Here is a 67,937-nt window from a genome sequence, read left to right on the forward strand (position 1 = left end):
CAGGCAATGCAGAAAGCACGTGTATCCAAACAAGGATATGTTGCTTTTAAGGGAAAGAAGAAAAGCTAAAGAAAATAGAACTGTGCCTTGGAACGCTGAGGGTGAAAAGGAGAATGAAGAAGCTGACAAAAACCTGCAAATGTGCTAAAAGCAGCCCAGTTGCAATGCAATGCAGAGACAGCTGCCAGCCTGGAGTGACTACCAGACTGAAATCCTTGCTTACAAAATATAAGCCTTCATGTTTGGATCAGTTTCGTATCTCGTTGTCATGGTGTTTGAAATCAGTATTAATTGCCGGGATCTAGCCTGCATTTTACAGTAAAGCCAAGAAGAGTGTTAATTCTTGGGCTCTAAACTACATCTTTGCATAAGTCTCTTTACTGAGACATTGCCTTAATAGTAAAGAAATCGAAATTATTAGGCTATCAATAGGTGTTTGCTTCTCTTAGTCATAGCAATGACTCATGACCAATATAATTTTTTTTCTGTTAATTCCCTGTTGTACACAATTTTCCATTTACCTACATTGTGACATTGTGAGTGGTTCATAAAATTTTCTATTGTATGACTCAGTAGAACAAAAGACAATAGGACAAAATCTGTTTCTGCCTTTATTTTTTTGGGGGGGGGAGGTGTTTATCATTGGGTTTTTGTTTTTTGGGGGGTGGTTTGGTTTTTTGCTTTTGTTTGTTTGTTTGGTTGGTTGGGTTTTGTTTTGTTTAGTTGCAGTTAAAATGACTTCTATTCCTTTGGTTTAAAGGACCGCCAGCAAAGATAATGTATCCAGTTTGATTTAAAATCCTCTGTACAAAATTGTATCCTACATTTAATAAGTTAAAACATACTTTGGTGTTACTTGATGTCCTAGCTTTTATCACTTAACCATCACTACAGTTAACATATATTCTTAAATTAAAGGCTATTTTGATAATCCTTTGAAATTCTGAAACAAATCTCCTTTATTCACATAATTTCCTCCTTTAAAACCAAACACTGCTTTGTTGGGTTTTTTCCAAATTAATTCAGTATTATGGTACACAGATTCTCTTTGGCCTAGGAAAAGCATTTATGATAAAGAAAGACACAAACAATATTATCATAAATTCATATAAAATTCAAACCACAAATTGGATCTATCTGGATGAATGCCTTCAGCTTAGAGATGGATTTTTTTTTTAACTTTGTGCATTTTTGATCTTTCATGGGACTGAAGGTTAATTTAGATGGCAAGAGAAGTCAAATTTGTTACCAGATAAGAACTCATGGACTCATGAGATAAAATACTAACAGATTTTTAATGGTATGGAAAGTGTATACAAAGTGTTCCATTGCACTTAGAGCATCCAAATTCAGGCTATTCTCTGCAACTGAAAATCAATTATTTGCTTTCAGAAGAGCTCTCTTCCACTAATAGTTTGAATAGCATAACACCATAAAATATTAAATGCTGGAGATATATATATAATGTCAGAACTGCATGTTTGTTAACAAACATATTGTGGTTTATGTTCCCCCATTTTTAAGTGAAAGAATAATTTGGGTGAAGTGATAGATATTTTGCTGGAATATTGGAGATAACTATTGATCTCACTGAAAATGCACATAGACCTTACCTTAATATATGGATGCCTCCGGATATCAAACCCAGAAACACAAGTTCTGAGTTTCAGACCTGTTCATAGCAGGTCATCTGCTTATGGATTTGGGCATTGACTAACTAACGCCTATTCTGGACAGTCAGTGGTCTTTCCACACAAAATAAATGAGTCAGTGCTATGTTACTCTGCTACTTAAAAAAGGTAATATAACATAAAATGAGTATGTTTATGTCCTTTTGTAAATTTCAAAAGGGCATTATTTTAAATTTCAAAGTTATTGAAATGAAATATTACTTAAAATGTAATGTTTGAGTTTTGATGTCCTACAGAAGAGCCCAATAAGTAATGCACTAATAAAATATTCACAATAAAACCTTTATTAAACAGGACTTTGGGATGTTTCTTGTTATAGCCTTTACTGTACAGAAAAGCTGAGACTGAGACTGCAGAAAGGCAGGCAGAGTTCTGGCTAGTGACAGTAATATTTAGTAAGATATTTATAGGGAGAAATAAAAGAGTATCTTTTATTAGACTACAATTCAGAAAAAAATTAACAAAAAACCCTCAGCTGCGAGCTTTTGGAGCTCTGATGCTTTTTCTTTGACTTGGTTTGTACACTCTAGCAGGGTATGAGACAGCACTGCAAAACCCTGTGTTCATGTTTGACAGCCACTAACCCACATGCTTTTTCTAGCAAGCTGTAATAACAATTTACTAATCATTATACTCAATCCCAGAAAAAAATGAACCTGGAAGTCATGCCTGTTGTAACTTAGGCAGATTTTCCTTCCTTGGCTGCTACCCAGAAACTTCAGTTTGGACATACCTCTAAACTTGTGCTGGAAGACTGATGTAGGCAGAGCTGAGCCAAAGGAATTGGAAGCTTTGGGAGTCCAGAGGGTCTATTTTGAAACAGAAGAGGGCTGTTTGTTTTGAAATACCCAAAAGCTTTTCCGGGTCTTATTTTCCAAACTGTCTTGGTTGGTCTTATAACAGACATTGTTTCCCCAAGTAAATCTACCAATTCATATGAAGCCACTTGCCCAAATGCCACTTTGCCTGTTTGTAAGACACTCACCTGAATTTTCATAGCTAATACCTTACACTGATTTTGGGACATGTACAAAGTGATGTTGATACTGAGACTGTGTTTCCTTGGAGCATCTGGTTAGCCTCTGGAAGGAGAACATGAGTGTGTGTGTGCTAATGCGCACAGGTTTGCCTGAGTCTTCCTGAGGAGGCGTTACCTGTGTGTCCTGCGGTCTGCTTGGGGCACAGTCCAAAGAGCTGAGCCTGGGTCTGTGTTTGTTTTGGAAAGGGAAGAGTTTCTCACCAGATGATAATGGAAATAGGTCACCCAGGGTGTGAGGGGCCAGGTTGGATCAGTTGAAAGGTGACGAAAGACCCTGGCTCCCTGCCAGTACAGGTGCTGCTACATTTGTTTGTTGTTAGTGACCTGTGATTTTCAGCATGTTCATCCTAAGAGGGAGGTGTGTTCTCTGCACTCTCAGACTGTGCAGTGCCTAGAGAAGTTTGGCCTAGGCTTGTAGAAAGGCTTATGGTTACAAAGTTCAGAATAAACCACTCTATTTACAGCTTTTTTAGCAGAGCTCTTGCTGTTGTCTTCTGTCTGCTGGAAAGGTGGGTGGTCAGGGAGGGATTCCCGAGGGATTGATTCACAGGCTTGCATGGGGCATGGGGGGCAAGCAGATTTTTTTCTCGAGAAAAGTCTTGACAACATCATTGGTTTGATTTCAGACATGGCTTTTACAGTTTATTTTTTTCTGTCCTCTGGCATGCTCCTTGCTTGGATGTTATGTCAGGTCATCTCCTCGCACAGCTGGGACTTCCTTCCTCCTCAGAGCACCCTGGAAGGCAGCACTGCCTCATTCTGGTGGGCAAAGTCCTTTTTTTCCTCTCAGTTTTCCCCAGATTTTTGCAATTTCAGGTTCCCCGGGTACCAAGGGTTAGGCAACAGCTCCATAGCTTGGGCCTGGCTCTCAGAGGTACAGAAATAATCTCAAGCTGCAGGAGGAGAGGTTTAGGTTAGGCATTAAGAAGAATTCCTTCATAAAAAGGGTGATTAGATACTGCACAGGGAGGTTGGTAGAGTCACCGTCCCTAGAGGTGTTTAAGAAAAGACTGGTCACTTCGTGCTCTGGTCTAGTTGATACGATGGTGTTCGGTCGTAGGTTGTACCCCATGATCTTAGGGGTCTTTCTCAACATAATCGATTCTGTGATTCTGTAAAGAAAGACTTCGACAGCGTAAACCAGCAGGAAAAATTTTAGAAAGGCGGCGTTGTCCCGCCGCGGCGCTGGGTAGGGCTGCTGAGGGCAGGGCGGAGCGCGGCGCGGCGCCCTGAGGGGCGCTGGGGCCGAGGGCGGCGGCCGCGCGCCCCCTCAGGCTGCCCGCGCGGCGCGTGTCTCCAGGCGGGGCGTGGAGCGGGAGCCAATCGGGAGGCGCCGTCCGCACCCGGGTGGGCGGGGCCTAAGCTCTGCGAGCCAATCAGACGATGGGCAGGGGAGCGGGGCGGAGCCCGGGGCGGGCGTGGGGCGGGCCCGGGGCGGGGCGTAGGTAAACACGGCGGCGGGGGGCGCGCGCCGTGCGGCCATGGCGGCGTCTCCTGCAGAGGTGCTCGGGCTGCCGGGCGAGGAGGTGAGCGAGGCCCCGCGCCGCCCCCGCTGCCCTCTCCGCGGAGCTGGCGCCGGCTTCTCCGCGCGGCTGAACCCCCTGCGGGGCGGGTATTCCCTGCGGACCTGCTGCGCTGGGGCGGGGAGCGGGGTGAGGTGATGAGGGGCGTTCCGGCAGGATCGGCGCCCCGGTGCCGGCTGCCCGGCGCGCTGTAAGGCGGCAGCTGCCGTCTGGCACCGGCGGTCCTGTCTTCTCCCGCTGGAAGCTGTGGAGCCTCCTCTATGGACGGAGGGATTCGCGTGCGCTCGCAACTTCCTCGTGACGGAGTGAACGGGCTTTTTTCTCCCCCCGCTCTCTTCCCGGTACCGAAGAATCGCGTCTTTGTTCCAGGCTTTGTCACAGGCGGTGTGACAGGAGCGGTGCGTGGATTAGAGCGGTGCGAAAGGTAGAGCGGTGCGTGAGCGATGGGGCTCATCCCGGCATTGCCATTAGCGGGAGTGTGAAAATCTGTCTGCGTGTCAGTGTTTTTGCAATAAACCCGTGAGTAACTGAAAGTGACTCTTGCAGTGGCCTCTGTCCTCAGGTCGTAGTTCCTGAGCACGTGGATCTTTCGGAAGGTGGCTGAGGCTGATGTACCTGTTACTGGGTGTAAGTAGCAGACAGGTGGGGGTGGATATTGCATTGTAACCGAGGCTTGTGCGTGGGGCAGAATATAATGGAATAGTTAACTTTATCAAGAAGGCAAGTCAGGTTGTTTTTAAATTGCAGATGCAGGAAGACTAAAAGCAGTATCTCTGAAAGCTGTTTGGTGACCTGTGTGAAATGTCAGTAGTGTTGTCTTTGAGCCAACAGGATATTTTACCAAAACTGTCTTTGATCAGCTCTTTTTTGTGTTCAGGCAGTGATGATCTCTGTGTCAGTGCATACTTGTTGCATCCATAATAGGAATTCAGTTTGTTAAAGCTCAAAAATACTATTCATTTTCTTGCTAGCATAACTCTCTCAAGTTGAGCTTTATTTCTGGAGAAGTAACTAAAAACTCCTGTATGACTTTTTTTATTCATCTTAATATTTGAATTACATAGAATTTCTAATATAAAACTAGCGCTGCATACTGCAAGGGTTGCATAACACTTCCTATTGCAAGATCCTGTTTTCAGTTGCTAGTAACTTTCTGGGGCTATGTAGTTGTACTAAAAGATTCCATGCCTTAGGCTCTCTGTTTTAACATTGTTAAGCTTTGTTCAGTTTAGCTGCTTTGTAGCCTCCATTGCTATGGTGAAAATATTGTGAAATCTGCTTAAAATTTAACAATTCTCATCTTCCCTCAATCTTTTTCAGCATAAATATGTTCCTTTAGAACAAGGGGGGAAAGCGGGGGGGAAAAAAAGCATGTAAAAATCCACTAGTTCTAACTTCTTCTGTAATTCGAAAGCTTGGCAAACTCTTTAAAGTGACATATGTGAAAAGTGCAGTTTGTTTACGCTCAGAGACTTTAATATTCAGTGAGTACATACTGTTCTGCATGTATAGAACTTGCTCAGTTATCTCCATAGGTTTCATGTGAGATTCTGCATGCACAAATGACAAAACAAATGATCTTATGATTACAAGAAAGCTACTCTGCTAGCTGCTCTTGCCTAGGTTACAAGAATGGAAAATAGAGTTCTCCCTCCTTGGATGGTCTTTTTCTGTCTTCACAGTTTAAGTCTGGAAGGTTGTGTACACAGAGGCACAAGAAAAACATGTTATATTGAAAGTTGTATCCAAGTTATATTGAAAGTATCATCAAGGACTTTTCTGTTGTCCCCCACATTGTTTTGCACTCTTGTCATGGTTTGTCTGCACACTGCTGCTTTCCCAGGACTGCTCTGGGGCGTGTTCTGCAAGATGGATTTGCTTTGGGTGTAAATCAGAATTGTCTAATAAAATAAAACAATCTTATCTGGAAAACCTCTTGTTGCAGCTTTTAGAGATGATCCTATGGTAAATATAATAATTATAATATATTGTCATTCAGGAAGGCAGATGAGGAGAAGTTGGTGTAATTGTTGAGGCAGTTGAGTGTACTATTAGACTGTGCATTCCATCACAACTCAAGTTAGGCATTTATGACAGATTTCTTTGTTTATGGTGTATTAATAACTTGGACTCAATAAAGGATTGCTAATATGATGTTGCTGATACAAAAAGAAACTGGGGTAAAAAAGAAGATGTAATTGAGGTTATTGTGTATACAGTGGGTTCTTGTGTATTCTGTATGTAGGTATCTGAGTTGCAGTGCCTGAATCTAGCAGGTGCAGTTTTTCTTAATTTCTCTGGTTCAGTTTTTCTTCTGTAAAATTATTCTGTCACCCACAGGACTTACGGCTTAGTTGAGTATTGAAATAATGAACAATAGTAAGGTCAATGTGGAAAAAACAATAGTTCTGTATTCAGAACAAGGTCTTGCCAGTAGGAAAGTAGATCTCAAATGTTATGGAAATAAGAACAACATGTTGCTTTTTATTGTCCTAGTAAGTTTTTTTTAAAGGGGAAAGGAATGCGATGAAATGTACTTCCTTCTTCCCAGCAGGTCAGACTCCTGTCCCAGCCCTCTCTGCTGCAGGTTCCTTGGAGGCATCAGTGGGGACATTCCCTGCTGCAGAGCGAGGCGTGGCCCGTGCTGGGGGAGCCCTGCCTGCTCCTGCCGTGCTCGGGGTGCATCTTCCTCTGAATGCAGGGCCAGGTGTTGGTTCACACCCACAGGGGCAGGCTGACAGCTGCTGCTGCTTTGCTTTGCCACAGCAGAGTTTTGGAAGAGGGGCTTTCTCATACAAAACTTTCAAGTTGTTAAGACTTGGATTTCTGTAGGTTAATCAGTTTGATCAAGCATTTTCTAATGAGGTATTCACTTCCATTTACTGTATTTTTGTGGCGATTGACTACAGTACTAAGTGCAGGATTTTCTAACAGTAATTGTGGAATGCTCTTTCAAAGACTGAAGGAAGAATTAGCTAGTGCACTGTTATTTCTTTGGTTACCGAAGGAATTAATTTTTTTCAGTGTTTTGCTCTTAAAAATAATTAAAATTATTAGTGGTTTAAATTAAGAATATAATTTTCAGAGTTGTCTGGTATCTATTTCTGTTTTCTATTATAATACCTGCTTACATTGTAGGGCTTTGGAATGGCATTCAATAAAACAACACTGATTGACTATACATGTTTTTGTTTAATGTACAGATGTCTGTATGTCAGAGTTGCTACACTCCCAGCCTGAATCAAAGACTTCTTATTTTGTTTAGCTCTTTCTATATTGTCCAGATAATATTCTAAGTTAGATTTTTTTAGGTCTTTAGTATCTATTATGTGTGGTTGCTTTCAGGAATGAAGCTAGAAATGGGAACTTCTCACAGGTGAAAATACACTTCCTACTTGCGTGCATTTGCCATTTCAGCTTTCTCAGTCATTTGAGAGTTGTCTTGTGTAGAGCAAGCATTCTTGTTTACTGCAGGTTGCCTAAGATTCCTCATAGGCATATGTTGTTTCATTCTGGAAAGCTTTAGGTATATTATTATGTTCCTTTAGGATCTACTGCTGGAGTAGGTTGTTTATGGCTATTTAGCTTGTAGTTGGTGAACTGAATGTGTAGGATACATGGTTTGTCTTCTCTATTTATGTACACCTTACCCCACAGCTCTTCTCATATTGCTGTCTTTTGAAGGTGATGCTGATGAATAGAAACATTTCAAACATGACTTCAGAGACTGGCATGGACTAATCTTTCGGGTTGCCTCTGACAAAACCAGTAATGTTGTTTGGCTCCTTTGTGCCTGAGCTGGAGCAGCCCAGTGGTCCAGTTCCTGTTCAAAGCCTGTGGTCTCCCCAGTGCCTCTGTATGAGATGTCTGCTATATCTGACTGTTCTTATACAGGCACTTAGATAGAAAAAATAGATGTTAATGTCTCTGTGCTTTAGAAAGGCTCTCAATTTTTTCTAGGCTGTGAAGAACTTTATCATTCTAGACCATGAATGACCTAGAATTGGTCTAGGTCTAGAATGGCCTAGAATCCCACCTGTCTGGATTAGCTGAGACTCTTGTAGACATAGTGATGCTTGCTGGCCTGTAGTCTTGAGAGGTTTCCTGATTTTGTTTGGAGTTTGCTTGTGTTTTTTTGAACAGCAGTGTCATTTGTGTAGCTCTGGTGCTTTCCAGAAGCTATTTGTTTATTTTCTGTTATTTTTACAGCCTTTCCTTTACACTGAACTAATAAGCACTGAATGGGACTGTTATGGATACTGGGTTGCACATAGTGAAAAATTGTTTGGTGATTGCTTAGGGGGTTTTGGATTTTTTGAAATTCTGTTGACAGATTGGTAACTCCATTAGTGGACTTCTGTTGTCTTAATCTTTTCCTTAATTTGTAGTCAAATGCAGCTGTTAAATACAATCTGTAGTAACAGCCAGCATTTCTTGATGGATGAGACTTTAGTATTTATGAGCACAAAATGATCACATGGTACACAGTGAATTATAAAGACTGATCTGTAAATGGCAAAAGGAAGTTAATGACTTTGATTATATTTAAGAGATCAATTAATGTAGTTTTGTGATAGGAATCTTTGTGAATCTAATACTTTGCTTATTTTGAAATAATTTCTTCAAAGAAGAATGGTTCAGCTCTCTTGGTCACTACAGGGGGGACAGTGTTCTCTGGGTTGTGGAGCAATGGTCAGATGGGAAAGTCTCCTTCCCATTTTCCATCTCCTGGTGAAATGAAGTGATGATGCTAAAAAGGACTTGCTATTATTTGGATGCCACCTAACTTGTATGGCTGCCTCACTTGAGAGGTCTGATTATTACAGGAAGTACTTTTCTCCACCTAAGGTTGCCCATTCTGTGGGAAATGCTTTCTTTCAAATGACTGCTGTATGCATGATATGATATGAATCTTAAGAAAGCCTTAATATATAGTTCCTGATATTGCCAGAATTTTTAAAGCTGATGCTGCTGTACTGTTTTATTGTTGTAATAAGCTTTGGTGCTCTTATCTTGGCTTCAGTGGTAGTTGATTCTTGACCTATCTAACAGGAAGAAAAGAATAACAGGATGTTATTGCCTGGAGGAATTGTTTACTACCAAGTGTTCTCTGTTAGACTATTTGGTCATTTTTATATTGGCTTCCTCAAGAAAAAGCTATCTAGTAGTCCAGCAGATACTGCCATTTTGTTTTACATTAAAATAACTATCCTGTCTTTGGTTGTAATCACTAACATTTGGTGAAATGTCACTATTTCTTCATCTGTGCCTTTTTTCTCACCCTTTCTTCCTGCTTATATTTTTCTTCTGTCTTCTGCTCTCTTGGACTTCTATCACTAAGGCAGGACTCATTCTCTCAGTTTTCTTTGGTGCTATTTTCCTACCATGTGAATTTGGAAAGGATGGGGGTGAGAATGAACAGTTTGTTAATACCCGTCCTGTGTAATTATTGGCTGCAGACAACTGTAAGCCAGGCAAGACTATTCCAGTCTCAAGGTTGTGAACAAGTTTTAAACTGCTTATAAGGTTGAAATTTCTTTCCAAGTGCTGTTTTCATGTCCAAAATGAACAATTCAAGAATGGCTTATCTTAATGTATATTCATTGAACATAGGTGGTTTCATAGTGATTTTTGTGGAAATGAAACTCTCTCCTTCTGCAAGTGCTACTGTATTAAGTTTGACACTTGCTTTGCTACTCTTGAGTACATTTTACAACTATTTTAAGGCATACATAAAAAGGACTTCTGTTTTATTATCTGTTCAAAGAATCACAAGCTGGAAAGCATTGCCTTTAAAGCTTTAAGTTACTGATTGTCAACATACTGGCTCAGAAACTATTTCATCCCTTGTTACACAGAATCTGTTAGTAAATAGATTTAATTATTAGAGATGTGAAAATTGTGTGGTTTAGTAGTCCCAGCTATTTTGACTAGCATCTTGAACATCTACTTTAGAATATACTAATATGATTAACAATAAATTAATTATAAAACCTGGAAGTAGATAATAAGATAACTATCTTGCTGACTCAGCTCGGAAAAGGATGTTTTGTCTCACTTAATCAAGCCAAGATGTTTTGGTTAGTTTAGTCTCTAATATATCTTAAAGGCCTTATTCCCCTAACCCATAGCTTTAAAATACTATATAACCCCTAAAAACAACTTAAGCTTGAATTTGTTGGGAGCAGCCTAACTGATACAGACTGTTTGCAGCCACTCCCTGGCAGATTCAGTAGTTTTAACAATATTTCTTCTATTTCCATTTGCTGTTTTTACCTGATTCATATTGGGTTGCTTACATTCTCAGAGGGAACAGCTTAACAGTTCCGTTTTAACATTATTGTATTGGGTTTTTTTGTTTGTTTTTTTGCCTCCAGCCTCTGGAATGGCTGGCAGTCTGAAGCTGTCAGAAGAAGCTGAACGTCCTTGTTCCATCTGTACAAACAATCCCTGTACAAGTCTGTGCCCAGAGCTGCTGCCTTTGATGGGCTGTTGTGTGCTTGTCTGTGTTACAGAGCAGCTAGGCACTAAGCCTGTACAAGTCCCCGTGTGTGCAAAGCAGCACAGAATGCTCAGTTTCTTTAGCTGTGCAGACAATAAATTCAGATTGACCCATTCAGGTTAATGTCAGCACTGCAGGAGCTTGGGTAGACATTTTCAGGAAGAGACCCTTGAGAAGATAAATTGGGCTGAGAGAGCAGTCTCTTAGATAAACTGCAGTGCTGCTAGGCATTGCTGGTGTGTTCCTGTTTACTGGCTAGGTGCCTGTCCCCTCCTCTACCACCAGAACCACTTGAAGCACGGCAGTGATGTAAAAGAGTAGGAAGGCAGCTTGAGAGTGTCTGTAGTCAATATGGAAGAGTAAAAGGTTCAGGCTGCAGCCTGTGCATTTTTTGGACTACGCAAACACTCATGTTGCAGCTGCCTGTGGATCTACAGGAGTTACTGACCCACAATTTCTTGTATGTGGCCATGAAAAAGGCAAATAAGGATCTCCTGAGCAAAGGTGAATGAAGAGGATGAGATTCAAAATGGCCTTTTAAACCATGAAATTTTGATTTTGAATCTGTTCCTGGTGGGTGCCAGAATCAAACATCCAATGCTTTGTCTCCATGCAGAGCTTGCATGGCCTAATTTTTGTCTGCATGAAATGAGCCTCAAAAGGTCCTGGAGCTCTTTGGCTGTTCACTGCTTTCTGGGATCAGTGTGTTTGTGGCAGCTTTTCTGAGCTGTGGCAGCAGTTGCTGGGTGATTCTGCGGTCAGTGAGTGAGGAGGAAAAGGCCGCACGGTCACAGCGCTGCCCGGTATCCTGTCAGCAGCCTTCTCCTCCTCAGGATGTGCAGGGTCGTGGTGTGATGGCTCCTTGCAGTGTCAGGCCCTTCTGCCTGTGTTTGCATCAAGCTGTCTGAATCTCCCCTGGTGGTCTTTGCACACTGGCCTGACTAGAGAATGGGGAACCTTGTATGTTGTGATTATGTATTGCCTTGCATGTTAGCATGGGTTATTTCCTGGAGTTTCTAGTTGCCGTAGCTTGGGAAAGGAAGAAGTGGACTCTTTAGTGGCGCCTATCGGTTTAAAAAAACCAAAAAGGGGTGTGGTGGCTTTTGGCAAGTGAGAGTGATTAGTTGAAAAAGTGAAAGTGAAAAACTCTTCTGTTGGGAAGATTGCTGCGAACAATTCAGGGATTTTTTTAAACTGTTTCTGTTAATCTAGAAAGATACTGCTACATGGCATACCTTTACATACCTTCATGGTGGTTTGGTTAGTTGTTCAGCTCGGCTAACTAAAATGCTGTAGCTGTCCTAGTTTGACCCCAAATAAAAAATAAAGTTTCTTTCAGCAAGGCATGTTTAAATCGACCTTCAGCATGCCAGCATTGGGTTTGTGACTTCTAGTTTCCTGAGGCTATGTGCAAAGCAATTTGTCTTTCTGTAAAATAGCTTTCATATCTCTATTATGATACAAGTAAACAAACCATGTGGTTAAGCCAACTTTAAAATCTCAGGAGCATGGGTTCTATTCTGGCATCTCCCCTGTGTGGACTACATTGATGCACTATTAAGCCTGACTCTGGGATGCCTGTGCCCAAAAGCATCTAATTGTCTTTGCTTTTCTCATGCTTGAATAATTGAGCAAATCTCATGGTCTAAGCAACTGAATGCAGAAACAAGAAAACCTATTTGTCTGTTAGGGCCATGTGTCCTACATCAGCATTCAATCTTTTTCTGAGAAGGAAAAGGTGGGGTTGTTTGTCCAGCTGATTGTGTCAGTTGGGTCCCTTGGGCTGTGACTGAGGACCATCCTCCTGTTGGAAGGGGGGGGTCAGGGTGCTCTGTGTGCAGTGCAGACATACTCAGGGAGAGGGGAAATGCACACCTGGTATTCTTGAATCATCACAGACACTCACTAATGTTGAATGTCACTGAAGCCAAGTAATTGGTAGGAGATAAATTGGACATGGTTTTTGAATGTAAGATGGGTGGATATGTTAGGATATTGTTGTATATAAAAACGTTAATAGCTCTTCTTAATCTGATACCAACATCGCTTTTTATTTATGTTTTCTTAAATCCAGTCAGTTCTGTTGTCATAAAACACATTATATTGTTATGTACCTTAAAAGCCTGATCATGACTAAGGATTTTGAAAGCTTAGGCCACTTTCAAGTGGTCAGTGCTGGGAGGGGTTGTCTGTTGGTCTTCCTTTTCTGAACTCTACTGTTGCTAATAGGAGGCAGTTTCCTTTGAGGTAAAGGCTTAAGAGAGACTTTTGACCTGGCTGGAATTGACTTGAACAATTGATTTTTTGTCAGTGGGTGCACATTGTAGATGTTAATCTCAATTCCCAGGCAATCACCTCTAATGGTAGAGGATGGGAAAAACTTGCTTACTTTTTTATTATTTTATTTTTATTTAGTGGTCTGTTCTCAGTTTTACATTTTTAGCCAGTAGTTCCTGCTTCGTTATTACGATGCAGTTCTCTCCATTAGCTTTAAGAACCATTCCACTTGGGGTTGGTTAGGGAATCTAGCCCTGTGATTATATAGCAGACCAGAGATAAAGCATTCTTAGTGCTTGCTAGGACTCTCCTTTAGAAAGCACTTTCAATAGAATCTGGAATTCAGGAAGAACCCAAGGAGACTGTCTACTGCTTCACCCATTGCTCTTGTATCTGTTTAAGTCCTTAACCCAGATTGGATCATCTTTCCTCACAAGTGTCTCTGGCCCACCATCTCCTACAAACAGCCCTTCATCTGGAAAGCTTTTTGCTTTTTTGCAGAGAAACAATGGTCATTTGTCTTCCTCCTCTGATACGGTCACAGCTGTAGGGATTTCCCCCCCCCCCCCTTGAATTCAGTAGCTTATCAGATGAGCCATGTATGATTATGCTGCTGTGTTAATTAACAGAAGTGCAATTACTTGTCATTCTTATGAAGCTAATTTGTATAAAGTGTAAATAAAATATTGTTTCTTAAAAAACTCATACCCTGCTGGCAGGTCATATCAGTAATCCCGATATTTTAAGTATGACCTCTCTGTGCTGTTTACTAAAAATAGATGCAAGAATTTTTTATTCTTGCATTTCTTTCCAGAGTTTATTACTGCTTTATTAATCTATTTTGATAAATTTGATGCCCTTTTCATTCTGCCCAGGAAACAAATATTGTCAGAGTCTATTTCCCTCCCTCTGCATGCCAAGATACCATTAGGTGAAAACTTCTGTGGTCCTTGCAGATTTGTCTCAGTGTTACTGATAGAGCTATTTCTGTCAGACAAAGAAACTGCATCATTTAGTCTGCAGTTCTTAGTGTGAATTCAAAATTAATGCCCACAATTTCTTTTAGCTTTATTAATTGAAAATAAACCTGAAAAAGAAATCTGAATGCATCTTGAATGTTACTTTGTTTTTAAGGAGAACACGCGAATTGTCAGAGTGAAGGTTATAGCTGGAATTGGCCTGGCCAAGAAGGATATCTTAGGAGCCAGGTAAGAATATGTTGTTAATGTATTAAGGGACAGCTGCTTCTTTATTTTCTTTCTACAGCTCTTTAGTTCTCAGTAAATTCTTCTGTGTCTCTTGAAAAAAAAAAAAAAATCTGAACTCTTTCAACTGGCAACTTCATAAAGTTATTAGAGACTATATGAACATGAAGTTACCTGCTTTCTTATCCAAGAGTGACTTGGACAGATCTTAAGTGTTGGCAAAACAAAGTAGAGGAATGTTTTATTCTCTGCATGATAAAATAGTTCTGCCATGGAGGATAGATCCATGTCTGTGTTTCACTTCAGGTAGACTGTAGCTGAAATAACAATTAAAATAACTAGAGTTTAGTTGTAGTCAAAGTTCTCATCTGCTTGAAAGACTTGGAATGAGCACAGTACTAAAAACTGGGGGCTATAAAACTGTTTCAGCTCCAATTATGTGCAGTGGAACAGTGGCTTAACATTTAGCAAAGGAATGATCAGACTTGTGAGCTGGTAATTGAAATGCTTTTAAGATCTTGTAGAGTTGGCAAGTGGCAGAATGCATTTTGTGCTAAAGCCACTTTTGCTTCTGGCCTTTTTACAAAGGGTCTAGAAAAGTTTTGATGGGTTTAGTGCAAGTTCTGCTTTCAGCTGCTTTGGCATATGTGCAGGAATGTTGTTATTTTAGCACAAAATTGCTGTGTGCGACATCAGTTTAGCAATAGAAAATATTCTCTTGTGAAATTTATATTTTCCCTAAAGCTAGACAGTCTCCCTTAAATTTTTTGTTCATGTACAATTTTTTTTACTTCAAGCAAAAATAAATCAGCTTTTCTCATCATAACTTAAATATGTGAAAACCATATGCTCTTTTACTGTAGGGCAGACAGTCTTGGTCACCTTTTGTTACTACTCTGAGCAATTGAGTGCTTTGATTGTTCATGAAAAGTAGTTATTCGTATAAAGTATTGGGTTTTAGTACCACAGAAAAGGAAAAGGCAGTAGGGCATTTTAAGCAGCAATATTAGGACATCTTCATTAATGGAAAAATCCAGGTTAAACTCAAACTCTGTCAAAATGATAGAACATTTAGTAAAATTGTTGTATGTTTAAGGAAGTACCTCAAATTCCAGGTGTTCTAAAGTGTTAAGATACTTAATACTTGAAGATTTTTCAGTCACAGCTGATTTTTTTTCATGCATGTCTTGTTGAAATGCGAGAGGATTTATTGAATCTGTTCTCCTGAAGTAACTGCAAAAGAAGACAGAGTCAAGTCATACTAATACACAGAATGGCATAGCTAATATGATCATTATCACTACTAGTGTTTATATTACTTTTATCTCTAAAACTGTGTAGGAAATGCTTGTAATTACAAATGTCTGTGGTATTTGTAAAGTAATTGTAACCCATGGTTACATAACTGCTATAAATTTAAGCCTTTAAAACTTGACTGCTGATAATGGTGACCAAAAAGGGCATAGAGCAGCATTCTACTTGTTTTGTTTTTTCCCCTACCAGTGACCCATATGTGAAAGTGACATTGTATGATCCAGTGAATGGAGCCCTTACCAGTATTCAGACAAAAACTATTAGAAAGGTTAGTCATCTTATCTGTGTGGGTGTGGTGGGGTTTGTTTGGGGTTTCTGGTATTGTGTTAAGGTTTTTTTTAAAAACAGACTCCAGAGAAAAAGTTAAAGCTATAGGAAATACAAGAATTCATGTATTTTGAGTGAATGGCTGTGTTGAAGGGAGTGTTCTATGGTCTGCTCAGTTTCTCTGTTTATGGCATTATTGTGGTGTTTTCTCTTCAAAAATTTTATTGAAAGGTAGAGGAAAAACTGAAGAATATAAGGTGAGTACTGATTCAAAACTACATTATTAATGGAAGTATTGGATTGTTCTGATTTTTCTGAGCTCTTTAATGATATAAGAATCTTTGTTCTTGTACAACTTTTTATCTTATGTTAAAAAACAGTTTGTTCTGTTTAAGCATCAAATTGCACCATTCATGTGAATCATGATACTCCTTGATTTTCTAGAATACATGCAGGAAAAAGTCAGTACTGCTAACTTAGTTTAACTGACAATGAAGAACTGTATATATGAGAGGGAAAGCACTCTTCCAAATTGTTCTGGATAGTGGCTGTGATTTATGAGGGCTCATGCATTTTTCCTTCCATGTTGATAATTCTTATATTAAACTCCCTTTGTAGCTAAACTATCTGTAGTATTTTTTTAAATATCACAGTTCAAAGATGAGCTTAGCTGAGTGAGTTATTGCTGTGTTTGGCCCATCTGTGCCTGGTCTGTGTAGTTTGTTGCTTAGAGATTTGGCATTTGGTAAGAGTTTGCATGTAAGTAATGTGGGTGTTGAGCTGAGAGGAAGGCAGTGATTATTTACTGAAGGGACATACTCTAAATTAACTATTTCCAAGTGTCTAAAGCACCTTCTCTACATCCATGACATAGCCAATATATGACAATACCTGCATAAATTGTGTCCATTCTGAACAGCATTAAACTCCTTTGACTTTTACCAGCACTATCAAGGTTAAAGGTATTTTTTTAAGTGGATTGTTACATGGAATAAAATGTGTAATACATCAAAAATTGTACAAAATAGTCAGTATAACTAATGCTCTCTTTTTTTTTTTTTTCCTTCCTCCATACATAGTCCTTAAACCCAAAATGGAATGAAGAACTCTTATTTAGAGTAAGTGATTTTGTTTATAGCCTTATTACATGTTGGATGTATTACACATTGAGAAAAACTACTCACCACTCTCCCCACTTCAGAACTCTTCCCTAATTTGGAAATAACTCTACAATTAATGTTCTGAAAGGCTCACAAATTGTTGTCCTTAGAAATATGTTTGTTAATTCTGAGACAAATGTGAAATTTTCAGTCTTGGTGTTGCCTTCTGTCGTCTGTGAATGTTTAAAAGCATGTGCATAGACTTAGAAACAGTTTGGGATAGTACCAGTTATGGTTTATTGGTTCAAATAGAAAAACATTGCAAAGTAGAATGGCAGCAAGGTATAAATTTGCTGTTTAATAAAGACCTTTGGTATTTCTTTCCTCCTGCATAAACACAGAGATTTTGCTGAAGACAAGTGCTGAAATTCAGTACATATGTTAATTATCACTATATTTATTTTTCATAGGTTAATCCTCAGAAGCACAGACTCCTTTTTGAAGTATTTGATGAAAACCGTTTGGTAGGTCTTTTTATGTTCATTTTGCAGTGTATTAAAGACTTGAATGAAAGCAGTCCATCAGGATTCAATGTGGATAAAAAACCCACTCCAAACAACCTTAATTTCTATAATGAAACCTAAAGCTAAAGGCAGACCTGATTATTTATATGATATTACCACACTCCTGAAGCTGTGACATTATTATTTTAAAACTTCTAATGTGTTTTAACTCATGAAAGCATCATTCTTTCATAGTGACCAAATTCTTTGGTGATATTGAAAGCTCTGTATTGGATGTTTATTTTTCCCTGTCAACAAAGCAGTATTGATATGTGGTGTGAGAAGCTTCCTCAGTGTGTGAGGAGTAGCATCAAAGACAGCATACATGGATTTTCTTTGGAAAGCTCAAGAAGAGAGAAATGGATTGCAACCTTGTAGATAGGTGTCACTCTGAATGGCAGGTCACTGGTGAGATAGGGCTAGCTTGTGCTTTTATCTAATTGAAATCAACATTCCTCCTCTGACCCAGGCTCTCATTTTGTGTCCAGATGTCTGGTTGCCTGTATTTGTTTTTGTGTTGCATTGTACGTAAGCTTGTAGCAGTACAGCCATGACACTTGCCTCTGTTTCACTGATGTTCCTTGTCACTGAAATAAATACCTTTTCCTTCTGCAGGAGTTTGGAACTAAAGGGAGGGATTGAATGCTTTTGCATGACAAACACAGTTTCATTCCAAAGAAAGGATCTCTTAGTGCTTTGTGTTTGAGTAGTGTGTTGGCCATGAAGAACATTTCTTGTTAAAGTTTTCTGCATGTGTTCAGTAAACCATTGTATCTTTTATCAAGATGCTGCTCTTCTGAGATTGGGAAGAGTAAAAATGTGTGTAAATGTAAGTACAAACTGCCTGGAATAATGAGTTTTAAGAAGGAGGAGGCTTGTTTCTTGGTTATAGGCATTACACAGTCCCCAGACCATTTAATGCTTAACTGGTGATATTACCGGTCTCAAGTATTTAAAATACAGTGTCTCTTTGATTTATTTAAAAGGAATCATAAGCACTTGTCTCTACATGGGAAGTTAAATATGATTTTTCAGGATGCTTAGATTTTCATCTGGACATAGTATTATGGGCTACAGCATATCCTTCACAACGTCAAAGTACTCTGTCCATTTTATGTCTGGTTAGAGCATTGCTGCCACCACCTGGAAGCCACGAGGCATGATTAGAAAGTAGGATTATTGATTTTTTGGGGGCAGAAGGCTGGTGTTTCCTTGGTATTTTCCAACAGAACTCCTTCACATTCTTTATCTAATCTATAAATTATTTGATCTGTTTGCTTATGGAGAGGAACCAGTTAAAGATTTTGTTGGTATCAGCTGGGAAATGGTGCTTTGTTTCCTATGCATGATTTTATTTAGAGATCAAAGTGTCATGACCTCATCAGTCACTCTAAGACCATCTCCCTATTTCTCTTCAGCTTGCTCTCAGAAAATGTTTTTATTCCAGATGTCTTGGGTTGTTCTAAGCAAGATAAATTGTTGCCTTAGCTATGATTGTTATTTAGCATTGGCAAGCTCCCCCACTTCCATTAATTCATCATCACATGATGAAAATCATAGGTAAGTATGTGTGATCATAGCTAAGTAGCTATGATCAAAAGATATTTCATCTTCTGTTATTTTAGTATTTCATTCTGTTATTTTCAGTGTTCTTTCATCTACCTTTTGGATGACTGTTTAAAGTCTAAATGTTAGCAGTTTGATAAAATTGAAATATTCTTTATATTTGTGTCCTCCTAATGGTTAATTTCCTCTTTACAAAATTTTATCCCAAGTGCATTTATTCTCTTTAACTTTAGGAATAAATGGAAGCCAGAAATACCTGCTTGTTTTTAAAAAAAGTTGTGTTATTGAATACCAACCTCAAAACCTTTCTTCAGAGTTTAGCTTAATTGTTGTGTTGGTCTTGCTGCATTGGTTATATTGCCCCTAGTCAGAGTTTTGAAATCTTCCTGTAATAGCTTTAAGACTTTTCAAAAATCACTTGTTTTGGATTTGATAAAGGAGTGCTAAATTTGGTTTGTTCTTCTGACATGCAAACCCTTGGGTTTGCAGTAAAGAATAAAGGGCTTGAGCAGTTTGTGGAGTCTTTAATTGTGGCTGTCTTTAAGAACACACTAGAAGAATGTCAAGAAGAACATTGAAATCACTTAGGAGGTGAGTCAGTGAAGAGACCATGTCTCTTGCCATCTGTCTTACAATACCTTTACAAAATTTAAGTATATTGCAAATTAAGTGCCTAAATCGGTTATTGATACTGAAGAAATCAATTCTATTAAGCTTTAAATGGAACTGTTGGTATATATTAAAAAATACTAACTTTTAGTGTACTTTTATGCCAACTCTAATTCAGCAACATTGACTTTAACACTTTAAAAGCCATTTTACATTGCCTGAGAAAGCTGTAGTTGGCTGGCAATACCTATACAGGTATAGCTAAGGAAGAGAGACGTGTTGAGAAATTTTGCTGGAATCTTAAGCCTTGAGTTACCAAAAATTATGCCAGTTTATTGTTTTTTTAGGATTTCTTTAGTAAAATTGAATGAAACATTTCAGATCATCCACTAGGGGAAAAAATAATGCTTTTACTAAAAGAAACAAGTACCTCCAATGGTTGCACTTTGCATTACAGCAATATGTTACAAACTGTGCCACTAATATGTTTGTTCTTGGGGAGAGAAGAAGCCTTAAGAAATGCATTTTTTACTTTTTGCTCACATATCTTAGGATCATTTGCTGATCTTTTTGGTTTGTGTTTGGTTTTATGGGTATTTTTTACTGTATTGCTTGAAGTACAAATGTAACATTTTGAAACTGACCAAAAGAACCTTTCATGGTATTTTCCTTTCCTCTTCTATCCCCAGTCCTCAGCAACATACAACTTTAGAAGAAGTCCTGTTGGTTATAATTAAATAAATGAAGTGTTGTATTTGTTGGCTTTTTATGAATAAGCTAGTATTCATTTATTGCTGCATTCTAATAATGGAATTCAGGTAATGGAGGTTAAGTAAGCCCTGGAGTATAATTAGAAAACAAGTTTGTTGCTTGCAAACAAGGTACTGTGAATTTGATTCTTGGCTCTTTTTTGGGAAGGAGGTATAAATGTTAATTTTACTGCCTTCTAGCTTAAAATACAGTAAAGGTTAAATAAATATGAAGCAGAAAAAACTCCTAGTAGTATGACCTATAAAAGTATAAATGGCCTAGTGTTCTCTTCTGTTTGTACTCTTTCAGCAGCACTAAGTAATTTCATGTTAGAGCAGTAGCATTCAGTACTGCATCATATATGGCTTATGTATTCAAAAGTACATTGATAGCCAAATGTTGGTGTTTTTCAAAACAAACCCCACAACAGAAATCCCACTTAACAGCAATATTCAAGATTGTCTTTTATCAAAAATCCCACTAGGTGCCAGCAAAGGACCTCTACAGATTGTATGAGCCAATGAAACATTTTGTAGGAATTCTCAATCTCTTTACTCTTGGAAGAATTGACAGTATATTAACTTCTTGACATGATGACCTTTTTCTTTTAAAAAATGAAAATTAAAAAAAAAATGGTATGAATCTGTGAGGCAGTTTGTGTATAATTATACAGAATAGCTTTCTTCTGTAATTCTGTTTGGTAACACTTTTTTTTCTGTGCGTACTTAGTTCAGTGTTTTGAAGTTTGTGTAGCTGGTCACAAATCTGCAAATCACATTGAACTGTAATGACTGTGTCCTTACTCTGGGTTCTAGCAAATAAGATGAGGTAGTTTGATTTGTAAGAGTAATCTTGTTTCTTTCTACCTTTAACAGCTGCAGTTAGAAAAGGTCAAACTAGAAATAAAAATAAATGCCAAATTATTAACCAGAAAAACTCTTTTTGGCTCCTTTTCAGTTGCACTTCATTTAAAATTATGAATTAATAAGCACAGAGGGTTCTACTATGTGCAAATCTTTAGAAAGTGTGATTGCTTAGCAGCATGTGGATTGCAAGATAATGCCAGATTGCTTTCAAGTTTTATTTAAATAGTGCAGAAAAACATTTTCTTAAGGGAGAGAGGAGGCTTATTTCACTAGTTTATGCATAATTCAGACCTCAGCAGTTTGCTAGCATGGTTACTATTTGGAAATTCAATCCTGGACTTGATACTCAATTATATGGGACTTCATTCCTACCAACTTCCTGTAATTCTAAACCTATGGGTAAAAATATTAGTAGTCATACGCTGCTGAGGAAAGTACGGACACATTGACTCAGCTCGTGCAGCCGCAGCAGGCGTTGCTGTTTGCAGCTTGGAAGTTCTGGAAGCCTATTATAGTACTCATTTATGCAAATTCCAGAAGGTGTAATTGCAACAAGGTCAGTAGTGTTTGTCAGTGTGTCGCAGCTGAGGTTTCTGGAACATAAGTGCTTTTTAAATGAAGGTTTTCTGACTGCAAGCAATCAACGACCGGTCCAGAAACTGCAGTTCAAGGAATGGCTGACTTATTTCAAGAGGTACTTTCTTTTAAAATGCTAGTATCTTGTAGAAATTAGGACAAAGACTGCAACTTTTATGGGCTTTTACTGTTGCAATGTACCAGCTCTGGGTTCTGTGCAGCTGCCTGTAGCCTTTCTGCTGAAGGATCTTTGTGGGTTTCATTTGCTAACATGCATGGAAATGAGAACAAATGGCACGACGGTTAAGATTGCATTTTGCTACTCAAAGAAGCAACACAGACCCATTATCAGAAACCTCTGAAGATTTTTTGGATAGTAATAATTGTATGTACTTCAAAAAATCACAGAGTTCTGCACCTAGCATTACACAAGTGAAACTGATTCCTAGACAAGCTGCTTATGCACCTGTAGTGCAACAAGTAATTAATCAAGAGAAAAGCACAACTGTTTCTTCACTGCAAATAAAAAAGAGCAGTTCATTGCACATTTCCTTGCAGTCTAGGAAGCAAAATGGATGTTCTAGGTTTGGTGATGTCGTGGCTGCTGGTGAAGACACTTCATTCATTGGTATTGATAGCGAAGGGAGCTGTGGTGCTGGACCTGTGTCTGACCATCGATCTAATGACAGCCTTCTGAGCAGTGCTGCTCTGGGCAGAGGCAGCCTCAGCAGCATTGCAGCAAGTGACAGTGGCTCGTTCAGCAGTGCTGGCAGTGACTATGGATCATGTGCAAGTACCACAAGTGATGGAGGTTCATATACTAACAGTATCATCAGTGACAGTGGCGCTCTTTGGACAAGTGACAGTACTTTCTGTGGTGACTCTTCATGTAGAAGCACTGCAAACATATGTAATCCCTCCAGGAGCAACTCATCTCAGGAAACACTGTACAGAAGTAATACTACTTTTGACCAAGATGCTTTGTCAGTGAGAAAGAAAACTAAAATTCCATTGCGACGTTGTTCGTCACTGGTTATTTTTCCTAGGAGTCCTTCCAGTACCCCTCCAGCTTCTCCAGTGAGCTCAGGTCGACTACCACACAGAGGCACCTATCAAACATCTCATAGATTAATTATTTCGCCTAGTGAGCTAGCACAAAAAGATGATCAGACCATTTCTAAGGGATTCCTTTCAACAGCAGTCAATGGACTTAGACTGTCTAAAACAGTTTGCTCTTCTGGTGAGGTCAGAGACATCCGACCGCTTTATTTGAATGCATCATTACAGGACAAAAGTCAAATTTTAAATGGTCCTCAGCAGGCAACTTGTGAAGAAGTACCTGATGGCTTCTCATGTGTTTCACTTCATCTTACACCAAGAGCATTTGCATCAAGCAGTGAAATGGTTAATGGCTCTTGCAGTCCAGAGTTAAATCTGAACTCTGGTACAAAATACCCTCATTTAAAACTGGAACGTAGCACATCTGCATGTCTGCCCTCAAAAACAGATTCAGAATATCAGATTAATATAAATGAACTAGGAAGACTGAATGCACAGATGAGCAAAACTCCCCATATTTTGCAAAGAAGTGTTTCCTTGGAAGGATCACGTCAAAAAGTTTCTTGCTGCTTACCCAGCCTTAAATACAAGTGTCACAGTGCAAGGACGTCTCAGTTGCACATACAGTTCAAAGCTGGGAATGAAGGAAAAACAGCTGGTGTTAGGAAAAGATATGGAACCTCTAAAAGGGAAATCTCTAGCACTTTGTGGAGGCCCCATAAGGTGAGTGTTGTGGTTTATAGAAACATGTGATGGTATTTTACAGTTGAAATTTAGCTGGAAAGTAGTAAAAGTTTGCAACCAAGATTTAAGTGCAGTGATTTCAGAGTTTCCTAATGGTATCAAATTGTCACCATTAGGAAGTTAATTTTTTAATTATCAGGAACATTTGGGTTTTAGATTAGTTTCTTAGAATATGGGACATACAATAGCATAAGTGAATAGGTGTTACTGGGAAATAAGTGTATTTAATAGATTTTAAACAATAGTTTGCTCTTTACATGAACTCAGAGGGATTTTCTTGTCTAGTTGTTGAAACATGGGAGTAGTTTAAACTTCTGATTAAATTTTGTAGTTATAAACACCTAACTTTTCAGTAAATTAATAGTAGTTACTGAAGTTGTTTGCATAGAAAATGGGTTAAAATGAGTGATCTTGTAGTTTTATTTCAGATAGGCTTTATTTTACAGAGTAGTTTGTTGTATGTAGAATTAAAGATAAGTCGTATTTGAGCAGAGAAACTGTAAATACCATTTGTTTCTGTATACACCCTGAACCACAGGAATTTTCAGTTTCCTCTCACACTTTTTTTCCTTCTTCCAACTACTATTTCAGCCTGAGCTGTACTGAGTAACTTAATACCTCTTCCAACAACATTGCTGTTCAAATTATAGTACTTGGGTCTAGAAGGCTTATATTAAATATATATTTTTTGTAATGAAATTCGTGCCCAGCTAAACTGCAGAGGTGTCTACTCTTATTAACTCTTAAGGCAGTTATAAAGCGTAGGCTACATGAAAGGTGGATTTTAAGCCTTGTTTAAATAATATTGTAAGGACTTAAATTATCTGAATATTTTTCATTATGAATGCTGATAAAAGTGCAACAAATGATGGTTACTAAAATTGTTCTAAGAACTCATTCTCATTGATTTGACACTACTACCATATAACTAACATGCTTGTTTAAGCAAAGGGCTTTTTGCCAAAGACCTTATAATTATGACAATCCCTTTCTAAACTAGTAAGACGCTTACCTTGGAGGTGTTAGCTTGGGATTTTCAGTCTTTTGTTACCCTTAGAGCAGTTCTTGATGATTCTACACTTTGACTTCTTTACTGTGTTTTGGTTAGAGCTTAAAGAAAAATGCTCTTTCCTTCTTGGGAAATTGTGATTTATACTTAAGCTTCTTTATAAAACTCAGTGGAACACAGATAATAATTAATATATATATATATATAGTTTGGTGATTCTTCTTCCCAAATTCTCACTGTGAAGTAAAATCCACAATAAGCATAAACAGATGACATCCAGACTAATTAAAATGTGTCAGTTATTTTAGAAGTATATTGTGAAAAAAATGTTTAATCATGCACTTCAGTTATATTTCTCATCAATTTGCACTGCTTGTCTCTGTGTTTAATGGCAGCTGATATGAAAGATAGTCTGTATTTTAATCCAGATTTGGGATTAGACTGTTAGCTAACATTTCCAGCAAACCTCCTAGGACACTTTGTTTCAGTTCCCAAGAGCAGTGTTGACAGTGGATTGACACAAACATCAGGTACAGAAATTTTTCAGTCCTCAAATGGCTACTTCCAGTTTTTATGTAAAATGAGTAAATGGGTAAATATTCTATAAAACATGTTATCAAAAATGTAAAAGCTTCCTCCACCAGACCAAGCAAAAACCATAGTTGACTTCACAGCAGTTCAGTAATTCACTGGAATAAATTAGATAAATACCATTGCATTTGTTATTAGTCTTTGTGACCAATACAACTGATTCTATGGCAATCATTTAATTACATAGTCCAGTTAATTATCATGGTGTATTGTGACTCATTTAAAAATAAACAACTCCCAAAATATTTCTCTTGACTCCAGTTAGTCTGGCCTAGTATATTGATATGCTGAGTCTGGGTTCAAATTTAACAAGTTGATACTGGAGTAGCATTTAGTAATGTCAGCTATCTGTACAGGGCAGCCATGAAATCAAATCAGTGCTGTGGTTAGAGCCTCCAGAGGCTGAAGCAGCAAAAGGTCCATGCATTCTTTTCTTCTGTGCCTTGCTACCAGCCTTCAGCCACCTCGGATCACATTTCCTGCTTTCCATAATCAACAGCTTGTTAAAGGCTGGCTTAAAAAAAAATCAACACCATTTCTATGACAACTGGCTTTGGATTATTTTTAATTAAGTTACAAAATGGGCAATGGTGGTGGCCAGTGTGTGACTGCTGGTCTTTACTGGAAACTTATTGAATAGGTTCTCTAGTAGATACTGGAATTTCATTTATGTGAAGCAGGAGAAAGAAAGAAGCCCATGGTTACAGCATTGAAGGTTGTCCTCAACTGTGTATTTCTGCTTTAATGTGTTGGGTTTTTTCATTATTGTTTTGGGTTTGGTTGGGTTTTTTTTAGTGCATCTGTCTGCTTAGGGTAGAAGTAAATCTGCAACTAAAGCATTTTGACATCACAGGTGTGGACTGGGAGGGTAGGAGTGAGTAAGGGAACAGTTTACTTGTCATCATACATACATAAAGTCAAAGAGGTAGAGAGAAAGGCAGAAACAGTGACTATAGTTCCAGCTCTTGTAAAAATAAACAAACTTATAAAAAATTAAAAGTTCTGTTAACTTCTCCCACAAGTGTAGTATCATGTTGACATCCCTGTTGACAGTAAATATTCCTTCCCCATCAGTATCACTCTCTATTGGATAATGTGAATATTGTAAATGTATTTGCAAATCTACTTCAGCAGCTGTATTCCTTTAAAATAATTTTTTATACAATTGAGGGACTAAATTGTGTTATAGGCCTTACAAGTAATTTTGCGTGAGTTTTGTCTCTAGTTTTTGAAATGACATGTTTTGAAGGAAAGAAAATGCCAAACTTCAGAGATGGTGTAAAATAACCAAATTGTTTTTCTACTCTGATTCATATAAGGGAAACCTTTTAGTTGGAACTCTCAAGCTTTTTTCACCAAATCCTGGAACTTTTTCTGTCAGAATCTGAAGTATTGATGATTCTGAGATTGTAGAAAGTCTGTCTTTCTGCCCCTTTGCCAAAGAAGAAGCCATAATTGGTCTGTGCTGGTTTCAAGGTTGTTTATTCTGTTTATCTCTAACATGTTCTGCTGCCCTGACCAGCTCTGTCCTGCAGGGCAGCGTGTGGGGCTCTGCCTTCAGTGGGATGTTACAAACATTAAATACCAGAAACTCCCTGGGCTGGATTTACAATATACAATAACTTGCCAATTCTGTCACCTACGTTGAACAGTGTGTCCCCAGCCTAAACCAATAGAAAAATGTCAACACTTCATGGAGGGCATGAAGAAGGAGAAAAAGGACAAGACACACCCAATTTCCTCCATCTTGTCCCCTTTGAACCCCTCATCTAGAATCCTAAAATTTTACTTTTGCACCCGTGCTACACTTAATTATTACTTGCATCAAAAACTCAGAGCTTGTAATTCATCCTGTAAGATTGAAAACTCTTTTCCATGGTCAGAGATCACAGACAGTGTCTCTGGGGGCTCTGTACAGGGGGGTTCCTGACTCCCTGCCAGGGTCCCAGACCTGCCAGGGCAGCCAGAGGGAAGCTCTGGATTCCCACATTTGTCCTCATAAAAGATGCTATTTGAATCTTGCTGTACTAAATTTAAATTTAGTAAAACAGTAATTTGAGGGACTGTGTGTGAGGATTTATCTCTTTAATAACTTCCCAACTGATCTGAACATGCTGAGGGGACCAGAACCTGTGTATGTAAGATTGTGATTCCCTTGATAAATGCTGTGCTGGATAGTCTGAGGTTGTCTTCTTGCTTGCATTCTCCTTAGGCATAGAGCTTCTGTCATAGCATAGCTCCCTCCCAGAAAGCAGTGATCCAGCCAGGGAGAAGCACGCAGAGAAGGGAAGGACAGCTGTGGCTCAGCTCCAGCTTTGCACATGGAGCAAAGGGCTGCATGTGTATCAGTGTCCCAAACCTGTGCAAGGAAGTGTGGAAAAGGAGCAGCAAAAGCAGAAGAAGATTATGGAGGCAATACAAAGCAAACCACAAATTGGTATCACTTCATGCTACTGTGCTATGGTAACCTCATAGTCTAATTTTCAGATTGTTCAGTATTGCGTATCTGGGAGGATCACATTACAGGACCATGTGGTGCATTGCTGTGTCATGGTCTGTCAGTTCAGTCAGGGAGAGTTGGCTTGAAAGGAAGGTGGTGTCTTTCTGAGGAATTGTGGGGGTGACTATGTTAGACTTCAGTCACATAAGAGCGCTTGTGTTGTGTCTCAGACAACAATTTTAGAAGCTGACATATACATCATACATTGAAGGGAACACAGTGGAAGCTGTTAATCACAATAATGAACAATTTATAATTAGTTGTAGGTAATTTCCTGCTTCTGTGCTTTAAGTGGCAATGACCTGTAGTGCTTTAGTAGTTGGTGTTAATTTTTTCTGTTTTTCATATTGCTTAAACACAGAGTTTAATTACACAGAGTTTAGTTACATCATCTTCTCTACCTTTCTTCATTTTGATTAGCTTTTGATTAGCAGTCCTTCTTCAGGGGAAGAAAAAGATGGCACGCAAAGGATGGGATAGATCTTGCAGCCTGCTACATGGATGCATTTGGAAAGTGATGCAAAGGAAGTGATCAAATAACATTATTTGGTAGTAACTTGATCCCTGAAGTTTTTCAGGTTTTGCAGGTTGTATTTGGCAACTATGAGCCATATGTAACTTTCAGAATACCATCATACTGTGAGGAAGCAGATACTTGAATATACCAGTATATTAAAGCTCTAGCACTTCACAGTCCTCAGCAAACATTTCATGTACATATTAAGGAAAAACCTTATTTGATTGTGCTCTGTGGAGATTATGATTAGCCTAATTCTGTTTATAGTCTGGAGCTGACTGAATTTGGGCAGGTTTCTCATGCCAGAAAAAAATAAGGAAACTAAAACTGCAAAACCATGCAGAGCAGGCCTCCTGAAACAGCTTATGTAAATATGTAATTATCCAGCCTTCAGGGTGATTCATGTGCTTTTAGTCTTCCATGAGAGAGTGGGTAACGTTGATACTGTGGCTTCTTTAATGTTGCCACAAGCTATAGTTACTCTGTTTTTTAAAAAGTGGTATACCTACAAGAATGTGTTAAAGTAAAACTTGTTCACAGGGCAAGCTATAGACATTCTTTCTTTACTTCTCACTAGCCAAAGAACTTGCAGGCTTTCAGATATGAGCTCATGATCATTGCTTTAATTTCTTTTTTTTATTTTTCCAAATAGGCAATTTGGAAATCAGTGTTGAAAAATGCTAAGTATTGCACACATGAAAAGCAGCTAATGATGCACACTGGGTGATGGCCTCCTATACTGGTCAGGAAATGGTTTGTGTCATGGGGAAAGACTTGCTGAAAATGTCAGCTCAGATCTTGTTGGCAGGCAAATGAAAGCTTAGGATTTATTAGGGAAGAAGTAAGATAAAAAACTTAAAACCACCATTATGGAATTGTACAAATCCACATAGGTGCATGGCAAGTATATTTCTGGTGGTCCTTTTTCAGGAAGCATGGACAACAGAACTAAAAAAAGAAGGATTGCAAGATTGGGGTGCGTTTTATGTGAGGAGTAACACTAAGCAGGCCAGAGGTTTTTCAGCTTTGGAAATAAAAAAAGGTGGTATAGAGGGAATTTATAAAACTATACTTTAGGAGAGGTGAATTTTTCCATTCATACTTTTAAAAAAATATGTTCTTTTATGTGTTGCTGAGCAAATTGTCTCAAGATCTGCATATCAAAAGTAAAAAAAGATTTTAAGAAGTTAGGTAAGTTGAAGAAAGGGTATTTTCAATATGTGTTGTAATGTCAGGATCAAGAGGTCCATGACCACTTACTCATTGGAAACTGGGGGTTGTATCAAAGGAAGTACTGTTCTTAATTGCCACTATTATTATTATTCCTTAAGCATCTGCTCTCAGCCATTACATGGAAAGGATACAAGGGTAGGCAGAGTGTTAATCTGACCCCCAGGCTCTCTGGTGCCTGCTCAGCCCTTGCAGCCACAGAGGATCAAGTGGTAGAAATGCTCTCCCCTCACCCTTGGCAGAGTGCTCTTCTGTGTTCCAACACGTGTTTTCTCATCTTCCAGAAGTGGATGAATTTCATAGATTAAGCAAGTAAGCAAAACTGAGTGGCCTTTTCAGTCAAGTAATTTGCTTATGACTGACTTTCACCCTTGTCTGAAGGGGACTGCCCTGCATTTCTGTGAAGTGTCTCTGTTTCAAGTGTACTTTTTTCCTTATTCCCTGTGACAAACAGAACATGCTGATTCGGGAATGCGGCCAGCAAAATGTTTGTAGCTCATTACACTGTTAATTTATGGGTTTATAATAATCTGTTTCAAGAGAGTGCATCATTCTTTTTTTCTGTCATGATAGTTTACAATAAAGTGAGAAGTCTACAAATAGCTGCAATTATTGTTTGAGACCTTGGGCTGCTTTCAGCTGTATCAACTGTAACATAAGCAAACAGAATTTAAGAAGGACATCAGCAAGTTCCTGGCTGAAATCACATACAGACTTGGAGTCATTGAAGTTAGGGTGTATTAAAATGCAAATGAGACAGTTCAGCTACTCAGTAAGAGGAATGTGGTAAGAAACGCAGAACTGGATTCTTTCAGACCTGGTTATTTCTCTGGCAATCAGTGATTTTCCTAGCATAAGGGAGATGGCTTCTTCTGTAACATCAAAGTACAAGGGCTCTTTGAAGGAAAAGGAATTCCAGAATTTATTATGAACATTACTTATTTTTCAATAGTTTCTACATTAGCCAGTTATTCTACTAATTATTGTTTCTACTAAGTTTGTTTTGGGACAAATATTTAGCTTATTAATGAGAAATCTGAAGTGGTTAGCATCTGACAAATCATAGGCAAATAAAACTATGTTGGGAAGTGTAATATAACTTTGGTAGTGTTGTTGAGCTTGTCTGAAATACATTGTAATACTGTTTTGTTGGAAAAGTGATTGTGGTTGGATTATTTGTGTTGTGGTCACCTTTTGTCATTAGAGGTTGAGGCGTCCAAAGTCAGTTCATACAGACTGGTTTTGGACAGGTGGGATTTATAGCTTGAGCACAGCAGACCTCAAAACAAACCCAGCCACGGAGTTCTGCTCTAGCTGGGTCCTGTATCTCCCCTTACACCTGGCAGCAAGAGGTTTAGGCGTGGGGCTGGGGGAGGTCGATAGGTGGGGCTTGAGACTCCTGTTCAGCAGTGGCTGAGGACTGCAGCTGAGTGTGGGGAGCTGTGGTGTGGCTGGCAGGGGCCCTAGCTGTGTGCTGGTGCCCAGGCACAGGGCAGTCCTGGGTTAGCGCTGATGCTGCATTTGCATCAACAGTAGACTTAGGAATGCTTTTGAAAACAGCTGGAATGACTTTGGAACAGGGTGAGGCCATACAGCCTGCTCCAACACTGCTTTAGGCTCGTTCTCTAAGAAGCGGCCAGATACCTGTAGAGCCCTGGCCAACTGATTTAATTTAAGGCTGAAAAGCAGCTTCTAGGTTCAGCCTGACTTTGTTTCTGTGTGATCCTGAACTGGATCAAGTGAACTTCATGGGAGTGAGACCATGATGCAGACATGGTCCAGTTTTCTGGAAAAAACTGGAGTATGTCTGCATCATGCTCCAGTTTTGGGGAAGCATAATTTGGGAAAAAGTAGTTTGTCTTATTTTTAATTCTATTTCTTCCCTCTTGCTCTGAAAAGCAAAAAGTTGATTAAGTCCTTCAGCTGAATGTGTTAATTAGCCATTGTAGTAAACATCTGCAATATCTAGTTTATCTGTTGTTACTTCTGGGAGCAAATTACACCTGCAGTTTTGCCATTTCATAGAGTTTTACATTTCTGTGTTTTAAGCTTTATAGTGTTAAGTGGTTCTCCATTTAACACTGTAAAGATGAAAGTGTGCCTGGAATTGTTACTACAAGAGTTTGTTTTTCACACTTTCTTTGAAGTATTAAGATATGGCAAAAAAAGCTTTCACAAACAGATGAAAGCATTTTATGTTTTTATACTGTTATGAAGCTAACTAACTTGATGTCAGGAATGACTTGTTGAAATAGTACCTAATTAAATATTTGATACTGTTTTCTAAAGTTTTTGTGGTGAATATCGGCAGATTTAACACCGGAGGACGAGTCTGGATTGGTTTTGACTTTTCATAAAATGTAATATACCTGCTTGTTATAGGGTAGCTCATTTGGCACATGCATACATCAAAGCAAAGGGACTCCAAGTCCTGATGAATAAAATCAATGCATTAATAACTTAGTGTTCTCTGTTTATGTTCTATGAATGTTGTTGTAAAAGTGCTGTAAACTCAATATGAACATCTAAGGAAGTGGTAAGATTTTGGTGCCATATAAAATGTGTAAGCTATAAATGGAGAAACAGATGTTACTTTTACTCTGGTCTTCAGATAAGCAGTTGTCTGAAGATATCTTTGGAAGTGAGAGAGAATTAGTGAAAATGACCTCAGTGTCATTTCTAAATGCTCTCTGTTAAGCAGATGGTAAAACTGCTGAGGCATGTTGTGCTGACACCTTGCTGTTGAAACAGTCAGCAGGGCTGAAGGTGCTGCAGAAACACGTGTTGTGTAATAACCCTTGGCCTAACAGTATGTATTCTCCCTTTTGAAAATGCTGATACGGTCTTATATCGCTGTGTCATAGATAGCAATACAAATGCCTACGTGTCATTAAAAAAAATTCTCCTCACAATCCACAGATCCCCCTTAAAAATACTGGAGACTGGGACTGTAATGAATTCCATGCAATCAAGTATTTATTGCATTGCAAGATAGAGAAAACATTACTTGTGGAATCTGTGAATTTGGTACAATCCTAATGTCATAATTGAATCTTGTTTTTTCAAAACTAACTTTTTCATGGTGAATAGCATATGCTGGCAGTATTTTATGGAAGAAAAAAATGCTCACTTTTTTCAATTTAGAGTTTAAGAGAACCAAATAATACAATCAGCGCAGTATGAAAAGAAAAATACTTGAATTTGCTAGTGTAGCTCAGGAAAGTTTGTTTTCATCCTCATCAAGCTTGTAACTAATGTTGATGTTTGGGTGTTTAAGCAAGAAGAATGTTGGTTTTATAAGGCATCTATTGAGCTCATGTTTTCTTAAGCAGCGATAATCCAGATCACTGTTTATTTTTTCAATTTGAATTGATACTTATGTTCCCTTCAATAAAAGCTGTATACTTTCTTGCTTTGCCATACAGCTGTGGATTTCTGTGCAAAGACCAACCTTTGCACAACTAGCTGCCTGTTTATTCAGAAAAAGACTGGGAATATGCTTGGATTCTAATTAATGCATTAATACCACCAAACATTTGTCACAAAAATTGGTAGAGAAATTTCTTGTTATTTCAGCACCCTGGTCTTATACAAGAACTATTTCAAAAGGCTGTGTGGTGAATCCAGCAATTAAGAAAGGCATTAAATTCAGTGACCCATTTTCAAACCTGATAAATTTTGGGATACGCTCTTAGCACTGCAGTTAATTGCGGAACTCAGATAAGCGTGTCAGTTTAAAATCTACTTCTAGATTTCTGCAATTCTGATGGGAATTGCAGAAAAAAAAAGTCCAAAACCTAAAACTTAGTAAGCATATATTCATAAAATAGATGAAAATGCGTTTTGAACAGAATTACTGTTTTTTGGTGCTTTTCTTTGAATGCTTTGGCACTGCACTGGAGCTCTTCAAATGAGTTGTGTACAGCAGCTGTCTGTCCTCACCTGTTTTTAATAACTTTCTATAGACTAAACCAGTGAATCAGTAAAATACAAGGCCTCTCTGTTAGTGCAGTATATCATTAATTGAGGTTTATGCCAAGCAGAATGTTTGAGTTCTCTGGCTGTTAAGAAATTAGAAGCTGACAAGAACAACTGACCCACTTGTGTGTATTGCCTGCTCAGATGAAGCAGAGATCCAAACAGTTTCAGCTCTGCTGGCATTTAGTTGTTCTGTGTGCGAAGCTGCTTTGGCACCTCTTGGCAGGCAGTTATTCAGCTTGTCATGGGGGAGCACATTGCTGGAGATCATTCCTGCTATCTGATTTATGTGGTAGTTGTTTGGAGGTCAACAAAAATCTCCACTCAGGGTTGTGCTTTCTGGCTGGAGGAGAAAGTACTGTTAAAGACTTGGTTATTGAGGCTAACTGTGCTAAAAATAGGAGGAGAGACAGCAGAATAATAAAGTGAATAACAGGAGCCCATACTTAAATTATGCTGGTAACAAACACAATGTTCTGAGGGTTTCTAAAATAGAGCAAACTTTTGTCCCACATTCCAATAATTTATTTGGAAGGCATGTTCCACTTGAAGATTGCCAAGAACTTTACAAATACTAAGCCTTTTAACATGCCTAAGGTATGTGCCATGCCATTAAAAAAAAAAAAAAAAAGCCTCATAGGCAAAAATGATATATATTTTTTTCCTTAATCCTGTGGTCCATAATAACACAGAAAGTTTTCCTTCTGTAGTTCAGGGAAGCCTCCACAGGTATGAAACCTGTTGTAGCTTTCTATCTCAAATGAGTTTGTGGATTAAAACTGGATGTTTTGTATATATCTTCATTTTTGTTCCCTTCAGATCAGAACATTTCATCCATGCTGCAAACTGAATTTGAAGTGATGTGTCTCCAAATTTCTGGTTTTTACCACCCATGACAATCTAGTTGTGCTTTTTGAAGGTGTAAAAATTAGAGACCCATGTGAGACACTGATTCTCCAAATACATGTATGATTTAAACACTAAATGGTTGAACTTAGGACAACAGAGCTAAGGCAAAAATAATTACTAAGCCAAAAAGAACTGCTTCAAGAAATACCTATACTTTAATATCAGAGGGACCAAAAAATGGATAGGATTGGGCTGGAGTTTTAAGGCTGTAAAACATTTGAATTGAAAATGGAACTAAGTTTTCCAGAAGAAAATTGGAACACATGGTTTTGCCTTGAGGTGAAGGAAGTAGATTTTAGCAAGCTGAAGAGCCTTGTGGTGAAAAGTTTTATGGGTAAACATTAAAATTCTGGGGTGATTAGTTTGAATAAATGCAACAACAGATTTAGAAAGAATAGGCACCAATTTTTTTGTTAGCTAGAAAAATCAGGAAGCCTAGAATTTCAGAGGTTGCATGAGCCACAGAGTTGAAGATTTTTACAGCTTCTTACTCGGTTTGTGCAAAGAAGTGTGGTCTTGTTTTAGTGGGGGGGGGGTGTGGGGGGTGGTTCAAGCTTAAGCTTATAAATACCTCAAAAAAATTCCATGCTGGCCTGAGTTTATTCCACAGGCACTGACAGGTCTTCATGTTAAATGACCCTTATAATACATTTGCTTTTGTGGAGGTTCACAAAGGTTTCCAAATCATTAATTAATTGAAGCAATGTAGCACATGCTCCAGTAATCCAGCAAGAAGTCAAGTACTGCTGTTGGTGATTATTGGTGAATACTGAAATTACCTGTGTAGATTACTTAAATTGTAATTTCTCTGGCAAACAAAAATCCATGATGAAAATTCAGGCGTGCAGCCATACTTGAATTGCTGTGTTTTGTCAGTCCCTGTCCTGGTGTGGCAGTTGCTGAGTTCATAGTCTGGTCCCAGCTGGACAGTCCAGACATCCAGGTCAGGTAAAATCTTTTGTATGGTCATTGATAAAATTAAACCCTGCAATGTGTGTAGACAGAAGGTAGTTTTTCATAGTTCTAACAGATTTTCATGCCAAGCTTGGGATCACTGGAATTGCTGGAACTTCCAGAGCACTTACTACAGATTATACTTACTTTTGCTTCTTGTTAGCTTTGACAGTAGTTGGATGATTTGGAAAAGAAAAAAATGTTTATACATGTCTGTTTTAAACAGCTGCCTCGGTTTATGGAAAATGTTGGGTGCTCCTAGGAGGAGGGTCCTTTAGGACAGTGTTTCTACTGGAGATACTGACAGTCTCAGTCCTGATGCTGAGCAGCTCTCCTGTTTTGTTAACATTAGCCTATATAATTTAGCAAACAGCCTAAATCTCCACCTCCAGCTCCCTCAATTTTTGTTTTGAGAAAGGCAGAACTGTCCAAGGCTCTCCATGTTGGGTCAATGAGAGCTTGCTCTGTACAGAACAATTACTGCCTATAATTCAAAAGTGCCTTCAGGTTCTAAGAAAGCATTTGTGTGCTGTCAGGGTGTGGGAGACAATGTTTTTAAAACACTTTGCAGCTTTCAACTTTCTGTGGTGTTTGTTTTTGTTTTCTGTAGACTCGAGATGATTTTCTTGGACAAGTGGATATTCCTCTTTATCAGTTACCGGTTTGTATTTTTTGTTTATTTTTAAGACTACAAAAGGGAAAAAAATATTTCTATATGCACTCTGTTAGTCATCTAAGGAAGTTAACAATGCTGGTAATAAAGTGATTAAATTCTCCTGCTCTGTGGGCTCTTTGTTTTATTTTGTAGATCTATTTGAGATTTTCAGTGCTGATATTTATAAAACAGTGTAGGTTACCTTGTTTTTCAATACTGGAGTGCTTTTCCATAGTTTTACAGTCTCAAGAAGATATTGTAATTATTTATCATGTCTTTAAATATTTCCTTAAAGTCTGTAAATTTATTTTTACTGTTCTTTATTCACATAAATAGATACAAAAAAGAGGGTAAGTGGGAAATAGAGCTACTGTGGCTTTGGTCAATTTTTTCCGTTTCTTGTAATCCTTTTGCAAGACAGATAATCAGTTGTGAAGAAATATTAAGAACATCAAAATAAATAAGCTTTTTAATTTTCTTCTGAAGTCTCAAAACATTAGCAGATAATAACAGATTTATCAGAAACTTTCTTAAAAACAGGGTATCAACCATGGCAAACCCTTTCCAAGAGCAAGTGTTTTGTTCTGTAATGTGCATGGACACTGAAAGGTAGTTGTTGTTTTCTTGAAACAGAGTATTGGTCTGACTGCTAAGATTAAAGCTGGTATTGCTGTTACTGTACCTGAACCTGTAATTTAAGTTTTAAAATGTTATAAGGCCTTTAAAGAAATCAACTTTAAATTTCTGATAGTTTTCTTTGATTTCAAGTGATTGTTAAAGATTTTTCTTGAAAAAAATTCCAGACAGAAAATCCAAGTATGGAGAGACCATATACATTTAAGGATTTTGTTCTTCATCCAAGAAGGTAAATACCACATGAAAATTCTGATTTTTATATCTAAACAATGCTCTTATGTAATTAGTTGTAACTACATATGTATTTTCTAAGTTTTTCTGTTTCCATCAAAGAAATTTGAGTAGCTATTTCTAAGATACTGATGTTCTACTAAAAGTCAGCATTATTTCAAATACTTAATGTATTCAGAAGTCTGAAGCCTCAGTGGTATTATAGAACTTAATTAATGTACATTATAATCCCGTAGCTGTGATTTTTTCAGCTATTTTGTTTTACAAGTGCACAATAAGATAGTTTTATTTTCTCTTCTGCAGCCATAAATCAAGAGTTAAAGGCCACCTCAGATTAAAAATGACTTACTTACCTAAAAACAATGGGTCTGAAGAAGAAACCACAGAACAGGCTGAAGAATTAGAGGTGGGGAAAAATGTGTTTATTGCTGAAAAATGTATATTAGTAATCACTAAGCTATAAATAGTGTTTTAGAAACAAACCAGTCAAAAGTGATTGCTTGTATTTCATGCATACAATTTAAAGTGGTTAAGTCTCTGTTGTAGGTACTGTTTAATGTTGTTTGACCCCAGACAGACACTAACATCTCTCTGGTTTTAGAATTTCAACTCTATCTAGCCCATAGGGACATTTTGATCTTGCCTACCATATATGTGTGATCTTTTTAAGCACATTCAATGTAGATTAATTGATTTCTTTTCCAGACTTAATTCTATTCCAAAGCATTACCACCTTTGCTGTTATTAAACTTTGTTACAGAAGGGTGTGTTCATCTGCCTCATATACTCTCAGCATATGTATGAAATGACAATATTTAAGCTTTTAATGTATTCTGTGAATGCTGTTTATTTTCCTGGAATTAACAACTTCTGGTACTAATATATTTAAGGATCTTGAGTTAAAAATAATATTTCTGCCTGCATAATATGCCCTGTCTTTTTTTAGGAATAAGCACACTAAAATCAGAGTCAAATTTACTGGCTTAAGATGAACTACACCTTAAAAGGGGGAGTGGCTTGAAAAATTAAGATGTTTTCCAACTTTGATAGTATTAAAGGTAGTTATATTATGTCTTTCAGCCTGGGTGGATTATATTGGACCAACCAGAAGCTGCTAGCCAGCCACAACAGCAGCAGCAGGAATCTCCTCCACTGCCTTCAGGCTGGGAAGAAAGACAAGACATCCTCGGCAGGACCTACTATGTCAATCATGAATTCAGAAGAACACAGTGGAAAAGACCAACTGCACAGTAAGTCTTCTAGCCTGCAAATTCAAGTCTTATATTAGCTAGTGTAATTCACCCTAGTTACATTGAAAGCAAGGAGAAATAAAAAGTGAACAGGTTCAAAATTAATAGAGAGCTGTCCCTCACTTAGAAGCCCTCATGCAGTGGTCAGTGGCTAGTGATCATTTTGAATGTACTGTGCTCTGGAAGTGTGTGTTCAAACAGAAACTGGTTGCAGTTGAAGAGATAACTACAGGTATGGAAACTAAATTTTTCTGTTTTCAGCCTGTTTTTTTCATCCCATCAAGAACTTTGTTAAATTGTTTACCTTATATTTTTTTTGGTTACCCCACCCCAGAATGCTGCCTGGTTCTTCAGCTTACACTTCACATTGACATGAATTTATTAGTCTTAAACAGTTTACATTCATTTATGTAGTCCAGACTGTTTCTTTTTCTTCTGCCAAAATGACTGTGATGTATGTTTTTGCTGTTAGCCTGGCTTACTGTTGAAAGATAAACTCTGGCTGCTGTTTGCTGACTTCTCCCACCCTGCCCCACCAGGGACAGTGTGGCTGTGGCAGATCTTGGCAGTGTGCAGCTGGAGGCCCAGCACGTGTTCACTCATCGGCGACAGATATCCGAGGATACAGAGAACACAGACAACAGAGATTCCCCTGAGGTAAAACTATGCATCTGAAAATATTTCCGAAATGCAAGTGATTTTTTTAATCTAGCATACTCAAAAAGCTTGTCTTAAACAATTGGAACCTGGAACTACTTTTTAAAAAATTTTTCCCTTTGTTTTCCTTTTAAAGAGCTGGGAAATTATAACTGAAGATGAGGCAACAATGTACAGCAGTCAGAATGTTCAAATGCCTCTCTCGCAGAGTAGCTGTGATATACAGAGTCATCTTGCAGAAGAATTGAATAACAGACTTACTACCTCTGGAAGTCCAGCTACTGGCCAGTCAACAGCCAACACTGTAAATTAATTTTCTACTTGTTCTGATTGAATGATATTCATAAATACATTATTTAGGAATTATATTTTAATTATATTTTTAATTTTTAGTATTTTAATAAATTTATTTTTAATTTTTAGTAATGATATTTTTAATTTCACCTGAAATACACACACTTTAAGAATAGTTTTTTACTGTAGAATCTCATCTAAGCAAGCATTTTCTTCCTCCCTGCTTTGCTTATATGGATTTCTGCCTGAGGTTAAAAGAGATTTGTGTGAGCTATTTTTCAGTCTGTAAATCTGCCTCTTAGTCTAGAATAGTAGAGTGCTGAAAACTACGAGTGAAAAAAATCTATCTGTATCTTGAAAGCTTATTTCTAAGCAAGTTGTGCTATGGGAGTTACTTGTCCAATTACAAAAAGTTCTAAGATTGACCATGTTTCATTCTGGATAGTGGGATAAGGTTTTATGATTGGGTTGTGTAAACCTGCTGCTTCCTTAGCAGTAAAATGGGGAGCTTGCTATAGAGTTCCACTGCCCTTGTGCCAGCTGTGGAACTTACCGGACCTCTGCATGAGGCTGTTCAGCTTGCTAACCCAGCAGAAAACTACTCTCCCCAGCTCTGCTTTTTTTGCAGTTTGAGCAACTGAAACAGCATGCTAGGTTGTCTAACAAATGCTACAGTAGCAGAGGGAAAACAGCAGGAACATGTAGCCAGGGTGAAACTCGACTTTTTGGTGGTGTGGTAGCAAGCAATTAAATAAGCTCAGCTGTCCTGTGAAACCTGAGCTCCACAAACAGCCTTGTAACTTGATATGTGAGTGAGAAATCCACTGTCCATTGAGGAAAGCCTTTAGAGGTGACCCAGGCCATCTAGTCTGTTAGATTTTGATATTGAAATAATCATTAGTTTGTGTGATGTTAAGAATGCCCTTCCAAACGTAAATTTGGAATTGACAATGTTTATCTGAGTTTGTACAAATGTATCACTGGTGTTGCTGGAAACAGTCAAGTGAGAGTAACAAGACTTCACTTGATCTCTGCTGTTCAGCATTCAGCGGATAGCAAAGAAACTGTTATTTCAGCTTGCTTGGGTGGCCTGAGCAAAGAAAGAAGCAGATGTTCAAATTATTTTCAGTCAGCTAGAATGGCTGTCTTGGCTTTTTTCACCTGCATTACACCTCACCCCACCACCAAAAAAACTTTAGAAGTTAATAATGCTTTTCCTTTGAAGTACTTCAGTAGTATGTGGATAGGGGAAAATCCTTCAAATAGTTTTGGAAATTCTAGAGCAAAATTAAATACAGGTGCCTAATTAAATAGCAAGTGAGATCTAAATGTGACTGTAGGTAGGAAGGTGGTCACTTAGGCAAAGTCCAGGGATTTAAAAGCTCTTCTCAAATTGGTTATCTCAGATTCTCATACCTTTTCATTATTGACCTAATTTACTCTCTGGAAAGTTGTGTTAGCTCTGCTCTGTTGCAGACCTTACTGACAACACAAAAAGTTCTGTACTGTAAACTCAATTGTACTGTAACTACTTGTAATTAATGTTTTACATGCCAAAACATATATTGCTAGAGTATTTTAAACTTTCACAAGCCTCTATCATTCTAAGATTATAATAGACTCTGTGAATTTGATGTTTCTAGCTGTTAAAACAAGAATTTAAAAAATATGATATTAAATCATGTTTCAAAAGAAATACAATACTTTGGTCAGGATGGAAACTGTAATAGCTTGAAGTGTGATAACCATAGTTGGCTGTTTGCTGCCATCCTTAAAGCTGCAATAATACCTAATGTGTCATTCCTCTCCACTCCTTCAAGAACCATTCCAGCAGAAGAGGTAGTCTGCAGACATACAGACTTGAAGAGCAGCCTGCACATCCAGTGGTAAGTCATTTTTCAAAAAACATAGGCTTTTAGCTGTGTTAGCTGCTGACATTTCAAATGAGACTTGGCCTTCCTTGCCCGGCAGCTGTCCTGACAAAATGGCAATTATGGGTCTAATTGAGCTTTAAAATTTTCACGTTTCAACTTTGTTTAGCATTATCTTGATGCATAGCCTGCAGAAGGAAGTAGTCTTGCGCTGATGATATGAGTTCCGTTTTTCAAATGGTTTGCCTTATAATTGTTTACTTCTGATTAAAAGCTATACCACATTCCACTATGCTTTTATGGTGACACTTCAAACTGATCTCGTAGCCAGAAGTACTAGGCTGGATCAACCTAATGGAGGTATATAAATAAATCTTTTAATGCGAGGAGTTTGAATTTTGTATAAACAAATAAATAAAAATCTGTTACTTCATACTATTCAAAAATTACTTAAATACTTCTTATCTATTTTATCCAGCTAATAAAAGTAATGAACCTTCTAGAATATAGTTTTGTTGTTTTAAATTGAAAGGAAAACCTTTTCACAGTAAGTTTCATAGTTTCTTTAATTGTTTTTTGTCTGTTACCACTAATATTTAGTTACTGCCTACTTCATCTGGATTACCCCCAGGCTGGGAAGAACGACAGGATGAAAAAGGAAGGTCGTATTATATAGATCACAATTCTAGAACCACTACCTGGATAAAACCAGTTGTACAGGTACTGCCTGTCTTCAATTTACTGATGTTTGTATTTACTGAACTTTTAAAACATGTTGTATGATAGAAGTGGAGAGACATCTTTGAAATAGAACATGCGAAAGGCATAAACTGTGAAGTATCACATAAAATATCTGAGAGATTGCACAGACAGTTAGCAACAGTGATGTTTATAGCAAGTCACCCTTCTGGAGAGTGGTAGCTGACTTTAGGAGGTTAGGCTTCTGTAAACCTTCAGCACAATCAGTAACTTTTAGTCAGTGTGGTTGATGTCATGAAATCTGTCTGGGACTTGCTTTATGAAACTGTCAAAAATACAGGTTAATGGAAAAAAAGATTGCTTTACAGGGCTTTGATTTGATGGGATGTTTTTTGGTCATTTACTGTAGATTGCTGCAGAAACAAGTCAGGTGTCAGCTGCACAAAGTATTCCTATAGGAAGACAGCCACAAGCGACATCAAGTGATTCATCACAACAGTCTTCTCAGCAGCAGCCTGAAATGGAGCAAGGATTTCTCCCTAAAGGCTGGGAAGTGCGACATGCACCCAATGGGAGACCATTCTTTATTGACCACAATACCAAAACTACAACATGGGTAATGGAAAACTCTTCTCATGAACTGAAATTGTAGTTCCTCTTGAGTCAAAACTTTGCTGCTTTCAGCAAACTTCTGTGTGTTTCTTTAGTGACAAGATTGCTGTGTCTGTTCAGGAGCATGGTTAGATCATGGTTCTAATTAAGCCAAGATGGGGCATTCAGTCCCTGTACAGACCATGGAGATGGACTCCATGATTCTTGTGGGTCCCTTCCAACCCAGAATATTCTGTGTGAGTCTGAGTGATATGTAATAAAAATACCAAGTTAATTATAACTTGCTAAGTTATAATTATAACCTGTCATGGGTAGAAGATTATCACTTTTGCTAATTATATTGGTACTTGAAGGTTTAGGAAGTTTTTTCCTCTTTAGAAGGAGGAAAAGAGGAATCTGCTTCTCAGATGTAAGCCCTCCTAAATGACATGGCAGAACTTGGTAGTTTGTAGGAGCTGTTCACAGAAATGAGTTATTTAAACATACCTTCAACAGGAAATCCATTACCTTGACTTTATCACAAGGCACAACACAAATTTCTGTGAATGCTTAGAAAAGCCGACCAGGTGCAAGTACCATATGGATGAGGGAGCTGTACAGCTGCAGTTCCACAGAGGGGCACTGCACTCCACTTGGCAGTGCTATTAGATGGGCTTAAGCATCTCTAGAGTAAGTCAGTGTTACTGTCAGTTGAAAGGGAAAGAGAAATGCATTAAATTCATTCAAAATGAGTATTCTTTTCTCCAGGTTGATGAAAAGAACTCATTTAACACAACGACCTTCATCCTAGATCCCACAAAAATCCCCAACCTATCAACCAAAAAAACAAGCAACCCCACCAAACCCAAAAAGTATGTGTCAGAAATCATGTGGAAGGAGTGATTTGACTCAATTACACAAAAATTGAGTTGAATGAGGGATTTATATTTATATGTAAATAAAATAAAGTGAGAGGTTATTAGAAGATCATTGTAAATTACTGGAGGACTGAGAATCCACAAGGATTCCTCTGGCTGCAGAATATGCAACCATTACCTAACTGTTACTAGGTATATTCTTGACAAAATAATAAAGACAAAAAAATTACGAACAAAAGAGCAAAGGGATTTTAATATGCTGCTTGTTTTCTTTTCAAAGGAAGATCCAAGACTGAAAATTTCTGCTCATCCGAGGAGAAAGACTTCCCTAGATCCAGTTGACCTGGGTCCATTACCAGTAAGTAAACCATTCTGTACTTGTTTTGCAGATGAAAGAATTTAACTATTTAAATTAACATTATTGAAATTTGCACATGAGAAAATGCAGCCTGCTTTTTTCCTACAAAAAATACTGTTTTGAATTTCAGTGCTGACAGTAGTTGGGGGAGGAATGCCCATAACTGCAGATCATGTTGAGTTCTATGCACGCTATATGATCAGAAATTTGTAATAAAAATCTAATAAACATGTGTAATAAGATTGTCTTTTTACAGCCAGGGTGGGAAGAGAGAACTCACACTGATGGAAGGATATTCTTCATAAACCACAGTATGTACAATGTAGCATTCTTCCCTACTCATCACTTTATTTGTGAACATTATTTGAATTAATGGAACTAATTTAAAATTTTCTCACAGATACAAAGAGAACACAATGGGAGGATCCTCGACTGCAGAATGTGGCAATAACTGGACCAGTAAGCTTTCCTAATGTAGATTTTCATGTTTTTCAGAAATACTGTTGATAGATAAACTTGTCATTTATCAGTTAGTTGGTCTAGAAAGTGAAACCTTCAGGGTGTCTGAACAAAGCATTTTTGTTTATTTTTAAAAACTGTTTAGAATGCTCTCTGGGGAAATGGTCTTTAAAAGCCAGAAAGAAAAAGCAGTTTCCATGGTAGTAAGAAAGTTTTCTTATAGACGGGGGGGGGAGGGCTCTGTAGTGTGTGAGGAAGTTTTATTTATTTCTTGTCCACACTAGCTCAGTTCATTAAGTAAATTCGAGAAAAAAGAAAAACAAAAAAAAAAGGGCTTTAAGAGGAATTAAATTGATTTTCAACTGAAAAATAATTATCCAGCCTCAATACTTAATCTGAAGTGTGAAATTACCAGAACTAATTGCAAAGATGGTTTGCATTATAATTATAGATGGGTTTTAGTGTTCAGCTGATATCTGTGTTTATTAATAGCCTGCATATGTAAACAACCTTCCCTGTCCATGGAAAACAGAGGTGTTTGTAGCCAGGTCTCTCATGATCCAGCAGGGAAATGGATGCGTTATGGACGTCACCAAAGGCATTTTGGTCACTTTGATCGGGGCCACTCGGGGATCTCAGGCAGTTACATCAGCTGGTGGGGAAGAACTGCATAAGTTCTGTGGTTCTGTTCTGAATACAGAAGTGCTTTTCATTCCTTGCATTTATAAATTGGAAATTTCCCCTGGCACTCAGTAAAACATGTATTCCTGTTATCTCAGAATTTAAATGGGTTGTCTGTTTTTCACAAGACACATGAGACTTTTTTTTTCTTTCTCCCCCCAAAGGCTGTGCCTTACTCCAGGGACTATAAGCGGAAATATGAATTTTTCAGAAAGAAATTGAAGAAACAGGTGAGTAATCAGTAGGAATCCAGCAGAAGGTTATGAAGTTTAGGCCCCTCTACAAGGAAAACAAATTTAAAAGGAAGGTAAATTTACTGTCTGATCACAAATATATTTGTGAAGCACCAACTTCATAACAATTAGCATTTGCTTTAACAGCAGGGTTTGTGACTTTATGCACTAATAAAGACTGTAAGCAATCTAATTTAAAAAGCAGACATTCTCAAAGGTTAAAATGTGATGAACCTGAAAGTAAGACTGGCAACAGAAAAGTTTGGAAATCACTCATCAAGCATAGAATAGTTTTTGAAAGTCAGAATGTGGAAAGTTCTCAGAATAGATTTTAGTCTTTCTATGTAGAAATCTCTACTGTCATAATCAGGCTGGATGACTGCAATAAATTGCAGTCAGCCTTAAAATCTGAAGTTTATGGATCTTGTTTCCAAACTCTAGTTTGAAGTGGCAGTGCCAGGTATATTTATAACATGTAGCATAAAAGACTGTAAATAGCATCTGGACAGCCAGATAACAATGAGTCTGCACAAGTTCAATCAAATTTTACATCCTTGGGAGATATTTTACATATGTAATAATAGCCTTTGAGTTTAGATCCATGCTTGACCTTCTGCCTGCCAAGTCTGCCTGTAAATTATATATAATTATATATGCACCTTGTTTTTTGTGTTCCTAGTAAAGCAAGATTGACATTCATTCAAACGTTAGTATCTGAATCTGAGATAGAGAGTTCAGCCACACGATACAATTGCGGTAGTTTGAGAATTAACTATATCTGTATTTTGTCTTAAGTAAGAGAATGGGACACCTAGGCTTATAGGATATTGAACTAGAAGGTGAAATAAGTCAGGTAAAATGGTTCCAGATAATTCTATGTGTCAACTGTGAGCTGTTTTTAATCAAGTGTGTAATATGATAAATGTTCAGTGTCAGAGGAGACTCCATGCCTTGCTGCATGCAGAGCAACTGCCCGTATGCTGTTACTAGTAAGAACTTACTTTAACTGTATTTTCTTAGCATGAAATAGAAGTTAATGTCTGAAATTCTCTTTGCTGGTTGAATTGTAGATAAATGGAGCCTCTTTTCAAGCATACTGTGTTATGTTTCCAAGTTATGTAAGGAAACAGTTTCTTTGCCCTCTTTGTCTATTTTCAGAATTTGCATATTCTGCAAAACTATAAGATACTGGGGTTTGTTTTATTAATCTTTGCTTTCATGTTTCTCTTTTTTAGAGTGATATTCCAAATAGGTTTGAAATGAAAATTCATCGCACAACAATCCTTGAAGATTCTTACAGAAGAATCATAGCTGTAAAAAGAGCAGATTTCCTTAAAGCAAGACTTTGGATTGAATTTGATGGTGAAAAAGGTTTAGACTACGGAGGAGTTGCTAGAGAATGGTTCTTCCTTCTCTCTAAAGAAATGTTTAATCCTTATTATGGATTGTTTGAATATTCAGCTACGTAAGTATTACCACTCTGGAAGATGTGAAAACTTAGGAAGAGCTCTCCTACCTTCTTTAAAAATGGGGTTCCTGCTGCCCTTGCAAATGTATCAGAGGGTTTAGTTGATAATAACTGTAATAATCTGCACCCAGTTGACAGAAGAGTAGTGTGGAGACAATACTTGTAGAGCTTTTATACAGCAGTATAACATAAGCCATGGCATTTTTGCATGGACAAGCATGTGCTTGCAACCATCTCCTGCATACACAAGAGGCAGTATGTAACCAGTAATTCAGAGAATGTTACTCTGCTTTAAAATGAATGGAAGTTAATCCTGCCTCTTTGGTGTATCTGTAACTTAATGAGGTAGTTAATGGTGGTTGTTTCTGATATACTAATAGTCTTCTATTACATATTGTTTAATATTAGATATCATCATGAAAAGCAATAATTTATCAAATAAGTGATGTCTTTCAGATCTTCAAATGTGACACTGGTCCAATAGTACAACATTTTTGTTTTTCTTTCTCTTCTCTGTTCCCTCCTTCAACTCTTCAGAGATAACTATACTCTGCAGATCAATCCGAACTCCGGACTTTGCAATGAAGATCATCTCTCTTATTTCAAGTTTATAGGTCGTGTGGCTGGAATGGCTGTTTACCATGGCAAACTTTTGGATGGTTAGTATTTATCTTATGTAATGTGATATTCAGATTAATACTGCATGTGTTTTGAGTCCTAAGTTGTATCTGTTAACTTTATTTCTTCTTCTTTAAAGCCTTTTTTATTCGTCCTTTTTACAAGATGATGCTCCAAAAGCCAATAACACTACATGATATGGAATCTGTGGTATGTAATTTGCTTTATCATGTTGACAAATTTAATGTTGATTTATAATTTTTTATTAATACCTATATCCTTAATGACATTTTGAAGGTTGAAAATTCACGATTCAAAGATATCTTAGGCTATATCTTCTATAAGTCTGTAAGTTGTATAGGAATTAAAACTTTCAATGAAAATCAAAGACCTAGACCTCAGGTTCAAGTCAGTTAAGCTGTATTGAAAACAATAACTGTATTTTCTTAGCATGAAATAGAAATTAGTGTCTGAAATTCTCTTTGCCAGTTGAATTGTAGGTAAATGGAGCCTCTTTTCAATTATATTATGTTGTGTTTCTGAGTTATGTAAGGGAACAGTTTCTGTTCCCTCTTTGTCTATTTTTAGATTTTTCTGTGATGTTTTCCTAAAATATTTTAGACACTGAGGTTGTTAAAATGGAATATACATACTTTCAGGATTCCTATCTTAACCTGTTTTTTAAATTAGTTTTTTTTCGTGATTATGTAATTTAATTATTTCAGAGACTGAAAATATTTGAGTGATAGTGTAACATTTTTAGAGGAAAAACATGTCCCTTAGACTTTTATTGTTTGGTTGATTCCCTAATAATGGGTCTTATCTGGAATGCTCATGGACAAAGTGATTTTTATTCTATCTTTTTAATCTGTTACTGGTTTTGCTGCCCTTTAAGAATACAGCATGTAGTTGCTGTCTGTTTCTGAGTAATAGATTTATAGATGTGTCCTGATATTTTTTTGTTTTGATTTGGATTTTGTTCAGTACTCTAGAATGATGGAATGGTTTGGGTTGCAGCACCCTTCCACTAGAAGGGTGTTGCTCCAAGCCCTGTCCAACCTGGTCTTGAACACTTCTAGGGATGGGGCAGCCACAGCTTCTCTGGGCAACCTGTGCCAGTGACTCACCATACTCACAGGGAAGAATTTCTTAATATCCAAGCTAAATTTACCCTCCTCATCCTATCACTACACTCCCTGATAGAAGGTCTCTCACCATCTGCTCTGTAGCTCCTGTATTGATGCTGGAAGGTCTCCTGGAGCCTTCGCTTCTCCAGGCCAAGCACCCCCAGCTCTCCCAGGTTGTCTCCAGAGCAGAGGTGCTCCAGCCCTCATAACATCTTGGTGGCCTCCTCTGGACTGGCTGCAGCAGCTCCATGTCCTTATGCTGGTGGCCCCAGAGCTGGGCACAGCTGAGTAGAGACACAGAATCACCTCCCTCAACCTTCTGGCCACACTGCTTTAGATGGAGCCAGGATGTGGTTGGCTTTATCTTAATTTTCATTTGCCAAGGTTCTTTGTAGTAATGCCTGACAATAAAAAGAAGATAAATAGAGGATGAGGGACAAGAGAAGAGTCCAAAATATATTGTTTCAGATAGTGCTATACCATCTTACCACCATTTTGCTGTTGGAGACATTTACATAGATTGCTGAGCAATCAGGTTTTAAAGGTCTTCAGAGCTTTGTACAACTGCAGTGTCTCTTTATCCAGTATAGAATTACCCTAAGCAGAAATGTTCGCTGTGCTGTCATGGAGCCTCTTGCAGTTTATAAGGTGGCTACTTTATTTAGTGTTTACTATTTTGTAATTTTCTCTTAGGATAGTGAATATTACAATTCTCTGAGATGGATTCTTGAAAATGATCCAACAGAATTGGACCTCAGGTTCATAGTTGATGAAGAACTTTTTGGTCAGGTTAGTATGTTCATGTAATCTGGAATAGAAAAAACATGGAACAAAATACTTGACCTGTGAAATTAGGGGATTTTATGTGTATGGTGTTAAGAAAACCCCTAAACCCCTTTGCTCACTCAGCTCTTTCCACTCATGCAGTGAGTGTATTTCAACCTGGTGTGATAAAGGACTTGGAAATAAGCAGAGCTTTAAAAAATTGTTTGTTTTCTTTTGTTGAATACTACTTGCATTGAAATGTTACTGTTGCTTTGAAGGCAACCAAGACTAAGATATCCATAATCCATTATTTGATGGGGAGTACAGATTGGGTTTATGTGATTGGCTGGAAAGGATGAGTTTCTTTAGAAACTGTTGTAATTACTTGGAGATAACATGTTTCCTTTCTCTTAAGATATACTAGAAACCTATAGAATAAACAAGTTTGTTATTGCATACAAAGCTGTTTAGGATAAGTCATGTAGAAATACCACAGGTCTTGAATAAAACTTCCAAATTGCCAGTTAGATCTAATGATAATAACCTTTATGGTCTTGTGTAACAACCATGATCATGAGAAGAAGCAATGAAAATATACATCCATGATAACTGAAAATGAGATATTTGTCTTCTGAGGTTCTAGTAGTATAAGTCACATTGTAAGAGTTTGATTGACTTACTGGGATTCTTGCTGAAGTGGTTTCTGTAATTGTTTCTCCTTGAGGTTTGGAATGAGGGCTGGGTCATGGAATATGCAGTTAGTGTGCCTTACTCTGCACCTGTGTGCAGTCTTGGGTGGTGTGCTATAGCAGGTCAGAAACAATTGAGGTTTCCCATTGCACCCCTTAATAATACAACTTTTTTTTAAAAACTGTACCACATTCTATTTATTAGGTGACCTGTGTGATTGTGACTGGATCCGTTTCTCATAGTTCTCAGATTTTGCAGTCTTCAAGAGTTGCATGAATTATCTAATATTAACATAGGAATTCTAGTATATTCACTTTGTTTAAGACCTGTTCTATGCATTGCATTTAGACCCATCAGCATGAACTGAAAAGTGGCGGATCAGAAATAGTTGTGACCAACAAGAACAAGAGAGACTACATTCAGTGAGTAGTGGCTGCTGTGTGCAGTGTACCTCAGTGGATTGCCCTCTAGCACAGGGGCTCTGTGTTAGCTTTATTTACAAAAGGAAGTTGTTGCTCTGTGTATAAATCACTTTTACTTTAAATGTGGTTTTGTTTGGGTTTTTGTATTTTTGCAGTCTTGTAATTCAGTGGAGATTTGTGAGCCGAGTACAGAAACAAATGACAGCCTTTAAAGAGGTATAGTTTTAATTACAAAATAAATTCTTCTAACAGTTTGTTGCATCTGCTAGTAAGGTCTTTTGGACACCCTGAAGACCCACTAATAATTTTGTTTAAAGTATAAAAATAAGGCAGTGATACTGTTTGCAGAGTTAGCTTTTAATTATTTCAGAGTTAAAAATATTTTGATATGTTTTTACTGAGGTGTTTAATTAATCTTGAAAAATTTGCTTATTTCTCAATTCTGACTGACAGCTTTAGCTGTAGAGCAAACTATTTAATGACCTCTGCAGAAATTAAACTTAATTATATTAGTTTGATTTAAACTAGGCAATTTACCCTTTTTTGTACAGGTTGTATTACATAGGTGATATTCAGACTACCATGCTTGTGACTCAGTGTTGCACAGAAAATATGTGAGAAATCAATTTAAAGTACTATAATGAAATTGAGGACTACTGGTGTCCAGACATCTGTATTTGATATATTGCTTTGGCTGTGTTTACCAAAGCCTCTGAATATCCTTCTTCATGACTAAAAATGCTAAAATAATGTTGTCTTGATTTTTACAAACCTCCCTCATCTTTTTTAGGGCTTTTTTGAACTAATACCACAGGATCTGATTAAAATTTTTGATGAAAATGAGCTAGAGGTAGGTATATCATGGAAAAGAAAACAAATTATGTTGAAACTTTAGTATACTGACTTAAACTTTGGTATTGTTTATTTTTTTTTAATCTGTGTAGTTATTAATGTGTGGACTGGGAGATGTGGATGTGGCTGATTGGAAGCTACACACAAAATACAAAAATGGCTACAACATAAACCATCAAGTAATACAGTGGTTCTGGAAGGTATTGTGAAGTTCTAATATTTTCTTATTGAAAACGTGTTCAAAAGCTGCTGCCTTTCTGCTAGGTTATAGTTTATTTCATTAAAAGGTAAGGTAAATATTATTTGACCATTAAAATTCCAGAGAAAGTAAGAAAACTAAAGATGAGATGCATGGTAAGAATGTAAATGCAATACTGATGATTGCTTCTTCCAAAAAATCCCTGTCTGACTGGGGTTAAAAATATTTGTGTAGGTTTTCCTGGCATGGTTACACTAAAGAGGTGTTAAACTTCTCTGTTTAATAAATTACAGGAATTTGGCTTCTAGTTCATAACATAAGAAACTTCAAAGAAAGTAGGGAGCCAAATCTTCAGCGGAAGCATTTTAACAGCCTGCTGAGCAGTAACCATACTCTTGTTGCAGTGCCATTAAAAAATTGTTGACTTCATAGCTTTAAGCAACAGGCAGAGAATTAGATGTATGTGTCACTAAAAAAAATGCATATGTATATCATAGATAATGATTTAAAGGTAGATACTATGTTGTATAAGTCTACTAGCTAAAAAACTTAATTTAAAAGGAAATCTTTAATTGTAATCATTATCATACCTAGGCAGTCTTAATGATGGACTCTGAAAAGAGAATAAGATTACTTCAGTTTGTTACTGGCACATCACGTGTTCCCATGAATGGGTTTGCTGAGCTGTATGGTGAGTGCTTAATATTATCTTTACAATTAAGTAACAAAGAACCTGATACTAACATTGTCCTCATGTTTGACTTCAGACATTGTCATTTTTTTTTCAAATTTTGTTTTAAAATTGAGTATGTACTGGCAGAAGAAACAAAGTTAGAGAAGAGTCACTTATATCACGTTTCCCATGTTCTATATGGGAGCATATTGTTTTAATTCTGGTTTTGGAAGTTTTTAAATGTATAGGAGTTTTCAAATGAATGTGGATTTTTAAAGTTCTCAAGAGCTGCAAAAATCCCTGTTTAACACATGATTGAGCTTGAAGAAAATTCTCAGTTATCCAAGATCTGATTACAAAGACATGCTGGCATCAGCAGTTAACTTCAGTTCCACAACTGCTTTTATCTGCTCACAAGCCATGGCTGTACAGATGCAGTTGTTTGTAAGGATATACTCCAGAAGGGACCACTGAAATGTCATGAGTTAAAGTCAGAAGAAAAGTACTGAAGCTGCAACATTGAGACTGAGACAAGCAGAGGACAGCAGGGAGCAAATTTCAATAGCAAAGCCAGAAAAGCCACTGTGGGCAGACTGCAGGCAAGCAGATAGAGCAGCCCACAAAGGGTGGGGATGCTTGGCTTAGGGGAAGTCTGTTCTCAGCTGCCATCAGCTATTATGTTTTCTGCTAGACTACTTTATTACGGCTAAAAGTGCTTGAGATGCTGTGCAAATGTCTCAATAGCCTAACTTGCCTCTTTGATTAAGCATTTCCTTTTTTATAAACATGACATTAATTTGTTTATAAAACAGAAAGATTGTGAACAAGACCACCCAACTTGTTTCCATGTCTTCATTTTCATCATAAATACTTGGTTTATTTTTTTCTGTTCCATCAGTAAAGGAGTTGTGAGTTGCAGTGGGCAGAACAGTGTGCTCAGCAGGCTTAGCCATGTGTCTGCTGCTGCACCTGAACCTTGGCACTGCTGGTGTTACATACAGCACATACACATTGCAGGGGAGCCCAGTCAGAATTCTGCTGCCTCAGGAGCTCTGCTTATTTGTCTAAGAACACTACTAGAGACAGAACTAAGAACTGATACAGTGAAAGAAACTGCTTCAGTTCTTGGCTTCCTTCTGCCCAGGGATTAGAATATATTTGAGCAGTTTTCTGTACACACTGGTTAATGAAAAATTCAACTAGCAGTTGTCCTGCACAGCTTTGTTTATTTCTCCTTCAGTTATTTCTGCTTTACTGTGGCCAGCATGCCGTCCTTACTAAACCCCAGTGACAATTATATTTCCTGTGCCTTATGTTTACAGTGCTGTATGTGGTTTCTCAGCGCCCGTGCTGGTGCGCGGCGCTTTGCTGCTGTTGCCTTGCCCCGGAGCCGCTCCCGGGCCGGGGTCTCCCTCTCGTGGCACGGCCGGGCGCTCCTGCTCCCCGAACGCCAGCGCTCCCACAAACCAGCCGCGCTGCAGCCCCGCCACACTGAGCAGACTTGCTCTGACATAGTGCACTTCCTGTCTTTCCCTTTTCTTAACTGCAGTCTTCTCCCAGCTTAAGGAAGCGGTTATAAAATACTCCTTACATCTACTTGGTGAGATTTGAGAAGTCCAAGAAACTTAGAGATGAGATGCTGTAAGACAGTTGTTGAAGGATAGAGGGAGCTGCAGCTGCCTTTGCTAGCCAAGAAATGTTCTCTCAAGTGCCTAAAAACATCCTGGGAGTACACATATGATAGCCATGCTTCCAAAAGTTCTCAGTTACTCTATATTTGTTGCTGCATAGGTAGGGTGGACATTGACTACTTTCTACCAGCTTATAAAACTTGGCACATGATGATAAACATGTATATGTTTTTATATGGAAAATTTATAAAATTGTCTCATCCAGAAAACTTCAATGCCAGCTACTCTGCATGTATATTTAGCTCTTAGGCTTCTGCGCTTAAGATGTAAAAGTCTCTTGAAACTGAGATATAGCAATAAATAATTAAAAATCAAGGGAATTTGGATTATTGGCTGTTACTTTCTATAGTCTATACTTTATTCAAATGTCAGACCTGGATTACAAAACCCCCAAATATGTAATAATTTGAATCTGTGGTTATAAAAGGATTTCATAATAGGGTGAAAATTGATGTGTTCTTTTCTTCAGGTTCAAATGGACCACAGTTGTTCACAGTTGAACAGTGGGGTACCCCTGAAAAACTGCCAAGAGCTCATACTTGGTGAGTATATAATTTAGATAAATTATGAGCTCTAGTAAAAGTGACAAAAATACTGAAGAGTTTTCATCTGTTTTTCAGCTTTAATCGCTTGGATTTGCCTCCATATGACTCGTTTGAAGATTTATGGGATAAACTTCTTCTAGCGATTGAAAACACTCAGGGTTTTGATGGCGTTGATTAAGACACAGACATAAATTAGGTTGGTCCAGTGCTGCAATTTCATTTTAAGGGTTTACAAAAAAATCTGAATTTTCCAGGGACTACCATTGTATTTAGTCACTTGGCTATTGAATCTTCATAGTATCATGTGTAAAATAACTAAGTATTAAAAATCACTAACTTTTGAAAACTTATTTTGTCATTTCCATAGTTTTGTGTATTTGCTGATACATTGGATCAGCCAGTGCCAAGTAAGTCAAAAACTAAAATGTTTTTAGCAGTTGCCTCTTGTACAATATTTGATACTGTCCTGCAGAAAACTACTAAAGTAAAGCTATGAAGAAATCTTTGCAGAGAACTTAAATTTGAGTTGATGCTTTAGAGGAGCAACTGAAATTGTTAAACTGTTTTAAAGAAAACCTAGCCAAACAAAAAAACCAACAAACTTCATGTATTACAATATAATTTGTGCTGCTTCAGGCTCTTTGCAACAGATCTGCCCAAAGCACCTTATCATTCAGCATATTAGATAAAACATTTGAAAACATTTGTTTGCAGAATACTGACTGCTGACACAGTTGTTAGACATCTGTTTCTAACTTGCTTTTGCTAAAACAGTGTACCAAACCCAAGATTTTTATATAAAACAGATAAGCAGCATAATTCTGAGCTTTAATGAGAAATTATATCCATTTTTTTGTTTGAATTTGTATACTGATGCTGGCTAATTGAGGGTTCATCACTTTTTGGGATAAATTTGTAGTTGAATGATAATATTTTCAATTCAGCCTTTTGCAACAAATTAATCTTAAAGTGAAATTTGTATGAATATCACTCAGTATTTAGTTACTGATAGTTAGAGGCCTTTATTATCCATTCTTGCAGTATTGCACTACATAACAATAAAGAACATGTTTACAGGGTTTTCTGGGCCAAATTCAGCAGTCTGTTATGTGCAAACTCCTCTGAACTGCATGGAGGTTATGCACATGTGATCAGGTGCAGAATTTGGTTCTGTGATATGTTTACAGGTTGCTAGTTTCTACAGATGCATTTTTATATTTTTTTCTCCAGTGTTAGTCTAGAAACCAAATTTGTTAATACAGTATAACCAAAGTCATAACCAACAATGTGCAATTTATTGTAGATCAACTTGTCCTATATAAATATTAGTTTGATTTCTTTTGTAAATGTGGGTCTTTTTTGTATTAATAATTTTTTTTTGAGCAAGTGCTGGTTAAAATGATTATCAAAGTTGGTTCTGAAACATAACAAATTGATTTGTATACCTGGCTTGCTCAAATTTTAACATTTTATTACCAATATGATCTGAGGAAATGACAGTACCTAGCTTTGGCCACCAAATTTCTGTTTAGTCACAGTCTTTATAAATATGCAAGAAGGAAGTGTAGCACATCTCTCTCTGAAGATATGTAAATTATGTAACAAGTGTTAATGGGTCTTAAGGGATATTTAAAATCCCACTTTGTTTTATCCTTTGACTAGGTCATTAGGACTGAGAGTATTACATGTAAATAAAGGTAACTTATACAAATTTCCCAAATCTATATGCAGTTTTGTAAAACGTGAATGATATATCAGTAAATCTGTATAGATTTGAATGTAGCAGGTTTTGTTGCATACTTTAAAGTATAAAATAAGAATCCTGAGAGCAGTAAATAAAAGTTTATTCTAATAAGTTGTGATTCAGTTCTTTGAAGTGCAAATCAGTAATCTTGAAATAGCAAGAATTGAGTAATTTTTGTACTCCTAGGCAGGCCATGGCAGTAGTTCCACCACAACATGCTGCTGCCATTGCAGAGTGAAGATGCAGCAGCGCTGTTTCCTGGTGTTCTGCTCCTGAGACGTGCAGCCTTGGGAAAGCACACATTGTGTTGTTATAGAAGCTGTGGGTCACTGTCAGCCTTAAGTGCATGGCCGGCCTAGAGACGCTGAGGGGAGGCTCCTCAGCAAGGAGGTGAGGCAGGGCCAGGCTCCTCCCTGCTCTGGGAACCTTCCTGGCAGGTGCACAGCTGGGTGGGGAGTGGAAGAGGGCCCTGAAACCCTGCTCCAGCAGCAGGGAGTGCCCAGCAGCAGGTCCTTTCTGTGGGCTTCAAACTGTTTGTGGGGAGTGGTGACAGCAGCTTGTGCTTAAGTAAAGGAGAGGCTGATGGTGCTGAGTATCAGAGAATGGCCTAGGTGGGAAGGGGGCCTTGAAGATCATCCAGTTCCAACACCCTGCCATTGGCAGGGACACCTTCCACCAGACCAGGCTGCTCAAACCTCATCCAACCTGGCCCTGAACACTTACAGGGATGGGGCAGCCACAGCTTCTCTGGGCAACCTGTGGCAGTGCTTCACCATCTTCACAGTAAGTTTTTCCTAACATCTAATCTAAACCTAATCTCTGAATTTGAACCCATTTCCCCTCGTTCTTTCACTACATGCCTTGCCCCATCTATCCTCTAAGTTACCTTTTGGTACTGGAAGGCCACAACTAGGTCACCTTGAAGCCTTCCCTTTTCCAGAACAATCCCAGTTCTCTCAGCCTTTCTTTGGAGGAGAGGTGCTTCAACCCTCTGGTTGCAGAGCAAATGGGGCAGGGCGATGGGAGTGAGGCAGCCCTTGTGGAGAAAAGGCAGCCTGAGCACAAGAGGCAGCCAGGGAAAAGCCAGTGAGGAATAAAAGACATGGCTCATATTGCTGGATGGAGTGAGGACTGCAGAAGGGGCAACAGGCTGGTGCAGACCCTTATGGGAACATCCTGGTCTGGACTTGCCCTGGCTACTCTTTGTCATGAGGAAGGGAGCCGGGTGGGTTTTGTAGCTTCTCAAGGAATTCTGGAATTGTAAACCAGGCTCTCACATCTGGAGGCAGGGCAGTGCAAGGAGAAGCAACCTGAGAGGCTTCTGTGGGGTGTCATGAACAGCCAAGCAAGGGTGCAGTCTTGGGCAACCAGGGACATGCTCTTTGGTATCTCTTGCATGTCCCTTGTACTTTTATTTTCTGCATATCATCCTCTGTATTCCCTGAAGCACATACACAGAGAGAGAGAGGGGGGAAACTCCAGAGATGCTCCTATGAACACCCATTTTTTTCACCAGAAACACAGTTCTGCATGTCAGCTGCAGATTTCTTACTGTGGCAATGCAGAGGAGAGGTTAACAGCTGCATCCTTGTGAGCCAGCAACCAGCTCTGTCCCACTGATTCCATTGTTCTTAACACCCAGGTGAGGTGCCAGCTGAGGGGTAAGGAAGAAAAGTTTCTCAGGTAGGTAAAGCTAATCTGCTGGGAAAAAGTGGATATAGGGTTGATGTTTAGTAAGAGACTTTTGCAGATCTGGTTAACACTGATCTATGAAGAGACTGAGATGAAAAAGATCTTGAGAAAAATGTGCATTATAGGACAGGGGATTGGTCACAACAGGAGGCAGAGGAATAGTTTACTTTTCTCAGCTTTAAAAAGGTCAAATTGAAAATTCAGGGGAGTTTGTGATTGAAGTTTTCAGGACTGCTCCAAGCTGGAGAGCTGTAAGCAAAACACTTCCCTCCTTTTGGTTGTGGCTTCTGCAGCTAGTACTGATTCCCAGCATCTTGTATAGAAACCAGAGGCTCCAGTGGAGGCTCTGCCTGGCATTTGGACTCTTGGCTGGGCTGGGAGTGGCCACAGGCCTCCCTGAGCACTGGAGATGGCTGAGCCAGGCCCTGGGGTCAGGGTGATGGGGCACAGCAGGGATGTGAGCTGCTGGCACAGGGGTTAGATATGTCAGGGTGGTGTGAAACCTCTGGGAAACATTTCAGGCTTCCCTAGGAAGTAAAACTATTCTTGTTGCATGTTTAATAAGGCTGGTGGTCGTGTTTATTTGTGTGTTAATTATTACATTTATATTGTAAAGGGTGTTTCTGAATAAATGGTTATGATGCTTTTGAAGGCAATTTATTTAGCCTAAAAAAGGTAAGTATATAGATTAACCTCAACAAAGACTTGCAGTAGAAACTTTAAAATTTCTCCTTTACTCTGAAGGTTATATCTGTGTAACTGCTCTGCAGTCTGGTGGTAGGGAAATGAGACTTTAGGCATGAAGGAGACACATTCAACACTCACTTGGAGGTATGGGGCAGTGGGTGTTGCTGGTTTTTCCCTTCAAAATTAATTTCTCTTAACAGCCTGGGTGTTACTTGTATCAAGTCTCACTTCTCGAGGCGGTGCAGGTGATTCCTCAGCATTCTGGCTGCATCATGAGGTAGAGCTATGGGTTAAGAGGAAGTGAAAACCAATAATCTCTATAGAAAGTGCCATTGAGTCTTCACTTATGCAGTTGGAAGAACACAGGACTTAAATTCTTTTTAATTAAAAGAAGTAAAATTTAATTCTAATTTTATTAAATTCCATTATTATTTAATATTATTAAATTTAATTTTAATAATAAAATTATTTTTAAATCACATCTGTAGCATATCAAACAAGTTGGGTTTTTTTTATTAGAGATTAGGACTGGTGCATAAAACCTGGGCAAAATACATGAGTGTACTACTACTTTTCCTTCTTTATCCTGTTTCTCTCTAACCTCACTATTTCATACATACAGTTACTTTGTAAGCTATATAGTGCCTTGACATCTGATTTGTACTGTAGATCCATAGCACAGTTTGGTGCTATTACACTAATTGATGACATCTTTACAAAAATCTGCACACGTGTCCTTGAAATCCATGGCTGCTTCTGGCATACTGTCAATGTGGAACATGTCCTGGATCAGCACACATTTCCTTATTTTTTTCCTTGTGTACTTTTGTCAGTGCAATTTCAGCATTACTTAGCAAATACATGATACTGGTCAATTCCCTAGGGTGGTAATTGCATTGTGGCAGTGGTAACATGTTAAAACTGAGTTTGTGTACTTCTAAATATTGTCTTCATTTTACCAATTTCTTCTGGGGTCAAAAATAATGTCAGTTGTTAGGAGACGAGATTCTTTTATCTGTTATTTTTCATGCTGTCCATGTGTGTTTTCTTTTCTGTTTCTCATCAATTAGTTTGTTGTGGTGCTTGAGTTTTTTATATAGGGTCTTATGATAATATTTTTCTATGAGATTTTGCTTTTTATCAGGCAGTTTATTTTAATATCTCCCCTTTTTTATGAACTGTTAAAAGATTCTCTCTGCAGTTCCTATGATGTGAACTGAGGGGAACTAATTTATCTGCAGTCTGACCACCACCAAGGAGCCATACCTCTGGTGGCCTAGAAGCATGTTTTTGAAATGTCTATACATTTAAAAGACAACCCACACGTACCATCTTCCATGGTTATAAATGGGAATTAAGCATTTAACAGCTGCCATTTTGCTCTGCAGCATCACAGAATCAGTAGGAGATGCAAGCACAAGCTTTGGTGTTCTTATCCTAAATCATTTTTCTTTGAAGTGGAGACTTAATTGCTTTTTCTCTGCGGAACATACATCACTAGCACGCTAATCAGAATACAAACAACGCACAAAGGGGATAATGAGGGAGAACTTCCATGTAATGCTTGGTTTATTGTCCACATGATTCTGTAGAAAAATGTTTTGTTTTGCTGAGCTGTGCTTAATTTGAGGTTTCTTGCTTAATGAGACTTCAAACAAATCTTGTATTGTAGGTTTCAGGTTCTCATCCCAGAGAGAGGCTTGGGATTTTGGGGAGGGGGAAGCCAAGCGGTTTGGAAAACCTAAACAGACATTAAGTGAGCCTGCCTCTTGAGTAAAGACAGATAAGGCAGCTTTCCCAAATGTGAAACTTCCCATTGTAATACATTACAGTCTAAAAACATTCATTACAATTTGTTTTTCTTAACCCATTTTGAGTTTAATTCAATGACAAATGTTTTCATAATCATTAGCTTTTGTGATATGTTCTACAGGCTGAAATATTTCTGATTGGAGTTTTGTTTTGAGGGCTGGGAAGTATGACCTTTTAGAGGCTGTGAATACACTTCTTTCTATGCACTGCTGCTTGGGAGTATGCAAAATGCTAAAGGTTTAAATCAAATTGCCCTGAGGACTGCTTACTGACCTTTTGAATGCAAAGCTGTCAAAACCTTCAACTATACATCAGCTAGAGAAGAACATTCAAGGCAGATCAATGCAAATAGAAAACAATGTGGTTTTGACTTTAGGTAATTCCTAGTTAGTGAGAAACAGTTCCTGTGCTGCAAGAACTGCTGGAAGCAAACCTGCACTGTGAAGGAGTGAGTAACATGTAATAGTTCTTTTTCAGGGAAAACCTTTTATAATCTACTTAAGAAATCAGAAGTTTTCATTAATTGCCAAATCCTGATATAGTTATCTGAGCAGGATGCTTCATTGACTTCAAAGGGATTTTTGTCTACTTAAGGAATGCAGGGTCAGGCCCTTAACTAGTGATAACTTTCTTCAGTGGGTTGTCAGATATGACAAACTATGCCACTTTAATAGAAGTTACCCAGACCATGCCATGCCATCCCTTTGTCTGGAAAATCTGCTTTCTTCCTTTGCCCAAGTAAAGGAATTTTTCTATAGAAGATATTAGAAATTATTCTCTAGCTCCAGATGTGGTTAATGAGAATATATTTATTTATGACAAAAAGCTACAAATTATTTTATAGTTATGATACTTTTGTAATAAATTCAGTTTTAGAAAGTGCTTGATGGAGTTATGAGCTCCCCCATTCTATGTATTGCTACCCAGCAATTAGTTGTCCATCCTTAATAGATTTATACCTAATTAGTTGCTCATGCATTATTGCTTGCTGTAAAGCAGAGTTTTAAATAAGTGCCTGCCTTTCTATGTAGACCTACAGAAATGGGCCCAAAACCAGGGGACTGAGAAGCTGTTCATTCCTACTTTGGGTTTCAGTCCAGTAGTTAGATATCCTGTGCTGAGAACTCACAGAATAATTATTTCACAGGTTAGTAAAAACTAATTATTTGTGGTTTATCAGATTGTTAGAAGTGCTTTTCTTAGTTTAATTAAAGATTAGCCATCAAAATGTGAAGTGCTGCTTCATACAATATAATATAATTGACCTCTATTAATATGTAGCCAAAAATTATTATTTTGTAAATTAATTAATTTTACTATTCTCTACACTGAGAATTTGGAGTCTCTCTGTAAGCCTTTCTAAGAATAGATTTTCATTTATATAAATGTCTACAACTTTGTGAAGATAAGATGTGAAGTTGAAATTTTGCTTGCTTACATAGACCTGAATTAGAAAAATTAACATCATTTTGGTCACATAAATGCTTTTCTGTACTGGAAAAGTTCCAGCTATTTAATTGACACTGAAGGTGCAAACAGGCTGGATGAGTTGATCTCTCACTTGAGAAAGAAATTCATCTTGATCAGGCTGTATGTAATTGAAGCAGCTCAGTCAGTTGGGGTGGGGCTGCAGCTGCTGCGGGGCTGGGCTGTGGTGGGAGCGGGCTCCAGGATGTGGCTGGGGGTGTCCTGCACTGGAGGTGTTAACAGGGCAGGCTCCAGCTGAAGCCAGCAGGAGTCTGAAAAGCCAGCAGGACTTGGAGGGCTGCTGTCTGTATGTTGAAGGTTTGCTCTGGTTAGGCATCGTGCTTTGGGTGCTGCAGCTTGCTGAGGCTGGGTGGGATGGCCCCAGCTGCTCCAGATGGGACTTCCACCTAGGGACTTGCAGTGGCCTGGTCCTCAGTGAGCACATGAGGCCAATTTAACTCCCTAACTTGTCATAACCACCCTCCACACACTTGACACTGGTAACTTTTTTCCCCTAGTTACTTAGCATGAACATTTTGGTGTGTGTTATTTAAACAGTACGAGTTCTGTCATGTGCCAGCATCTGGCCACTGTGGTCTTACAGAGGTATCTGAACACAGGTAACAGCAAAATGTTATTTAGCATTTAGCAGACATAATCCTGGACTAATGATTAGCAGCACAGATAGCTGGATAGCAGCACAGTTACACTATGAGCAGCTTTAACTGCTGGTTGCTCTCCTGATGCATTATGCATCCATACCTGTGAATAGCACACACTAAATTGAACCAGGAAATTAATTCCAGCAAAACAAAACAAAAGTTGTAATTTGCCCCCCTCCCACCATGTTATTTCTATCAATATTAGTTCTCTTGATTCCTCACTTGGCCACACAACGTCTTTGCAACTGGAAATGCCTATGCTGGAGTGGCAAGTGCTGAATTGCATTAAACTGAGGGCACCTGGGGATGTGCTTCCAGCAGAGCTTCTCATCTCCTCCTGCTTGGCTGTGCCTGGGCAGAGACATGTGGAAACCTAAGCCAGGTTAGTAACAATGCAGGGGAAGGAGGAATTGGGGTGGGCAGCTTTGTTTCCCCAGTTCCTTGGGCACTGTGATCCAGCTGTGTCTCCTGCCTTCCTATCCTGTCCAGCACTGGGCAGACAGTTCTTCCAGAGCCTTTAAACAGGAGAGGTCCCCACAGGCCCCCAAGTGACTCGTGCAGCCCAGCTGAGATAAAATCCCAGCAACTGCAGCTGATGGAGGCAGCAATTTGGGCATCAAAAGAAATCACCCCTGCAATGCCCAGCTTTTGGCTCCCCTGGGTTCACCCCCCTCAGCTTGCTCCTTGCACCAGGGTGTTGCCTTTAGCGGGTCAGCCCGAATTCTTGGTAAAGCCGTTTTGGTGCGAGTCACAGCTTCGTGTGGCCCTTCAAAAACATCTCGGTCTGCATCCCCAAAGCCACCTTGTGCAGAGGGGCATTTGCAGGCCGAGCCTCTGTGTGCATGTGAGGGGGAGGAGGTGGTGGGAACATGCCTTGAAGGCTTCAAATCTGTTTATCTTCACACTCCTGAGAGGCGATCGCTCTCCCGTGACAGGGCAGTGCGCTGGAGGGACCAGCGCTGCCAGCAGCCAGATAAACCCATGGGGCACAGCCTGCTTTGGCCAAGTGGCCTCTCCCTGACCAGCCATTCCTTATGTCTCTGTGAGATGAAATGGGACAAGAGCAGCAGGAAGCCTCCCCCAATCCTTCTTTCTAATAGTTCCGTGGGATAAATTGTAGATAAGAGAGACCACATTGTTAACATGCTGAGAATGCAAAGACAAAGAAAAGACAATCACAGCAAAAATAAATAGGTATCTGTAGCATAGTATATTCAGCAGTATGTCCAAATGCTAGCTAGCCTCTGACTTGCCTTGTTCTTTATTTTATTTCTAATATTTGTTTTATCGTTGCAAACATATAAAGGAAAAGAGGAAGAAATTATTTGCCTGTTTCCTGTTTAACAGCAAAATGAAGGTAACATATAGGGATGAAAGGAGACCATATTTCATGCCTGTTGCTAAACAAATAGCTGCAGAACAGTGAGTTATCATGATAAGCATGACAGACTAACAAAAAGCTGCCTCTGAGAGATGCCTTTGTAGATTGAAACATAGAAAAGAGTAACCTAGGAGATATTTTCTTTCTGTTGAGTTATTCTTGGTCTGATACTTATTGTATCAACCCAGTGCCTAAACATTTCAACTTATGGAAGATATCATCAGAGCACAGTACTGCAGCATTTCCAGGATTCTGTTTGTTTCCTTATTGGGGAGAGGTTTGAGAGAGGGGACTTTATGGAGCCAATTAAAAATATATACATTGCAAATGCATTTTATAGGACAGCTCCCATAAAATGGGAGTCTCCACTTGTTAGCTATTCCTGTGCCTCTGATTTCCATGTGTGCATAAACCCTTTGTGAAGATATTCTGTGTGTTTCAGTGTGCTGCTGCTGCCAGTCTGCTGTCACTTTGGTCCCATGCCAGCCAAGTGGTGAGGATTTTCCTCCCAGGAGTGCTGAGCACCCCTGAGCTTAGAGGAAGTAAAGGGTGCCTGGTTTGAGAGCCCAAGGTTGGCATGGCAGAAGTGTGCAGGGTCCCCAGCTGGGAAATGTTTGTGGTGGTTTGGCTGATCTGAGCCACTGTCCCATGCAATTGCCATACCTGCTCCATGTTGCAACCCTTGCTGTTTCTACACCTCAGAGCCAGGGTAGGGAGATTAACCAGGAAAAAACAAGCTCTACTGAAAAACAGAAAGGATTTTCTGGCAGGTTATGCTTTCAGAGATATTCACTGAAGCAGAGGAGCATCAGCTGTGGCACAAAGGCCAGAAGAGAGAGCTTGGAGCTGCAATAAATCCAAATTCCACACCATAAAGTCTTAACACTGTATGTGAGGGCAAGAGTGCATCTGGGATCAGGTATGTCCCTTTCTCTGTAGCTGTGTGGTTTGTTCAAAGTACCAACAAGATCTGGTGGCTTGCATTTAAGAAACAGCAGGCTGACTAACCAAAAATATTTAGGTATTTTTCACACCTTCCAGTAGCAGCACATGGGCATGGCAGAGCAAGGGAATGCACTTTGCCAGATGCCTGTAAGGTTCCTCTTCCAAACTGCCCGTGGTTACCTCTGGCAGCAGGGGGGAGGATGCTGAGGTGTCATCCATCTCCTGCTGAAATTCATGGTAGGGTTCCTCTTCATTCTGGTGTGATGATCCTTCAGGGGTGAGGGTAAACATTGGGAGGCTACCTCTGGGGCACTGTGAAATGATCTGGCAAAGGTACACCACTGATTTCAGCCAGTGAAACGCTGGTCAGTGGCCGGAAGGGGGAAAAATGCTGATACAGCAAATAAAATTATTACTTTCACTTTCGAGTTGTTTTATGATGAGATGAGAACTGTGCTAAAATGCCTTTGTCAAGGTGTGCTTTTTCTGTACATGAAGGCTGCCTGGAGAAAAAGTTCATTAGCATTCCAAGGGCTCAGCCCAAAGTGTCCTTGCCCATCTGCTCATGGAAGGAGCGAATCTCTGCTGAGAAAGCAATGGAGATGGTAACTATGCACAGGTTTAGAATGAAACAAGAATCTACTAAGTGGCAAAATGTGCCAAAAGTAAACATTTTTATGGTGGGTTGTAATAGAGTTAGTGTAACATAATTAAAATCTGGGGATACAGTTGCAATTGGGTCAGTAGTTTGGCATGAGAACCAAGAAAGTGTCTAAACATGCTTATAGTGAGTGACACCAGATCAAGAACACTCAGAGCAAGAGCTGTGAGGACAAAGGGGGCTACCCTGAGAAGAAGAGTTAATGGCACCCTGCCAGGAGTGCAGCATCGTGGCAGCCCCTTAGCTGGGCTTCGGGGACTCTGTCCGAAGGCAGAGCTGGCTGGTGCAAATTGCAGTAATTCCCCTGCAATTAATGGGTTTCTGGCAATTACCACAGCACTCAGCTGCCTGTGCTGCTGCGGAGCCTGCAGCTCCAGCTTCCTCCACACCAGCACTGACACCCAGCAGATCTGGAGGATGAACTGGGACCTGGCACTGGTAGCTGGGAAGGGCTGAGCCTGTGGGGGACCAGGATAATGATTATATGTCCATTTGAAAATGGATTTGGGCTCTGGGACCCTACTACCACATCTTATGGGCTATAGCTAATTGAGGATAGTGATTGCACATATTCCAATGGGGACACTTTAAACTGCTGTAAATAGCTCCCTCTCCACCTCTCGTTTGCCACCCAGAGGTGCTCATTCCCCTCCTTTTCTGATCCATGACACTGTGGTGTTAGAGCACAGCCATATGAAGCCAAAACAAAAGAAAAGATCATGTGAGTAAAACCACTTTCCCATTTCTGAGCTTGTTAGATCAGGTGGGATGCAGCAGCATATGGGAACACAGCTCAGGCCAATCGTGGCTATGCTGAACACCATCCATGCTGCTGTGACAGCTTTTTCCAGACCACAGGGATGAAAGAGCTAACATGATGCTATTCATTTTCTCAGATAGGGGTGAAATGCTCAGTGCAAAACTGACCACAGACTAAACAGGACTGTTTCTGGTTTAAGCTGAAGGAGGTGTAAATGTTCTAACATCAGAAAAATCATATTCTAGTGTGGAAAGAACTGCATTCTCCATCCTGGTTTTGGGGCTGCCGTGATCTCATAAATACACAGTTCACATTGGGAAGGTCCAGTTAGTGAATTTCCAGCTTCTTTCCTTTTTCTGAGGCTGCTACATTCCATCCCAGAGAAGACTCCTGGCTATCAGTTCACTTTCTAGTGATATTGGGAATACTTTAGACAAAACATATAATGGGATTTCATTTAGGTTGGAAAGTCTCACTCTTTGGTTCAAAACAGTACCAAAATTCTGGATTTTCTAGACCTAGCTCAGTTTAAAAGTCCTGGATGTATTGCCAGCTGCCCATGAAGCAAAACATTGAGTCAGAGCTGTTCAAGTCAATCTGGTTTTTAAAATCTTTCTTTCCAGGAAGCATAGAGATCAGCCTGGCCAGGGCTGAGGCTGAAATGCAGCATAAGGTAAATCAGGTTATTTACAAACAGCAACCTCCACAGCATGCTGTTGTTACAGCTGTTGATAGTACTTAAAAAGAGAGTTCTTACATTAAAAAGGGTTCTAACAACTGGGGAAGTTAGGATAACCAAAAATACAGCTCAAATCAAGCAAAAAAAAATCTGTGTTGGTGACACAAGAAAAATTGCTGACTTGCAGCAAAGTAAGGCATGGCTTTGTTTATGTTGGCTGCAAGATCTTGTGCTCCTGGACTGCCTTTCTGTCTTCCTCAAGATAATGCTTCTGAAATGGTTGGCCAAGTAGATAATTGTGTTCATTGGCTGCATGTTTACAAATCAAATATATTTGACAAAGTTGCAACTGGCAGTGCCTTTAAACTGTGGTTCAGTGAGTTTATCAGTTATGTATGAATTTAGATGTGTTATCACAAGTCTGCACTATCTCTTACTCAATTAATTACTGGAAAATGTGTTAAAATAATGAATCCTGACAAACTAAAGAGGGAGCATTTATACTCATCTAGCTATTGAACTGCTTAATTCTAGTTGGAATTGATTACTTATTTTGTTGAACAGAAATATGAAAATACTGGTGTTTGTAGCTGCCCAGACACAGGCACAAGGAGCATTCCAGAGGGAAGCACTTTCTCTGTTAAGCCATTTAAGACAAATATTGCATTTGATCTCATGAGTCAAAATCTCCTGTTGGCACAGTGTAGTTCAGGGAGATGGTAAAGCACTTTCCTCATCACAGCAGAATACTGCAGTGAGCACAGATGACACAGATAAGGCAAACCAGCCCACAAGTAGGATAGGACTACCTTGCTCTCTGCTGGCTTTTTTTTTTTTTTTTTTTTGTCCTCTAATCGACTCAGACCAACTCCTTCAAAACAGGCTAGTGAATTGGGCAAGGGGGTGCTCCCCTGGGAGAGGTGGGATAGCGTCCAGTGCTGGGCAGTACAGCTCAGCCTACTCATGCCTGCAGGAGGCAGTGCCAAGGTCTGCAGGGAAATGACCTTACATCTCCCAGATACAGCTCCAGCCACTCCACCAACTGACTGAGGCATCTGGCATAGAAATGTTACTGGATATTGCATTCTCTATTGTGTTTTTCTTCTAGGTGTGCTGAGCTCCTCTAGTAAATCTCAAATGCAGGTCACATTGATGAACCAATGTTTAGCAGGAGAGTACAGTGCCAGCATGAACTGCAGATGAAAGTTTACCAGGAGAAAGAATTAATATTTAGTCCTTAATGCTCAAAAAATAATATAAACAAACCTGCTTGTGATATTTTTTCATAGTTCACACTTTTATGATTAGATAAATTAAAACACTGAGGAAAATGGAAAGATATTGAGTCAGGAGGATCCTGTTGCTGTATTTGGTCCTATTTGGACACCAAAGCAGTGCATGTGCAGTTCTCCTCTACAAAGTGACTGTGAAACTGTCTGGATTCTTTTTGGGTAAGTGATTTGCATGTAAAGCAAATATTTCCTAATTATCTTCCCTGAAAACTCTGCTTATGTATTTTTGACAAGTGAAGGTGATGTAGATCAACCTATGGTTTACATCACATT

General features: G+C 38.7%; 1 protein-coding gene across 2 annotated transcripts; it reads left to right on the forward strand.

The window, feature by feature from the left end:
* Positions 1–4,150: 4,150 nt before the first annotated feature.
* Positions 4,151–55,737, forward strand: NEDD4 (NEDD4 E3 ubiquitin protein ligase). 2 transcript variants are annotated; one of them, XM_021537405.2, is made up of 29 exons: positions 4,151–4,256; positions 14,167–14,240; positions 15,741–15,819; positions 16,898–16,936; positions 17,389–17,442; positions 35,950–36,000; positions 36,798–36,859; positions 37,165–37,267; positions 37,942–38,111; positions 38,651–38,768; positions 38,905–39,072; positions 40,883–40,948; positions 41,534–41,653; positions 42,042–42,248; positions 43,382–43,459; positions 43,716–43,770; positions 43,860–43,918; positions 44,764–44,829; positions 46,068–46,297; positions 46,838–46,959; positions 47,058–47,128; positions 48,739–48,834; positions 49,849–49,922; positions 50,078–50,138; positions 50,713–50,772; positions 50,867–50,974; positions 51,568–51,664; positions 53,807–53,879; positions 53,958–55,737. In XM_021537405.2, exons 1-29 carry the CDS (start codon positions 4,212–4,214, stop codon positions 54,058–54,060), a joined length of 2,709 nt encoding a protein of 902 aa, XP_021393080.2. In that variant the 5' UTR covers positions 4,151–4,211; the 3' UTR covers positions 54,061–55,737. The 2 variants fall into 2 exon arrangements, with proteins under 2 accessions (XP_021393080.2, XP_021393079.2); XM_021537404.3 differs by lacking the exons at positions 4,151–4,256; positions 14,167–14,240; positions 15,741–15,819; positions 16,898–16,936; positions 17,389–17,442 and adding an exon at positions 20,014–23,630.
* Positions 55,738–67,937: the final 12,200 nt, after the last annotated feature.

Source organism: Lonchura striata, chromosome 11 (assembly GCF_046129695.1).
Source record: "Lonchura striata isolate bLonStr1 chromosome 11, bLonStr1.mat, whole genome shotgun sequence".
Taxonomy (NCBI): domain Eukaryota; kingdom Metazoa; phylum Chordata; class Aves; order Passeriformes; family Estrildidae; genus Lonchura; species Lonchura striata.

Excerpts from the sequence above, each read along its gene's own strand:
- NEDD4 (XM_021537404.3), top strand. The coding sequence starts at position 22,140 with ATGGCACGACGGTTAAGATTGCATTTTGCTACTCAAAGAAGCAACACA. Across the intron at positions 39,073-40,882 it reads GCCAGTCAACAGCCAACACT|AACCATTCCAGCAGAAGAGG; the intron begins GTAAATTAATTT and ends CACTCCTTCAAG. Across the intron at positions 53,880-53,957 it reads CTGCCAAGAGCTCATACTTG|CTTTAATCGCTTGGATTTGC; the intron begins GTGAGTATATAA and ends TCTGTTTTTCAG.